The 72,089-nt window shown below is 36.9% G+C and overlaps 3 protein-coding genes and 1 non-coding gene across 4 annotated transcripts; 1 reads left to right on the top strand and 3 right to left on the bottom strand.

The window, feature by feature from the left end:
* Positions 1-11,676: 11,676 nt before the first annotated feature.
* On the bottom strand, positions 11,677-14,254 carry LOC110917556 (mitogen-activated protein kinase kinase kinase 18). The gene has a single exon (XM_022162081.2). It carries the CDS (start codon positions 14,170-14,172, stop codon positions 13,114-13,116), a length of 1,059 nt encoding a protein of 352 aa, XP_022017773.1. The 5' UTR covers positions 14,173-14,254; the 3' UTR covers positions 11,677-13,113.
* A 21,033-nt stretch (positions 14,255-35,287) lies between these two features.
* LOC110915583 (cyprosin) lies at positions 35,288-39,788 on the bottom strand. Its single transcript, XM_022160305.2, has 13 exons — positions 39,641-39,788; positions 38,424-38,777; positions 38,282-38,342; positions 38,111-38,205; positions 37,926-38,038; positions 37,695-37,863; positions 37,575-37,614; positions 37,433-37,497; positions 37,211-37,324; positions 36,612-36,676; positions 36,210-36,483; positions 36,006-36,094; positions 35,288-35,507 (listed from the first exon to the last, which is right to left on the bottom strand). The coding sequence occupies exons 2-13, from the start codon at positions 38,775-38,777 to the stop codon at positions 35,423-35,425; spliced, it is 1,524 nt and encodes a 507-aa protein (XP_022015997.1). The 5' UTR covers positions 39,641-39,788; the 3' UTR covers positions 35,288-35,422.
* Positions 39,789-47,806: 8,018 nt separating this feature from the next.
* On the bottom strand, positions 47,807-50,317 carry LOC110915928 (probable WRKY transcription factor 31). Its single transcript, XM_022160678.2, has 5 exons — positions 49,928-50,317; positions 49,747-49,845; positions 49,110-49,637; positions 48,900-49,013; positions 47,807-48,743 (listed from the first exon to the last, which is right to left on the bottom strand). The coding sequence occupies exons 1-5, from the start codon at positions 50,249-50,251 to the stop codon at positions 48,036-48,038; spliced, it is 1,773 nt and encodes a 590-aa protein (XP_022016370.1). The 5' UTR covers positions 50,252-50,317; the 3' UTR covers positions 47,807-48,035.
* A 10,454-nt stretch (positions 50,318-60,771) lies between these two features.
* Positions 60,772-60,878, top strand: LOC118488657. The gene has a single exon (XR_004885201.1). It is a non-coding gene; the product is annotated as a small nucleolar RNA R71 (small nucleolar RNA).
* The last annotated feature ends 11,211 nt before the right edge of the window (positions 60,879-72,089 follow it).

Here is a 72,089-nt window from a genome sequence, read left to right on the forward strand (position 1 = left end):
AGAAAAATCAAAGACAGAAAAGAAAATTAACATACCTATGCTCGATCGGTGAAGAAGGAAGAACCAGATTAGAGAAAAATGGATCTAGGGTTTGAAAAAAGTGAGGCTGTGAACAATTGTTGTTTGGAAAAGATGATATATAAGATCCATTAACTTTGACCCGATTATAATTCGGATCCCGTGTCCAATTCTCAAACCATCTAATATTGTCCTCCCAAAATCACCATCTCCTCAACCATAGGATGCCACATAAGCAAAATGGTTCCATCATTCAACGACACATGGCCTAAATCATCTCATTTATTAATATATATAGATCTATTCATGCATTTATATCTCCATTTCATTTATTTATACGTTCATTTCATGTATTTATACCTCCATTACATGTATTTCTAAGAAAAAAATTAGCCCTTGTTTGAATTGGTTATTAACCGAACCGAACCGAAAACCGACAAATTAACCAAATTAACCGAACCGATTAACCGATGACTTCGGTTACGGTTATGGATAATGCTAATAACCGAACCCAACCGTGCACACCCCTAGGTGCCAGGGTGCTGGTGCTGCCTAGCACTCCCTTAACTGGTCCTAGTATATTACGATTTTACCCTCAATTCAAAATTACAAATTTGCTCGCTGTTTAAAGTTACGATTTTGCCCCTGATTAAAAATTTCAGTATTGTCATCGCTTTAGCTTTTGGCAAATTTATATACACTATATTTACCATGAGGGGGAATAGTGTCAGGTAGCTGTCTGTCACCCCCTCATTGATCATGGTTTTTTATATTCTACTTTCGAATCTTCAGCTTTGATAAAATACATGTTTAGTCCCTCTGCTTTAAAAAAAAAGTTCTTTTTATTGGTTAACTTTGTTTATGTGCGCGTTTAGTCCCTCTGCTACAACTTTAGTAGTGTACATGTTTAATCCTTCTACTTTTATTCCTTTTAGTGATTGATTGTGACTTTTTTTATCTTGTTTTTAAACCTTCAATTGCTAATATACGTGTTTAACCTCTATGTTTAAAAAAAACTTCCTTTTTATTGATTAGCTTTGTTCATATGTGTGTTTAGTGCCTCTGATTTAACTTTGGTTATGTACATGTTTAGTCCCCCTACTTTTATTTCTTTTATTATTTCATCTTTTAGTTTTTCCCCCTGCTACTGTGACGAACCAACCCAGGGGAATAGTGACCGTTTTCTATTGGTGGACAAACGCTAATGCTCCTGGACTTTATAAAGGTACTCTATGACGAGCGTATTTTTACCTATGTCTCGATGTAATTTTTACCATTTTAAAAAACAAATAAGTACATTATAAATATTACCATTTTACATTCCATTTTTCAGCCAATTCACATACTCTCAAAGCATACTATGGATTGACAAAACAAGGGTGATGGCAAGAAAAAAGTTTCGGGTTCCGGTTCAAAGGCGAGGGGGCGCGGCTCGCAAAGTAGACGAGGCGGATCGAGTGGTTCAAGTGGTTCAAGTGTGTCATTTCAATCACAACACGGTTATTCCCCACACTCTCAACCTTCATACTTTTACGCCCAAAATACACAACCGAGTTTTTACAACACCCAACCCAATTATCCACCACAATTTTTTTTATTGCCACAAGGTCCCATGATGGTTGCACCGGGTGTGTACGAGTATCCTGCGGGTGCCCAAAACGCTTTTGACCCGTTTGCTTATCAGAGTCCACCGACTCAATCTCCAAGAGATAATGTTGAACACATGCTTCCAATATACGATGATGACGTTTAACAGGCCACACGACAATGTTCCACCGGAGAGGTGAATTGACATGACAATAGATGATTGGGTGGGTGGAAAGTTTAACAGGCCCACGACTGGTGACCACCCCTTATGTTTTTTGGGCTAGAGGGGAGTTAGAGAGGTGAATTGACATGACAATAGATGATTGGGTAGGTGGAAAGTTTACCTCATCTCATGAGGGGAGCATCTCTCTCACCCTAAGACTATGGTGTGTTTAGGGGTTTGGGTTAGGGGCATTGCTCGACACGTGACGATAGTGGGATCCACAAGGTAATACTCAAAAACTAGTGGTGTGGGCTGGGGTGGCTAGCCATGTGAATTTTTTTTTTGGTTCGGCAACGGCTACCCCCAACGGCTAGATCGAAGCAGCCAACCAAAACCAGCCATGTCACCCCCGCCCCACGCCAAAGGGACAACGACATGCCCAACACTTGCCTGGTGTGGTGTAGCCCGCGTTAAAGCCAAACTGCCGCCCAACCTACGCCCCACAGGGCTTCTTTTATCAGTTAAATCGTTTTATTCGATTTCAGTACCTTTTAGAGGTTGTGAAAAAAACCGGTTTTGGTCGTTTACCTGCAAATGAATTTGGAAAAGAAAACCGATTAATGCACTCCTACCCCAAAACATAAACACACATTGCAAATTTAAGGCTCAACATGGCCTACTCGTAGGCTTTTTTTAGGCCGGCTAAAAAGAAGTCTAGCTTGGGACATCTTATAAATTTGTTCATTGTTCGACATGTTTAAATGTTTAGTTGGTTGAAACTTTTCTTTTGGTTAACAAGTCCGTTTTAAAACATTTATGTCTTTGATGTTTATGGAGTTTTTGAATTATTATGCAACATTCGAATCAAATGGGCAGTGCTCTAGCGGTATCCCAGTGACTTTCTCTAGAGGAAGTCGCCGATTAGAGTTTCGTTCGTGATAAAATGCCATACACGAACCAGAGGTTTTATCACAGAGGGCCTTTGGAGTGGTGGGTTTTCTCTGGAATTGGTGATGGCCCAAGTCACCAGCACTGTCTGCGATCGCAATTGTGGGTCACCTTTTGCCAATGAATGTACCCGATTGACCGAGCTTTGTTGTACGTTAAAAAAAATTATACATCAGGACATGTTAATGGTGTAGTTGGAACTTTAATTCCTTTGGGCCAATTTAGTGATGTCATGTAACATTTTGAGTATTTACAATACATGATAACTACCAGTTTTAATTAATTCGGGGCGCGTATATAGTTGATAGTAAATAACTAATAAGCATTTGCACAGATCAAGTGAACTTTGTTAACATCTCAACTAACCTTTTAAATAAAAGGTCAAATTAAGAAACACAATCATCCGGTATCAACATATATACACATGTTACATATTAAAAAAAGTAATAAACAACATATAAAAGAGTAATAAACAAATTTGTTGCACAAGGAACTCTGGGTCGGGCTAGTTGTTGAACTGAGTCATGCCTAGAGTTCCCGAGCTTAGATCCGAATCACAACACATAAAGAACTAGTTGGACGGTGCCACGAGACAAAGCCCCGAAAACACCCTCTGACGCTCAACAAACCCACATCCCGGATTGAGATTTTGCTATGGCGTTTAAAATGTATGTACTTTTATACATGCGAAAATAATCATAATCGAGACTGGAAATAATTTTTTTTAAGTTACTTTAGTCATATAGGAGACATATGGGAGAGAGTAAAATATATGAAATAAGGCAAATTAAATAAAGTTATCACAAACTATTAATATATTAATATTGAAGTGAAAAGATAGATATAATGACTATTCAGGAATTTAAGAGGGAAAAAGATCTTCAACAATAATTTAAAACCACATGATAATTTTTTTAATTAACTCATTTGTAAGTGTGTGAAAGTATCCTTTTTAAAGTTATCATAACCCTTAAAAGTCATAACTAAATCTTATTTACACAATAAACAAGTTGTGAAAGATCACATTTTTCATGTTTTTATGATTTTTTTTTAATTTAAAATGATTAGGTGTTTAAGTGTTTTATAAGTTATTGATTATTAAAGAAATGAACTAAGTGTTTTATAAGTTATTGATTATTAAAGAAATGAACAAAGGGAATGCCTATTTTGGTGAAAAAGTGTAGACATCTTTTATAGTGATCTTTAACTAACATTCCAAGGTTTTGAACACACACTACTTTTGTTAGAGATAAACATCATACCACTAGACCACTGTCTACTAGGTCATGCGTTCAAAGTGATTTAAATTGTGTTGGTTAAAAGAAACTACACTCATCTAATTTACTTTTAATTTTACTCTAGAATACTAAACGGGACAATTTTACTCTGATACCCCTCACCGTTTTATCTTTTCTTGTTAGATGCTGACTAAGAAGTTTTATATAACAAACATCCATGTATCATGAGATGTCTAAATGGAGTTTAATAATCATTTGTTTCCTATCACATTATAAGAACGAGTATTTCTTTTGACAATTAAAATTTATACGCTAGCTATTTTTATAGTAAAGTTACAAAAGCATATTAACTATCATTATTCTTATTTGTTGGGCCGAGGTCCCTATGTTAAATGGTCCAAAAGCAACAAACACATGGTTCTCTTGTCGCCATATAACGCAACACCTCAATTTTGATTTTTACTAGTCAAGCCACCATCACTCCATATTCAACACACCAACATACATCAATACACTCGAGATCGGTCCCAACGCCTAACCTCCACCTTTGTCCCGGTTCGCCTCTTGCCAACCACCTTTTCTCGTTCTTCCTTCTAAAGGACGTATGCAGCGAAAAACCGGCCTGAAACACAAACGCGCTCCAAAATTATTTAAAAACAGCCCATGTATATATCAAGACAAATGGTTACATAACCATTTACCTCAGTTTCTCTCTCTCTATCCTCATTACGCATACACACATTACGCGTCTCTGTGTTCTCTTATTAAAATGGTGGCACAGCCACCTGGTATCTTTTTTTTTTAATGGAAATTTGGATCACACCACTGGAGTATCATCGTATCACCAGCAGAACTACCCGATCATATCCATCTACACAGGCAATAATGCATATACACCAATTCAGGAGAAAAACCAATAAATCAGGGAAACCCCTTGCGGGAATCGAACCCAGGACCTAATGGTCCCGAAGCCTTATCCCACTTCAAAAATGTCACCCGGTATCTATTTAACAAATATGTTATATATATATATATCACTAATTTTAAAAATGTTTTCTATTATTTATTACTCAAGTAAATTAAATGTAAGGACAAAAATAGGAAGACTAAAGTAAAAAAAGAAACTAAACGGTATTTTTAAGAGTAAATTAAATGTAAGGACAGAAAATAGGAAGACTAAAGTAAAAAAGAAAATAAACGGTATTTTTAGGTCGGGCTAGGTTTATGTAATAATGTCGCAACGTTTTAACAGGATCTTCATAGATCCAAAAAGAATAATTAAAAGGGGCCCACAAGAGAATTATGGATGTCAGCATGGATGGATTTTACAATCTGTTTTGCAACCATATCCGGTTCTGAACCATTTGTACCAGATGGTTCCTATCCGATTCCTCATTTATTTTCAAAAGTCGGGTCCTACCCGATTCCGGACCCTACCTGGTTATACCCAGATAGGAACCGGTTAAGATGGTAAACACATATGTAATTGGTTCTAGCCGTTACCTAGAAATGCACAAAACGGGTTTTTTATACCCAGGAATCGGGTAGAAACCGGGTCCAGGTTTGATCAACAAAGTCAAGAACCAGATTGGGTAGGAACTAGTTTCGGGTAAGTTCGGGCATTTGACCAAGTTTTGACCGGTTTGGCCGGGTCATGTCCAGGTTTTGGCGGGGTAGAGGTGGAACTGAGTCCGGTAGTTCCGGATCGGGTCCAGTACAGTTCCGTTTCCTACAACCGGATCTGGAACTGGTATGTACCCACGGGTCGAGTCCGAAACCGGGTATTTTGTGCATCTCTCCCATAACCAACGTCTATATAGCCCTTTTTCTAAAAACTTTTTGACCGTTAGAACCGGTTCTAAGCCACTCCAAATCATTATAAATAGTTGTAGGATATATTAGTTGATTATGTAACTCGAAACGCATAACCGAACCCAGAAAAATGCAAAATCAAAAGCTTATGAAAATGTCTTCAGCTTGGAGCGACGACGAGAAGTACGGCTTGGGACTAGCTTTTGTACACGTTGGTCTAAAGACTTACAAGAGGAGAATACAGGATTCAATTTCAGTCCTGCTTTTGGTATGGCTTGATTAGTTTTAGTTATGGTTTAAAACCGAATTGAATTATAATTGGGGTTAATTTATTCTGAAAATACTTCTAATTGTAAGAAGTATAAGAAGGCTTTATAGAGTGACAAATGTCCAATAATCTAAAACATAAACCCACTACACCACCACCCAAAATCTAAACACCTTGTGTGGTAGTGGGTGTTTAGGTTTTTTTTGTGTAGTGGGTTTACTTTTAGGAGCTTTTGTACACTTTTTATTTTTAGGAGCCTTTGTATTTGATCCTAATCCTTGTAATTGATCTTTGGTTTTCTATTTGATCGGTTTAATATAGTGGGTGGAGATACAATAGAAAGTTTATTTGGCTAGGAAGTGATCTTGACCATCCATTAAGTTAATCAAGGGCTAAGATTAAATCCGGGAAATTGAAAGGAAGAAAAGAGGCGCGTGAGTTTGTTCAAGGGCATTCTAGTCAATCCAAGCCAATAGTTTCTCTCTCCTCCAATTCCCCCCCATTTTTTAAACGTTAATAACTCTTTCATACGACATTATTTTTTTATAAAAATTGCACCAAAAAACGAGCGTTTTTTATCTTTAAAACGAGTATACTATTGCTATATTTAAAAAAAAATTAAACACAGTTGCGTAAAACGCAATAGAAAAACCACCAGTTACGTAAAACGCAATGAAAAAAAAACCTAAAAAATGACATTTTTCTAAAACGCAATGCACCAAAAACACAAAGAAATGACTTATTTGTAAAACGCAATGGCCAGAAAACACACAGAAATGTCTTATTTGTAAAACGCAATGGCCAGAAAACACATAAAAATGTGTTTTACCTAAAACACAATGCACCAAAAACACAAAGAAATGTCTTATTTGTAAAACGCAATGGCCAGAAAACACTTAAAATGTTTGTTTTCTAAAACGCAATGGACTGAAAACACATAAAAAATTGTTTTATCTAAAACGCAATGTACCAAAAACACAAAGAAATGTCTTATATGTAAAACACAATGGCCAGAAAACACTTAAAAATGACTCATTCTAAAACGCAATGGACTGAAAACACCTAAAAATGTGTTTTACCTAGAACGCAATGACTAAAAACACTTAAAAATCTGTTTTTTTCTAAAACGCAATAGCCAGAAACCACATAAAACTCTCTTATTTCTAAGACGCAATGGACACATAAAACTGCCTGTCACTGTGAACCGTCTGAATTGTCTACGAATTACTGCCTTCGAAATGAGCCAATTTCTGGAAAATTAATTTTTCTGATGAGTTTTTAGTACAGCAATTTAATCGAAAAAATTTTTTAGTGCAGCTCAACCCCAGCCAGGGGCTGCCGCCCCCGGACCCCCGCAAAGATCGTAAAACGCAATGACTGAATCAAAAACCCAGATCGTGAAAATGAAATTAAAGAATTTCTTACATGGATTGAAAGCCGATTTCCTCATCAATTGACGAAATTTGAATGATAGAAACACTTATCAACGCTCGAATCGAACGAATCGAGTGATTATCTCCAAAATCACCGGTAAAAAACGAGATTTTTTTATGACATTAAACTGGGTTTTCTTCAAAAAAAAGCTGAAGAGCACGTTGATCGGGTTTTGAATCATTGATTGGTGATGAAAATCGCACTATAATGTAGTGATTATTGAGATGGAAAGTGAAGAAATAGTTGAAGATGGTGGGTTTTGAAAATGGTGGGTTTTGAAGTTACTGAGTTTTGAAAAAGGAAGAAGAAGGAGTTGGATTGACTAAAATACCATTTCTCTTTATTTTAAAATTTGTCACATGTCATAATCCTATGGCTTCCTATCCTTCCTAGCGAAAATTAACTTCCTATTTGATCTTTTCCCTTAATATAGTTTGATTAGTTTAATTATTAGAAAAGATGGTTCAAATAATTCAGTTATCCATAGATGTATATGGATTCAAAAATATTTTAACAACTAATTCCAATTATATATTGGATCAAACAAAAATTGTTGTAATTCAGTTACCCATAGACGTAAATTATTTTAATAACTAATTCCAATTATATATTGGATGAAACGAAAATAGTAGTAATTCTCTTAATTTATAAAGAAAAATAATCAACAACTAATATGTTATTTATAAAAAATAATAATAATTTTTTTTTGACATATAACATTTTTTAACTATAAAGAAATGAAATGTTGGGCGATTTGGAAGAAAAGGAACGAGGCGATTTTCTCAGGCAAACAAATCAACCCGAGTCTCTTGGTTCAAGAGGTGAAGGCATTAGGCTTTTTATGGGTGAAAAATAGGGCTAAATTGTCTCTAGAATGGGTAGATTGGTGTGCTTTTGATCTTTTGTAAGCTTCTGTTCTGTTTGTTTTTGCTAGCCTCTGGCTTACTATAAAACCGGCTGTTCAAAAAAAAGAAAGAAATGAAATGTAAGTTTTAATGTGACTTCAATTAGGTTAACTCGGTTATTTATAACTATACAAGCGTAACCGAACTAGAAAAAAATATTTATCAGGGTATGTGTTGTAATTTAACTAAAAAGTGTATAACGCCCTACTATGTAGGCAATGAACTTTAACTAACACACATTTTTATCACGTTGTTCTTTAAATAACAATTAAATAAAAAAGATTAAATAATGTGTGTTTGTTTGAATGTGATTGATGAAGGGAGTAGACCCCACCCACCCAAAGTGTGGTAAGTTTGTTTACGGGCTAACACCCAAAGGGGCAGTTAGTTTGGCGGCAGTGTTGGCGTCAAGGGTGGGGTGTGGGGAGGTGACACGAGCGATAGCTTCGCTTATTTTGGTTGGTGCTCACCAACCTGCTAAAATAGAAAAATATGAAATATTGTTTTCCTTTATCTACGTATTTCTATATACTCTACTACAAAAATTTATAATAACGAATTTCAAATTTGCAACTCTTTTCAAAACTATTGTCAACTTTAACGCTTTAATCTGTCTCAAAACAATTATATATTTTTAATTTATTTTTAAATCATATTCACAAAATTTAAACAGAATATTCTATGGTTATTCAACGATGAAAACGTGTACCAATAAAAATAAGCAAACAAACAAATAATTGTGATAGCTATGTACAATCTCACTTGAATAAAAAGTGTTGAGATAAATAAAAGAGTAACAAATGTACATAAAAAGTAAAAAAAAAAAAGTAAAAAAGTAAAAAAGTTAATTCAAAATCGGTGCCTCTTTACAACTAACTTTGATGCTATCTACAACTCATCATCATTGTCATCTTCACCACCACCACTACTACTGTGTCTATCTATAAATTTGAGGGGGGTGCGGAATAATCGCAAATCGGATTGGATTCGGGGTCTTAAAACGAGCTATGGGATTCATTTTCTTGCCATACAGGAGACGAAATTGCAGGATGCGGAGTCCTTTATGTTTAATCAGTTTTGGGGCAGAGCAGAATACAAGTTAGCCGTGGTGAACTCTCAAGGTAGATCTGGGGGTCTAGCTTGCTTATGGTGCCCGTCTGTCTTCAGGTGCGTTGATATAATTCATAACAGGAATTTTATTGTGGTTTCGGGTTATCTTGTACAATCGGGGTGTAGGGTTAATCTCATGAATATATATGCCCCAAATGAGGCGGTGAACCGGCGTGTACTGTGGTTGGAAATTTTGGGTATAAGGAATTCCTTACAAGGTCTTTGGGTCATGATGGGTGATTTTAATGAAGTACGGGTTGATAGTGAGCGGATGAATTCAGAGTTTATAGAAGCAAATGCGGATGCATTTAATCATTTTATTCTATCGGCAGGATTGGTGGAATATAACATGGGTGGGGGTAATTTCACTTACATTTCTGATAATGGTAAAAAGCTAAGCAAATTAGATCGGTTTCTTGTGTGCTTGGGATTTCGGGAGCAATGGCCAAATGCAACGGTGCTTGCATTGGATAGGGTAGCTTCCGACCACCGTCCTATTGTTCTATCCACTGTCCAATCGGATTTCGGCCATATTCCGTTTAGATTCTTTAATTCGTGGTTCGAGTATCCTGGCTTTTTAGACTTCGTGTTGCAAAAGTGTGGATCGTTCTCTTTCTCGGGTCCAGGGGATCTTGCCTTAGCCATTAAACTTCGGTGGCTAAAAAATAATATTAAATCGTGGCTAAAAGTGGAGAAGGAAAATAGGGAGGGGATTTATGGGCAAAAGAAAAGGAGGCTGGTAAACATAGAGAATTTGGCGGAAGAAAGACCACTGGCGGAGGAGGAATTGGCAGAAAGGGTGGAGTGCAGGAATTATATGGCCGAATTTGACAGATTGAAACAATTGGATTTGAGACAAAAATCCAGATCCAAGTGGGCTATTGATGGTGATGAAAATTCGGCTTACTTTCATCAGATTATTAATTCGAATATTAGCACGAACAGATTGAATGGGATAATGGTTGATGGTGTTTGGATCACAAATCCGCTGGCGATCAAGGAGTCACTATATGAGTCTTTTGCACATCAGTTTACGGAACCTATGTCAGTTCGGCCGGTATTGGTATGTCCAAATCTGGCTTCTATCTCGGACAACCAGGCTAGTATGTTGACTTGTCCTTTTTCAATGGAGGAAATCAAAATGGCTGTGTGGGAATGTGATGGTGATCGGGCACCGGGTCCAGATGGATTTAATTTTAAATTCATTAAAAGGTGTTGGGCTGGGTTTCGGGAGGATCTAATGAGATTATTCAACAAGTTTTATGATGAAGGTTCACTGAATACATGTTGCACTTCCTCCTTTATCGCCTTGATTCCGAAAGTCAAGGATCCTATGTGCTCAGCTGATTTCAGGCCTATCAGTCTTATTGGAGTCATTAACAAAATCATTTCTAAGGTTCTTGTAAATCGGCTAAAAAATGTGGTGGGGGGTTTGATTTCGGAACAACAATCGGCGTTTCTGGCAGGGAGAAATATCATGGATGGTCCGCTTATCCTTAATGAGGTTCTAAGTTGGTTAAAAAAGTCCAAGCGTAGTGGGATGTATTTTAAGGTGGACATAAGTAAGGCCTACGACTCGGTGAATTGGGCCTTCCTTGATTCGATTATGACACAAATGAATTTTCCAACTAGGTGGCGAAAGTGGATTATGGCTACATTGTCCTCCGCGAGAGCATCGGTTTTAGTAAATGGTTCACCAACTCGGGAATTTGAATATTCTCGTGGTTTACGTCAAGGCGACCCCCTATCACCATTCTTGTTTGTGATCGTTATGGAAGCTCTAACCGGTATTATGAAAGAAGCTGCTTCTATTGGTTTGTTTAACGGGATTAAAATAACAGATGATGGGCCTTTTTTGTCACATTTGATTTATGCGGATGACGTAATGTTTATTGGGGAATGGTCGTTAATGAACGTGATGAATCTACGGCGTATCCTGAGATGTTTTTATTTAACATCGGGGTTGAAAGTCAACTTAGCAAAATGTAGTATTTATGGCGTGGGTGTGAATAATGAGGAAGTACAAAATATGGCAAATCTTTTGAATTGTAGACAAGGTACGTTCCCTTTTAAACACCTAGGTTTGTTGGTTGGTGCGAATATGAATTTGGCTCGAAACTGGAAACCGGTGATTGAAATATTTAAATACAGACTATCAATATGGAAGGCCAAAACCCTCTCGTATGGGGGGAGGATTACTCTAATTAAGTCGGTGTTAAATGCTTTGCCAACATATTATTTTTCATTGTTTAAAGCTCCCTTAAAAGTCATTGATGCATTAGATAAGATCCGAAGGGTTTTCTTTTGGGGTGGGTCGGAAGAAAAGGCGAAAATGAACTGGGTGGCGTGGGACAAAACGATTGCTCCTATAGAATATGGGGGTCTGGGGTTTGGTTCACTCAGGGATTCAAACTTAGCTATGCTTGCTAAGTGGTGGTGGAGATTCAAAACAGAGAAAGAAGGGTTATGGCGAAGGGTTATATGGGCTATTCATCACAATACAAGGTCTTGGAATGAAATCCCAGTGAAAGTTTCGGTAGCGGGACCATGGAAACATATTTACAGTATTCGGCAGCCGCTTTTACTCGCGAATATCGACTTATCTCGGGCCTTTTCAGCAGTTGTGGGGAACGGAAGGAACACGTTTTTCTGGTTAGACAGTTGGTTAGTCTCGGATCCGCTTTATCTTCTGTTTTCGGAGTTGTTCAAAGTCGAAATGTTTAAAACATGTCTGGTTGCTGATCGTTGGGTCACTAGTTCATCCGGTCATGTATTTAATTGGGCCTGGGCCTCACCTGAACTCGGCACAGTTGCAGCGAATCAACTGCATCAATTGATGAGCATGATTAATGGCAGGATGGTATCGATGGGGCCTGATATTTGGAAATGGAATCCTGAAGGGAATGGCTGTTTTAGTGTAGCCAGCATCAAAAAGTCTCTTAGTTCGGTGGGCCGAGTCATCTCCGATAGGGTGTTTGAATGGAACAACTGGGTTCCAAAAAAGGTCGGCATAGTGGCATGGAGGGCGGAAATGGAAAGACTTCCGACGAGAAGTGCGTTGGCTAGGCGAAATGTACCGGTCCCGAATCAACTATGTGTGCTTTGCGGTGAATATGAGGAGACTTGTGATCATATTTTTGTGTCGTGTCATTTCGCACAATCGGTTTGGCAAAATATTGCGGTGTGGTGCAAAATTCCGCCCATCATTGCGTTTGGCATAAATGATTTACTGTCACTCCACGTCTCGATCCCGGGTTCAAAAAGAAGGAAAGCTGTTCAGGCAATTATAATGGTGGCAATTTGGAGTATATGGAAGATAAGAAATGATGTCGTATTCAGGCAGGTGTCCCCAAACTTTACCAAAGCTTTGGATGAGATTAAGTCTATGGCATATCTATGGATTAAAAATCGATCAAAAGTGGTCACACTATCTTGGGAGGATTGGAGTCAGTTTAATCTAGGTGTAATGTTATGAGGTGAATTTGTAGTAGTGTGGTGTAAATGTGTTTTGGTTTTGGTGTAAACATTGTATATTTGGTGTGTAGCTCCTTGCTACTATGAATAAAATTTTTTTGTCGGCCGTTCAAAAAAAACTACTACTGTGTTGCAGTGCAATCCACCCCCATCTCCTCACCTACCGCCACCTGTCACCGACTCACTGTTCACTTTTCTTATTGTCATCCAATCGGTTTCCCCCTTTTCACACCTCCACTTTGGCATCTCTGACTTGTCCGCCAACTGTTTGATTCTTTGCCTCAAAGAGTTTGATGTTGAACATAACCCATCAATACCCACCCACGATGATGAATTCCACACGTCTTGATCAAGTATACTTGTGGGTGAATCTGTTCTCATCTTCTCACACACTATAATCTTTGAATTCTCATCGAATTGTTCGGTTTGAATGTATGGGTGTTTGAGAAGTTGTGTAGCGGTCCACCTCTGTTTTTGATCACGAATCAAACACTTGCTAACAAAGTCCTTTGCTAGATCGGATAACCCATCTGGGATTGTTGGGATTTCGCCGGAAAATGCGATTTTGTAAAGAACGGATACCGGGTCGTTAACGTCTGGCCACGGTGAACCACCCGTGGCCATTTCGATGACGGTGCATCCAACCGCCCATACATCCGCCGGAAACCCCTGGTCTTCGCCTCTGGCGGTTTCCGGCGCCATGTACATGGGCGTCCCACAAATTGGGGCGTGCTGCGCCAAATGGGTCAGAGCCAGATTGTTGGGACTGGCCCATTTGGCGCAGCCGAAATCACCGATTTTCGCGCCACTTTCGTTGATCAAAATATTTCCACTTTTGATATCACAATGCACTATTCCATTGGAATGAATGTAATCCAACCCTTGAACTATCTGTCTTGTGTATCTCGCAATCTCCGAATCGGTTAACCCGACGCCATTTCTTCGCTTAATCAAGTCGGAAATCGACCCGCCCGACATGTAATCAATAAAAACATTGTAAATTGTCTTGTTATCTTCTATAGTGGTGTCACACCCTTTGTAACTTACAACATATGGACTCTTCAAGATTGACAAAAAATGTTGTTCCTTTCGCAAACTCTCCGCTTGTCGAAAATCGACCGATTTGACCGCAAAAACATCCCCGGAGGTCGAGGTGGCGGCGGAGACGGTGGCTGAGGAACCACGGCCAAGAACATGGCTTCTAGTCCACTCCATGTTTAGTTTTTGTTGAAAGAGAAAATGTGGTGGTGGTGTGAAGGAATGAATTGTTTGTTTGTTAATATGGGTAGATGCAAATACATAGAATGAAACAAAGCAATATATATGTGTTGTGTTGTATGTGTAAACGTGTTTGTATTTGTGTTGTTGAAAAGGTGTTAAAAGTTGTAGGTATTTGGTTGGTTGGGTGGGAAGTAGTGTAGGTGGCTGGCTGGCTGGCTTTCTAGAGTTGACGATATTATTAACGGAAGTTGAAGTTGTTTGACAACGTGGCAAAATATGGATAGTGAGTGACAACTTATTGGGCAGGCCAAGACGGCAGCTACGTGGCAGAGACACGTGTCATCAAGGGTACGTCTTCAAATAGGAAAACTTAAACTTGTGGGAGTTTGTTTCATAATTTTTGAGATCAATATCTTCATGTGTCACTAAAATAGATTATTTTTATTCTTAGCAACAAAAATTTATAGTAACTAGGATTGAGACCCGTCGCAATTTGGCGGGGATTCTTTAGTTATAACTAAGTCGATCTAGGACCCGCACGTTATGTTAAACTTGTCAAACGGGAAAAAAAAAAGACGATGTAAAAAACGTTCACCTACACACACATGTTGCGTCATGTTAACTCGCAAAATTTAGAACGAAACGTAAAACCATTAAACCAAAGACGCACGTTGCGATGTGTTAAGTCACAAAATTTAGAACCAAGCATATAGCGAAAAATTTGCGTAAAATGAAAACTATAAAGGACCAAAGTTGAAAGTAAAAAAGTTATGAAGATAGATTGCAAAAGATAAAAAGTTTTGGGTTAAAAGTAAACAAACAAATAGTTTTGGGTTAAAAGTAATTTATTAAATACTTTTTGGTAAAAAGTAAAAAAACAATTTTTTTTAAAACCCCCAAAGCCAACGTTATGACAACCATATGCATAACCATTTTTTCTTTGAAAACCTCCCAAAGCACACCCCGCGTTGCGGCGGGGCGTAAAACTGTGTCAAAAACCGTCATCGACCACCAACAATGACTCGACCTAGGATATGCGTGTTGCGACGAACCTGTCAAACATGGAAAAATAGAGGTAAAAACGTTGAACCACACATGCACGTTGCGTCGTATTGACTCGAAAAATTTAGAACTATACGCAAAACGAAAATTTGCGAAAGATGAAAGTATAAGTAACAAAAGTTTTGAAGTTAAATTGCAAATAATGAAAAGTTTTGGGTTAAAGTTAAAGAACCAAATTATGTAGGGTTAAAATGAAAAAGAGAAAAACCTTTTGGGTTAAAAGTAAAAATTAAAGCTTTTTTTTTGAAAAATACCCTAAGCACAAGTTATAACTCTTGATGCATATATTTGTTGCTTCTTTATAGTAATAAAATACGCATCGAACTCCCGTTCAATTTTTGACTAATTTAGTTTTTTTTCTTTCTGATCACTTGCATTCGTTGACTTAAAAAACACTAAGTATGTAGTTATGTTTGATTTTTTTTCTGGACGTTCCTCCTGTACAAATTTTATTGAAAACGGGGTATTCTTCGAATAGAATCTTTTTTTAGTATTGTAGGCTAGATCAAGTGCTGGTGTCATATAGGTACTGTGACGAATGTAACCGATACCGACGAACAACGTCGGTACCGGTATCGATATTATTGAAACAGGTATTGATATATACTTTAATATATATATACGTATGTAACCGTTTAGTTTTATTTAATGTGATTATCCTTCGATAACTTGTGTTCATTATCTTTTCTCTAAAGTTGAATACCGGTTGTGAGTAACTTTGTTGAACAAGAGTTTTTTTTTTTTCAAAATAGTATCGTGACAAACCGAACCAATACCGACATCAGTACCAATATAGTTATTATCGGAACCGGAATTGGTATTCCTTTTTATGACTTTCAATGTATAACATATTCTTTTGGAGATATCACGACCTTAAACCGATTGTTGGTACCATACTGATACCATAACAAACCAATACTAGACAAATTTACCTGCATAACGAACTAAACAAATACCGACTGAATTCTCACTACATCATGTGGACAAATCTTCTTTGTTATCTATTAAAACTAATAAATAAAAATAACTAGTGACACTTGTCACTTTCTAGCGGCTCATCACCTTTGTTTTCCCGTCTAAAACCACGAGTCTTTTTCTAGTACGCGGATCCTACTTTCCTAGCCTTTGAAACTATATTTTGACTTACTTTTAAATTAATTGATTTAAAAAAATTTATAATCGTGTGATTTATGTTGTAAACGAAAACAAATTAAGGATTACTTTCTATATATACATATTTTGAACACTATAATTGTTTCACAAACGTAATCAAGCTTTCGTCGTTTCTCACTCATAGTGTTTACTGTTTAATGTATAACAAGAACGAAATTACTCATATATATATATATATATATATTTATGCATGTTGAACACAAAACTTCCCACGAACACTATCTAAAAAATGAGTTTCCTACTCTCTGTATTTCATCATAAACAAAACAATTCCGTGTAATACTTGGATCTATATTAATGTTTCTAATATTAAAATCAACCCACAACCCTTATTTTAAACAATTAAGTCTAGATCTATTTTTGATCCAAATGAAGAAAGTCTTTTCCTTCGATGATCTCCACCGTTTTAGTTGTTGGCAAAGATTGTTACTTAAGGATTATAATTTATGATATATACAAGTTTAAATATTAATCATTTTAAACATAATTTTATTTTTAAATATTTGTGGTTAAGAACAAGATGGCACATTGTTATTGGTGGCTTTTTAGCACATTCTCTAATTCATCATAATCAGATTTTACATGTGCTCTTGGTTTTATCATCTTGAAAGTTTCTATAAACATAGTTCAACAAGGAAAGAAAACAAAAATGACACTTACAAATACTATATGGATGCAAGTTATAATGAATTATACAATGTCACTAATCTTTTATACTTCAATCGATTTCTTCTTGTGGTGTGAACTATTTTTAAACACTACAACTTAAGAACATCTTCAGTAATTCTCACCACTCGTATAATAAAAGAGTAGCATAATAATATAATTCATATGATGAAAATCCTTACTAAAAGTTAGTTAATCCTGTCGACCAAAACTATTATCCCATATGGAATATGGTTAGTTGTGTTGTGTTGTGATCTTTACGGCAACATCACTTGTCTTGTGCTCGGTCATATCAAGCACACACAAATACCCAACTTCTTGAAAAAGTTATCTACAAAATACTGGAAAATTAGATTGAACCAATAGTTGGTAGAATGTAGACCCTTATGCAACATCTTATCTCAAATAATATAGGGTATGTAAGGTTTTTCATCAAAGCCAAAAATGCGCAAAAGCCTTAAAATTGAACCTATCACCTTTGTAGGTCTTGTAATTTAGAATGATAAGTCTTTGAATCTTGTATTAAAATATTTCGATAATACCCTAAAAATATTTAATTAGATAATTCAAAGCGAAACAAGGATGAATATTTATTATAATGACACAATGTTTCGTGAAGTAGGGTGTCAGTTGGTGGTTAAAATGAATGGCGCTGACTATTGACTTATATTGGTAGTCACTAGGTTACTAATGATCCCTCGGTTAGTGCCGACCTAGCATATTTAGTATTGTTCAAAGTTATTGCTTTAATCAAAACTTTTGTTTGTTGATCATAGTTGCTATAGAACACAATTTTTGGTGATAACCCAAGTTGTTACTGATAACCACTTCCCATGCAATTCTACTTTAACCATGCAATTTCAAAGCAACTTCGACATGTTATCAATCAATGATGACAAGTTACTGTTGCTGATCAATGAGACCCACAAAGGGCTCAACCTAGTATCCATAGATGCCAGTCCCAGATCCCCTCAGCTCCTAGGGGCTTTGCCCCTTGGTCCCCGCCAAGGAGGCACAATGCCTGTTGAAACCCCCATGGTCTAGGGGGCATCTCCCCGTTGAATTCTTGAGATTCATAGTTGCTAAAAATCAAAATAATCTTAAACAAGTGTGCGTTCAACACTTTCTAACTTGTATTAATGTTCATTCAGATTTTATTTTGGTTTTGAGCAAATCCAAGTAACTAAAATGGCCCGATGACACTAAAATCACCAGCTAGAAGTGTTTGGTTTTATATTTTTCTAGGTTTGAGAACAAGGTGAATCGCCTAACTAAGTAATCATCTGACCCCATTAAGGTGAAGAAAATATCAGCTAGACTAATTGGTGTGTCGGCTCAATCGGAAAACAAAAACCAGATGGTCCAACCCTTGGCCACATTATACGCACTAATTCGGCGAGGTGACCAATTCTAGATCCGATCAGTCTCATTTGATTTTAAAGACCTTCGTAACATTTGTATCTAAAAATTTCACTCTTATTTCAATTTCAATAGCTTTCAAGTGTAAATATTACATTTTTGTGTTAAACATCTCTTAACAATACAAGATCATTAGATAAGGATATGTAGGGTGAGAGTTGGCTACAAAGTCTATTTTTTCCTACAAAGTGTACAAAGTCATAAAACACCACAATTTCAGCCATAAAACACACTCAAAACCCACAAATAACATAGTGAAGATTACTAAAACACCATATTTGTGGGTTTTGTGTTGTGTTTTGGATGCTAAGGTTTTAATTATCGAATGACTAATATTAGTGTGTTTTAGGTTGATAATCATGTTGTGTTTTATATTCATAGTTGTACGATGGTGTGTTTGAAGTTTTTAAGAACTGTTAGGGTTTGGATATTGTGTTTTAGTGATTTTCACTATGTTATTTGTGGGTTTTGAGTGTGTTTATGGATGAAATTGTGGTGTTTTATGACATTGTACACTTGTGTAGGAAAAATGGACTTTGTAACCAAACCCCACTCAGGATACGTATATCTTGAAATATTGGATGCTTTCTTTTCTTGACTTCGGATACCAAAGATTTGGGGGTTTATGTGGTGGTAGGACAAGTTTGGGGATTATGGTAGAATATCCTCTCAAACTTTGAGTGATTTAACATACACTATATTGTCCAAATACAAAGTCTTGAGTTGTACACTCTTCAACTTCTTTGGTTATGTTTCAAGTCAAAATAATTAGTTCTTTTTTTTTTCATTTATAATTAAATTTAACATAAGTTTCTATTAGTTCAACAATGATCCAGCCAAATTAAACAAATCAAAGAAAGCTCTTTTGTTAAACAATACGACTCATGTAATAGTTAATAGTTATAGAGATATGTAACCGGTTTTCTATTTATTTATATAATAACATGTGTTATGTGTTGTGTTGTGGTGTGATTGTTTTTTTGCATCATTCAACATCTTCTAGAAAAGGTTCATGTTTGTTAACTTTTGAATGAAGTGTTAGTTGGAATGATTTGGTTAGTAGATTAGTAGTTATAACTTCTAAATCAAGATTATTATACTTAACGGTCCCCTAAGCATTACAAGGTTGAAAGGCAATCCATATTTTATGAAGATTTATTCTACACTCCAGTAATTATTTTATTCACTGTATAAACTTTTTCTAATTAATTATTATTAGAATAGAATTTATATTAATTTGTAAGTAGCAATTCAACTGCTAGTACTATTAGCTTTTATGACCGACAGATTGCAATGAATTTTTTTTTCGCATTCGTATTTAAATGCGTTGTTTTACACAATTTAAAAGGTTAAACTACAAGAAAGTGACAACGTATATGTCGACTAGTCATAAAGATTGCGAACCCTCTCTTATTCCACCCTTAAAGATACTAATTTTTTTTTTGTTTTTCATTTATTGTTGTAGCCCTTTTCCTTATGATTACACGTTTTTTCACTGGCATATCAAAAAGCGACTGACACATCACCGTCACGTAGACATGAGTTCTTACTTATTTTTTTCACGTTTAGTATAATGGTTTCACAAATTTTAAGTATCCACCACCACATTAAAATAATGTTTAAATTAAACTAATTAAAAAGTTTAAAAAAAATGTGTTTTGTTGTATTGTGATTGGTTGAAAGTAGGGGTGCAAACGAGCCGAGCTCGGCTTGAATGAGCCGAGCTTAAACGAACTCGAGCCCGTGTCTAAAAACAAGCTCATTTAGTAAACGAGCCCAAGCCCGAGCTTCGTTTATCGAGCTCGAGCCGGCTCGCGAGCGTAGACGAGCTTCTGGTTTATATATTTTTTTATTAATATGTTAAACGTATATTTATATAATAAAAATTACCATTTATATAAATATAAAAAATAACTAAATTATATGTATAATAATAATTATAATTATATAAATTAAATAATAAATACTAAACGAGTCGAGCCCGAGCCGAGCTTGAGCTTTAGAAATAAAGCTCGAATCGAGCCGAGCTCGAGCTTGAAGAATTACCTTCGAGCCGAGCGTGAGCTTTAGAAATAAAGCTCGAATCGAGACAAGCTCGAGCTTTCATGTGTTAAACGAGCTGGGCTCGGCTTGTTTACACCCCTAGTTGAAAGAATAACATTCAGATGTCTCACACCGTGAACGTCCCTTGTTTTTACGCTTGCCGCTCAGTAATGCTGGTGGAGGAGGGCTGGTGTTTAATGTCTTTCATGCCAGCCGGCCATACCACATGATGGCATGGGCATTCTTCCGTAACGAAGAGACTTATCACAAACAATCAATGTGACATTATGCATATATTTCTCTAAAATGTTTATTTTCTAATATACTAAATTTTCAAATATGAAAAAACACAAATCGTCTAAACCAAAATCGAAGTTAAAAGGATCCACTAACAGCTACTAATGAATGTTTTTAAATATTAGATGAAACCAAAAAATCATTACGCTTAAAAAATATATTAAATTTTATAGGATATATATTCGTAATGTACTCGTATATCTTGATTTACAGAGTCTGAATGGTTAAGATTTATACAGAGTCTGAATGGTTAAGACCTCTAATCTGAATTGGTCAGACATTTGCCTCTAAATGGTTAAGCATTATACAGACTCTTAATGGTTCAGACCTCTTACTAGTTCAGCACTTAGTGGTTCAAACCTCTTACTGGTTCAGCACTTAACCATTCAGATGTTGCCAAACAGCCCCTTAGTCCGGTTCCCCGCCTCAACCTCACTGCAAGAAATGACCCAATGTAGCAGAGTAGCCAACTGACAATTTAAAAAAAAAAAGTGAGTTGAAAGTGGTTCACCTGGAGTAGCCAGTTTTCAATCCTCTGGTCAGTCCAATTATATAAAGGGAAAATTACCAAATTAGCCAAGAATAAACTTTGACCACCAAATTAGCCATTTGATGCCCCCTTGGAGTAGGGCATCACGGATTCAAATGTGCGGGATGCCTCTTTCAATGTGGAAGTGACACGTGTCTCAATGATTAGGTAGACTCCTCCAATGCCCCTCAACAGACTCTTCTAATGCCCCTCAACAGACTCTTCCAATGCCTCATCCAATGCCACTCCTCCAGGCTCATCCAATGTCTCAGCAGACTCTTCCAATGCCCCTCAACAGACTCTTCCAATGCCTTAGGCATGAGTTAAAATTTTATGTGGGACCTACCACCCACTTCATCTTCACCACCGCCACCACCACCGCCTCCGCCGCCGCCACCACCACCGCCGTCACCGCCACCACCACCACCACCATAAAATATACTACTAATCTTTGAATTCGAAAATAATAGTATTAATAAAAACTGAAGTTACAGGGACCACGTTCTTGCATAGACCGAATGCAGCATATAATGCAACTTTATTCAGATTCGTACATAATGCAGATTATTCACCATAAAACGATCTTGAAGATGAAGGATTAACAGTGTTGGAGCTCATGAAGGATCTTGAAGATAGTATTAACAGTGTTTTAGAGCAAGGATATGAAGTTATTGATGTGTTGGAGCTCATGAAGGATCTTGAAGATGAAGTGGTGGTGGTGGTGGTGGTGGCGGTGGCGGTTGCGGTGGCGGTGGCGGCGGTGGTGGTGGTAGTGGTGGCGGTGGTGGTGAAGATGAAGTGGGTGGTAGGTCCCACATAAAATTTTAACTCATACCTGAGGCATTGGAAGAGTCTGCTGAGGCATTGGATGAGTCTGCTGAGGGGCATTGGAGGAGTCTACCTAATCATTGAGACACGTGTCACTTCCATATTTAAAGAGGCATGAGGGGTCTTGAAAGAGTCATCCCGCACATTTGAATCCGTGATGCCCTGCTCCAAGGAGGCATCAAATGGCTAATTTGGTGGTCAAAGTTTATTCTTGGCTAATCCGTGATGCCCTGCTCTAACGGAATTTTAGTTTTGTTTCTTGAATATTGGTGAGTTTATATTTATAAGCTACTTGCATAATATCACATCATTATAAGCTACTTACATAATATCATTATTCATTAGTTTATAAGTTATAAAAGGTTACAACATATGCAGTACAACTAAAAGTTTAATAATATTAAAAATTTAACTTTATAAAGTCAATACGTATTATATAAAGTCTTTTATTTATTAACAATGAAATATATATTTTATAAAGTCAATACGTATTTATATAAAGTCATTTATTAAACAATGAAATATATTTGAAGCGTGTGTCCCGGAAGTTAGCTGGATTAGTTGGACGGACGTAAAGCGTATATTTGCAAAGGGAGACCTATATCTATATGCGTGTCCCATAAGATATTTTTTAAATTATTTTATTATTATTATTTATCCATAAATTTTATTTCTTATTGGTTGCTGTATCTTTATTCACACTCCATGCACGTGTCCTTTCACTCCAAAGATCCTCAATTCTTTTTTAAGCAAAACTACCTTTTTTTTATTGGACAATTTCCATACAAAAGAAAAAAGAAACAAGTTTTGTATAAATTCTATAAATGATAATTGATAATACACTTTGAAACTTATCTTATAATAACTTTATCGGGTAAGTATAGGCTAGAAAGTTAATTTTTCATAAAAGAAATTTTGGTAGTTTTCATGAAACCTTTTTTACTTGACATTCACTTTTGAAATCGAATGTGAGAAATGGTCTTGTTAAAAGAGACGATAGAAGAAATTGTCTTGCGGAAGAATTTGATCTTAGCATCATCTCAGAAGATGAATGGCTAATGGCTGTTGATGGTCGGTTATAATAAGTTATTTATAGGGATGACAATGGATCGGGTATTCGTATCCGATAGTAAAACCATGTCTCATACCTGACCCAAAACTCGTCGAGTATTCATTGGGTAATTACCCGCCAGCGCCAGGTATCATGTATATCCATAAGTGTTTTATAAAAAAAAAAAATACACGTTAGGATTTTCAAATATATTTTGTTCTTTCTTTTATAATTCTATCTTTTTAAACTCTAAAATATATAAAAATATAATAAGCTACATACATATAGTTGTTACCATATAATTTATATTTGACACATCCTAAATACATAAGTATCATGATAATATAAATATCAATTGATAATTATGTATGCATAACATACAAATTTAAATAAAATATATATCTCTCAAAAGAAAAGTTTATTTTCCAAGTAATTAAGCTATGACAATGGAGTATTCTTAAACAAGAGTTAGCGGAAAATAAAAATAAAAACGAAAGACTTTTGAAAATATGTTTCAGGTAGCGGGTATTTAGTTTCGGGTCGGGTTTCATCTAATCTCATATCTGTGAAATATTTTTTCCAATCTCATACCCGTCAGGTATCAAGTACACCCGTCTAAAATATTTCAGGTTTCGGGTATACCCATCAGGCTCAGGTATTTTTTCCATATCCCTAGTCGTTTATGTTAAATGGTAACAAATTATAAGTTCGTTAGATTAAATTTTAAATTTAAAGTTCCTTACATACAATGATAAATTTAAGAATATTACTAACTTGTACTTTACTCTTCTAATAAAAAATGTAGCATTTTACATGTTATGGTCGATTAGTTTTATAGTGTAATACAAAAAAAAATCTATGTAGCTAAAGAATTAAACACTTGTCTTTACCTTATTTTTGTATAATTGTTTAATTTTTGTAATAATCATGTAGTTAAAAATGAACCTAAACATTTAATAATATACAATAAATATAATTGGTGGGGTGTAGAGTAAGGTATGGTAGTAATTGAAGTATTAAAATGCATATATTAATGGGATGAGTTGCCAAAGCAAGAGGGTCTACCAACTTTTAACACAAGCACAAATCAAATCAACTCAACTATGCTTCATATTTGATGGAAGGATGTGACTGATTCAACTATATAAAGAAAATAAGAACTCAATGATACAATTAATAATTACAACTCATTCCAATTGACGTTTAAAATTTCATAAATTCTATATGTTTAGGGTGGGGGTATAATCTTCGGTGAGTGATGCGGTTAGTTGGTGTCATCGACGGTGATCATACCGCGGTGATGATTGGTTTCGGTGAGTGGGTTATCGGTGAGCAAAATTGGTGAATAGTCACAGAATGATGGAGGAGAGAGAGAGAGAGGATAGAAGAACTAAGGGTGCACGGGGTGCCTTCGGCAACCCCATGCGGTGCCCCATTTTCCCGATCGGCAAGAACACCGCCGTCCATGCGGTGAGTAGAGAGAGGAGAGAGGAACGGTGGCGGCTCACCGAAGAGAGAGGGAGGAGAGAGAGAGGGAGTGACCAATCAATGATTTTCTTTTTTTTTTTTTTTAAAAAAAACCAATTCACCTAAGAGGGGAGTGCCGCCATCAATTTAGGGTGTTAGGGGAGTTTAAGAGGGGAGTTGACGTGGCACACGAGGATTGGTTGGGCGTAAGAGAGGGGACTCACCTCTTAGGTGAGCACCCCTTACACCCTAATCAAAAAATATATAACTCAAACACCCTAGAGTGATTAACCATACCTAGTGATTGAGTGCAAAATGAGAAGTGGAATGGGGAGTTGACATGGCATAATATTATTGGGTAGAGAATCACTCAATCACCCTAGAGTGATTAACCATACCCCCACCCTTATAGTTATCATAATACTTTTACATAGGGGTGCCAAAAAGGGGCGGGTTGGATAGGTTTAAAGTATTTACATCCTACACACCGAATTTTGTGAGATGCTTTTATATTATAGATAATGGTCACAGGCTACGGCTCAACCCCATCTTCGTAATTTATTTTATTATCGGTTTTATATAAAGGATACCTCTGAACAAATACGGAGATACCCCTAAAAGAAAATATGATACTTTAATTTATTAAAATTACAAATTTTTATAAGCCCAAACATTTTACAACACCAAATTATAAATTTTTAAACAAAGCAACAAACTATAACTTTATTAAATTTTTTTGATGTTTTTAAATTTTTAATTTTTTTGATTTTTTTTGCTTTGTATTAATCTTTAAGATTTTTATTTTTGTTAATTTTTAAAATTTTATTATTGTGCACGAAGTATGAAGAGTCGAAGTATATCAATTCGATAAACTTGTCGAAGTATGAAGTCTGCGACTCTGTGTAATGCTTTTTTAGGGTTACCTAGACATGTCTGGTTAAAACTTAAAAACCCATCCTGACCTATGATTAATTATAAATGAAAATTTTAAAACCTATCTCGACCCGTTCTTAATTATTTTCTAGGCCGATTATGACTTGTTTCATTTTTAAGATGTCCCAAAATAACTCAAATGAATTTTTGTTGTCGGACCTACTTTTACACTATGACATGTGAAGTAATTAAGTGGTGAACAAATCACTTCATTTGGTATGATGCTCTAGATCAACATGTGAGAGTACGCTAAGTTGCTACTATAATCAAAATCTGGCACAAGAATCATGCAAACCTCTTGTTTATATAAAATTGCTTGCTACTATAATCAAAATATGTGGTATTTGACGATAAAGACCATGTGCAGTGGAAGGGGAAAATAATGCCCTCATCACGGGGCATTATTCGACACGTGGTAGTCCAGTCAGCATGGGGCGTTTTTGCAAAATTGGCGTAGTGGGAATAATGCCCAAATAATGCCTCTTTCAATCCTTAAACAAAAAAAAAAACAAACAAACTGATTTCTCATTGGTGGGTCAACCCAAGTCAAACCTTCCACAAGTGCAACATGTAGGGGTGTTCAAGATCTGATAATCCGGTTTTCGGATATCCGAAATTTCGGATAGTGAAATATTGATATCCGAACCCGAATCCGAAATTTCGGATATCCGATTTTCGGATATCCGAAATTTCGGATTCGGGTTCGGATATCTAATCGGATATCCGAATTTCCAATTTTTTATTTAATTTTTATTTTTTTTCTTATTTTTTAATATTTGGAACCAGATTTTTCGGATAGTTTCGGATATCCGAATATACATTTCGGATATTTTTCGGATATTTCGGATATTTTTTCAGATATTTCGGATATTTTTCGGATACTTCGGATATTTTTTCGGATATTTCGGATATTTTTCGGATACTTCGGATATTTTTCGGATACTTCGGATATTTTCGGATATTCGGATATCCGAAAAAAATAAAAATTAAATTTTCGGATATTTTCGGATAATCCGATTATCCGAAAATTCTCAAAATCACTATCCGAATCCGAATCCGAAATTTCGGATTATCCGATTTTCGGATATCCGAAAATTCGGATATTTCGGATAAGGGTTTTCGGATATTTCGGATTCGGTTTCGGATTTGGATTTTTTTGAACACCCCTAGCAACATGGCGTTTTAAATATAACGCTAATCAAATTTTTTTTTTCAAAAATAACTCCCCAAAACGCCTAGTGTAATGGGTGGGGGGGCGTTATTTTTTAATTTTTTTCAAAAATAATACCCCACTACGGGTGGTCTAAGAAACTTGGTGCAACCAACATCAAAGAAGATTAATAGCTAATAAGTAATGATAAGCCAAACTCATAAGAGGATGAAGCTTTTGTTCGTTTAACCATCACTACCAAGTGAAGACGGGCGCTAATGTGCCTCATCAGTCATCCCCTTCCTTTCGTTAACCAGTTAACGAGCGTGGGAGATTGGGCGTGGGGCCCAAATCACAATCCAACTAATCAAATTATTTTACTCTCGTTTTTATAAAAAACAAAATAAAAAATTAATTGAAAGTTTAGTTAAAACCACTACACCTATGTAAAAGGGTGTAGTTAAAATCTACGTGGTTTACTAGTCATTTAAACTACAACCACTACATAGTCTATAAACTTTGAAACCAAACTCACGTGAAACATCATCTAAATTGGCCTATGATTTAAGAAGAAAAACTAAAGGATTGTTACATTTACACCTAATTGAGAAAGAAAAGATAGATTCGAAATCGATTTGTCTATCGATCTTTAAGGTGACAATCAAAGACGATTAGCTAGGATTGCCGACATGCTAGCTAGTAAGTAGCATTTGGCTTATGAACATGTTAAGTCTCCCTCAGATTGGAAGCATGATAAATGTCACTTAAAAATTAAAATATGTACATGTAATTTTAATTTCTTATTAATTACAAGTATTGGTATTATGTCAATGTCATAATGAAATTGAATAAAAAATGGAAGTGTTAAAGGGGAAATACATGATAACGGAACAAGACACGTAGTGGTTGTTGTTTGGGTGGGACCATGTACACTCATCATAATCACGTTTTAGAAATAGCATGATAAACGTGTCATATGTGGCCACTTGTCATGATAACGTAATGATAAATATGTGGCGGTGGTGTAAATACTATTATTACAGTCCAATTTTAGTTGGAAACTTTATATTATCACTTGTTAAATTGAAATCTATTTAAACAATTTGATATACACACACAACCACCCGTGTTGTGTGAAGCCGTAAAACCATACCAAGTAGCACTAATGCTACATTACAGAACGGAAAATAGATATAAAAACGTTTAACCACACACGTCTGTTACGAGGTGTTAACGCGTAAAAATTAGACCGAATGTAAATACAAAAAGTAATAACTAAGTCGACCTATGACCTGCGTGCTATGACGAGGCCGTCAAACGGGAAAATAATAGGTATAAAAACGTTGAATCTCACACACACGTTGCAACGTGTTAGCTCGTAAAATTTAGACCGAAACGTAAAATGAAAAGTTTGTAAAAGATGAGAAGTATAGGGGTTCCAAGTTGAAAGAGGACAAGTGTTGGGGTTTAAAATGAAAAATGCTTTGTTAAGATTTATAAAAAATGAAAACTATAGAGGTTATGAGTGAAAAAATGAAAAACAAAAACAAAAACGAACAAAATAAGGGTGCAAAGTGTAAAGTGTAGAAGTACAAATAATAAAGTATGTTGTACAACCAACTATGCATAAGCAAGTTGGTATTACTATATATATATGTATATATATATATATATATATAAATATATGTGTGTATATATAGGGTCAGGCTTTAGGGAAAACGTTGAAAAGTGTGAGAACAGTGAGAACACTTGTGGATCGTCCGATCAAAACAATCTATGGACTAGATTGGCGCGGTGGCGTTTTCGTAAATAACATCAATTTTATTACGTGGACGCGCTTCATTAAGAGTAAAAAGGTCTTTTACCGCTCAAATTCAAAATGCCAAACTAAAATGAGAACACGCCATTCAAAACAAATAAACGCCATTAATATAAAACGCCAAAGCTTAGTGATAAAACGCGTTGCAGACTTACAGATAGAAGAAACAAATGATAACTGAAATTCAATTATTAACATTTATTAGAAGAAATTCCCTCCTAACTTGCGCGCCAAAAACATCATTATATAAACGACATTAACATCGCTTCCATAATCACTTCCATCCATCATTCTAAAAACATCTTTTACCAAAACGCCAAAAATGGCTACCATCGTTTCATGGAGCTACACCCTGAGAATCATAAGATTCGTCATACATTTTGACAACAGAAGAAGGGTGTTTGTTAAGACAATCAGAGCAATTTTGAAAATGGAAGAAGAGGTACAGAGGGGTATCATATCGCTTGGCATCCCTCTTAATAACGAATGTGATGAAACACATAAGCTTATGAGAAGATAAACCCATTCTAACCCATGACCCAAACCTGTCCAACCCATCCCTAGTTTTGTTTATCAAACCGCTATATAAGTGAATAAAACTGGCGCTATTACATTTAAGACGTTGTTTAAATATATTGGTTTCATTAACTAAAAGTTGCAATTTTTTTTTTAACCACAACAATATCATTCCATACGAAAAAGGGCAATTACAAAGCAATGGCAGGTAGTCGGGCCGCCACCCCCTTTTGAATAGAAAAACCAATTCTACTGAATACAAAGTTTGAAACCTTTAGCGACGAAGAATTACTATTAACGACTTTTTGAACCCGACTCAAAAGTCACACAGCGTCTGGAGCGAGACCACCAAAGGTATCAAACGCAAACGAGACAAACACATGTTGATTCTCCAGGCAGGCTTTCTCATGTTTTGCCACTTTGCTCGCCTCTGCCTTGAGCACCGCTTGCCCTACGACAAAGCCCTTGTCCTTGAGCCCGACAAGGGGGAAGACCCCAGTTAGATCTACACAAGCGTGTTTCCCCCTTCCTGTCCAAACACAAGGATGTCCGCCGGGCGTAAAGTGGACCTCCCCTCTAAGAGGTCAGTCAGGAAATTTACTGGAGCCTCCTTTTTGGCAGAGATCCCGGCCCGCTTAAGAACATCACATAACAAATCTCTCACCCAATCATGCCGATATTTAAACCCTGGTAGCTCTTTACAGTGGATCGCGTGCTCACCGAAAGAATCCAAACACGCTTTGCGGCATACCGGACATGGCTCGTCAACTGGGAACAAAGGAATCATCAGTCGGTATCTAAGGATAGCACGATATTCCACAGCCGACATGTGTTACCCCAAGCCTTCAATAGGTGCGACAGACAGAAAAACCCGAGCATGTGGGGCACGTAGACATTCAAACACAGCTTTTTGCCGAGGGGATAAAACAAACTTCTCTTCAAACCTCTTGACAATTTCGCCATATAAGGCATTCGCCAGAATTTTCTGGGATTTAGGAGGGGCGGTGTCTTTAATGTAGAAACCGCCAATATCAAGGTCGGGAAGAGAACTATTCACAAAGTCCAACACACTCCTGTAATCGGAGTCTAAAACATCCCCACTACGTTCTCGGAGTATGTGGTCTTGTAAACCCTAAGATTGGGCCCTTTAAGCCACGAAAGCATATGAAGAGGCATCCTCGGCCGTACAAATCCCTAAGCCTCTAAACCGGGTCGGGAGAGAAGCCAACCTCCACTGGAGATCTCCAAAAAAGGCACCCCCACAAACAACAATATCCTCTAATACTCCCCGGAGGCCTTCATCGAAAACAGAGACAGCTCCCCCGACCAAAGAAGGTTGACACGTTCGAAGACCAAACAGTAATTTAGCAACACCCATACAAGAACGAAGCAAGAGGAGCTCGCTCTGAGGGTCCCGTAGGCGTGTAAGGCACCTCATCAGCTCGACTGCACAGTTCGCTCTATTAAGAGCCATACTACTTATAAACTCTGCATCACGACTAACGGCACCCCCCAGGAGTTTCACACCCAGCACCGGCCTCCCAATCCCCCGAGGGAAAAAGCCCTCCTGAACCTTTACACCATTGTAGGTTGGCCAGAAAACTTCAGTTTTCCTTATATTAAGTTGAAGCCGGAAGGACCCTCAGCTCTGATGATATCTAAAGCATTAGCCACTTGGGTGGCATCTCCAATAAGCGTTCCGTCATCTAGGTACCAGGCGTGAAATAGAAGTTTGCAGCGATCCCTTATTCGGTGAACAAGAGGGTGTAGAACAAGGGCAAAAAGGAGGGGCCCCAAGGGGTCCCCCTGCTGAACGCTAGTAGTAGACCAAATAAACTCATCCCCCACATATAATCTAGCTGGTTGACTATATAAAAAATCGACCCACGTAGAAATAGAAGGACACCTTTTCCTTACCTCGTACAGTAGGGCTGTCCTATCAACCAAATTAAAAGCGTTCGAAAATCAATAGTAAGCATAGCAAGAGACCCATCTACTCATTAAGGAACCTGTTCGCACTATGAACAACGGCCTCTGCCCTACACGGAATCCCTACCTCAAACTGGAAATCGCCAAGATATTTGGCCATATCCTTCCCAACACCTTTCATGGCCACCTTGGAGATCACCCTTCTTCAAATCGACCCAACAACGATAGGCCTAATCCCATTATCTGGTTTGAGAAGAGGTGTAAGAGGAGCAGAAGCAACAAACTCCGCCAGACTCCTCGGGCACCTCCCCCCCAGGCACAAATTAACCATAGCTGAAGTAGCCCTAAGCAGGCTATCAGCAATCACAAACCCCTCCCCACGAAAAGCATCTAAAAGATGTTGGGCCCTTAAGCCGTCTCTCCCGCACGACGTACCTTTGGGGAAAGATTTAATACACCCGAGCACACAATCGGGCTCCACCACAAGAGGAGACTCAGAAGGCAAGGAGGCAGGCATGGAAGGAGGGGGCATACATGGTGCTTAGCCACTAAAGCCTCCAGAGTATTCTTATTGAGAGGGGCAACCCCCGAGGAGCATAAAACCTTAACCGCTGCAGTGAAATGACCATCAACAACCTTACGTAAACATTGTTTCACATTGGTCCCCCTACACTCATTATCAATCTCAGTGTCCTTTTTGATTCCATCCGTAACCCCCCTCGCGGGTTGATCAAACAATGACTGGACAAGAGTGGCAAAACCCTCACGATCACCCCACTGAGCCAAAGACCGCTGGATGCTAAGGCATTGGCCCGTTTTCCTATTGCCCGACCTCTTGTCCTGACGACCAGCAGGCTTGAACACCCGTAAGGTGCAACGTGGTAATATCAAAAGACGAACCCATGCCTTAACAGAATCAGGCATAGCAACCACCTTGTCCAAAGCTGCAGTTAATACTTGGGCACAAGCTATACGACAACTAAGGGGGATACTCTTAACAGTCTTGATGGGGAGAGAGAAAACACAGTCAAGCAAAGCAATATCTACACCCAACTCTTCCGACGAGGTATCAACGTTTTCAACACCGGGTCTAGTGATGCCAACAATAAAACCCTGTTCATCTCCCTCACCTGGCACAAACCGAATAACCTTATCCTCATGGTGGCACGCCCGACTGAAAGCATGAGGGCACATACACTCACCACATAACCATTGTCCGAACACCCTCAAAGCTTCACAAACAGAGGTAAAAAGATTAAGATCGTCAGCAATTGAACATCTCAAAGAATCTTTCCTCTCGTCTGAGCTCAAATGGTGACTCTTGATATGTGCCATTAACCTTGGGAATCCCTTAGCCCCCTCCAAGCCATCGGGGCAACAATGAAACCGTCGGAAAAGACAAGGCCAGAAACCGCTACCATTTGAACCAACCATAACAAAACTAAGTAAGCGGAGTCGACACTTAGATAATGTCGCGTATGCCACCACCAATAAAGAAAACCCAACCCAAAAGGAAACGCAGCTGATGGGTCAAAAGGTAATTGATCGGCTACACTAAAAACCCCCGAAAAAATCACCTAGGCATTTCGTCGAACACCTTGCGTGCGAAGAATGTTCTAAATGAATTGCCAAATCTTAAAATTTAAAACTTGAAATTGAATACTAAATAAATGCTTGAGTGTGTAAATTCCAAGATTCACGTGTTTTTAAGAATTAAGAATGAGAAGCTGAATTAATCAAAATAACCAAATTTAGGATTAAATCTTTGTCAAAATCAGGCTCTAAAAGCCAGCAACACTTATATGTGTGGCACACATATACCATCGTTTTTGGGTTTGTAACTCGATATTGATAAAAAAATTACACTTTTTTTTGGTTAAAAATAAAAATAAATTGTGCATTGAATAACATAAATGAACTTAAAGTGAGGATCTAGAACATTTTAAGCAGGGGTGGACCTATCCACTGGTGTGGATAGGCGGCCACACCCTTTGAAAAAAATATTTTTAGGGTTAAATTTCGTTTAAAATCTCGACCGCACCCCTTATAAAAAAAATCTTATTAATTTATAAAAAAATTGTAAACACTGATTTTTATTAAAATATAACCTAGTTTATATAATTATTTTTTACCACCTTAGTTAACAATTTAACCCAATAACTTTAGCTTAACAATTTAGCCATTAGCCCAATAAACATTCCAATATAAACCAAACCCAATTAACCCAACCCAATTAAATTTGAAGTTAAATAAAATAACCCAACCCAACCGCCCCTTCCAAAAAAGTGATGTTTTGCATAGATTTCAAAAACGAAAACCCCTTAGGGCACAACTTTAAACATGTTTGTAATGACCTTTAACGTGTTTTTGATGGTTATATAAATTTTAGTTTGATGTTATTTTGTTTTACATTACCCGACCCGATCCCACCCGGTATGAACCAAATTTTTTTATATACCTAGGGGTCTAAAATCTTTAAAAATATTTCGCATCTCCATGAAAAAATTTCTGAATCCATCACTAGTCCTAAATCTCCTTGGCATGCCAAGGCTTGTGTGTTATGTTTGTGTGACCACCATTTGTAGTTATTATGCATACGTTGTTGGCAAGAAACATACAATTCGATCAATGGGGTTGTTGTCAGAGCTTAAATTCGTTGTTTTGTGGGGTGTGGATTACATATAGAGGAAAGGTTATTGCTTCCTTTTTCATTATCATCAACTCGTTTTAAAGCAACCAAAAAAGGTTGTTTAGTTGAAACAAATTATGCATGTTTAGCGTGGGGTGTGGATTACATATAGAAGAAATACCATTGCTTCCTCTGTTATTGTCATCAACAACTCGTTTTAAGGCAACCATAAAAGATTGTTTACTTGAAGAAACAAATTATGTATGCTCAGTGTGGGGTGTGGATTACATAAAGAAGAAAGACCGTTGGTTCCTTTGTCATTGTCATCAACAACTCGTTTTTAAGCAACCATAAAAGGTTGTTTACTTGAAACAAATTATGTATGCTCAGTGTGGGGTGTGGATTACATATAGAGGAAAAACCGTTTCTTCCTTTGTCATTGTCATCAATAACTCGTTTTAAAGCAACATAAAAGGTTGTTTACTTGAAACAAATTATGTATGTATTATATTGCGTCTTTAAGTTATATAAAATTGGATCATTGATGGGGATTTTATAAGATCACACAGAGTGGGCGTGGTTTGGAGCCGTGGAAGCCTCTTCACACCGGCCCGTTGATGGCGTGGAGGGCGGTGTGGAGGTTTGGGCGTTGGATTCTTCACATGCGTGGTGAAGAAGATGGTGATGAGGTGGGTTGTTTTGATTGGGTGATGGGTTTTTTGTTTGATTTTTTTAATATAGAATAATAAAAAAAAAGCGTGCCACGTGTCACACGACGCCGACGCCACCCTTTTCAAGCCCCCCCCCCCCAATATAGTCTAAGAGTTTAATTTCGTTGGTTGATTTTATGCTTATGTTTTAATAAATATCGAAAACCTATCTATAAGGGGTTGTTTGTTTAGCTTTTAATGAGACTCATAATGGTTCAGGCCTCTTACTGGTTCAGCACTTAATGGTTCAGACTGTTTGTTTCGCGAGCAGATGTCTGAATGGTTCAGACATTTGTCCCTGAATGGTTAAGTATTATACTGAATCTGAATGGTTAACACTTAAGACCTCAAATCTGAATTGGTCCGACATTTGTCTCTGAAAGGTTAAGCAATATACAAACTCTTAACGGTTCAGAACTCTTACTGATCCAACACTTAATGGTTTAGACCTCTTATTACTGGTTCAGCACTTAACCATTCAGAAGTTATCAAAAAGCCCCTAAGAGTTTAAGGAGACGACCACCAATAGCCCACTTTTCCGATTGCCCAAAATTTTTAATAATTTTTTACATATATTTTATGTGTACCTTTGTAACCAAAGCCTGTAAAACTTAAAATACAATAATATTTAGAACCCGCTATGATTTTTTTTTTTAACCAATTGACATATTTAGATCTGGCCCATTTAACCCAACTAAAGTTGTGTAACCCAATTAAAAACTTAAAATTTAAAAGCCAATAAGATAACACAATCTTTTTCTATTTATTGTTATCACAATTATCGTTGTATTGTTGACCTTTTATTTTATATATAAGTTTATATTTTAGGGGGCCATTTTTGTAGTCGCGCACAAGGCCCACGAGTTCTCAGTGTTGGATGCAATCCACTGTCGATATCAAACATGTTATATAGACATAAGACACTATGGTTTAAAGTTAAAACCAAGTATTTGTTCCACAAATGATATATTATATATTTATTTACTGCAACATTTACACAATGCTGGATCATTCATGATGGTCTTAAACTGCTTCTGCAAATCCGACTCGTGATTTACCATAGTCGAACACTGTATGGTATTTACCCATAAAAATATCTCCCAAGATCCTGCATCAATACAATAATTAGATACCCATATTAGAATTGCCAATTTTAAATGATTTATGTTGTCATCTAAATATTTTTATAAAAATATCACGGACAAAAAGTTTTTCGGCCAATCCATCCCGATCAATTCATTTTGCGAACTCCAATTTTCGGTAGAGGTGGTGATTTCAGCCCATTTACTTATGAATAGGTTGACCTAGGTTACATGCTATCTCTAACAGGTCAAAAGGGTTAAAAAATATATATCTAAAACAGACCAATAAACGAGCCTGATATGCGATATTTTTTCTACATATTATTATAGTATTATTAAAACCATTAATTAAAATATGGACAAAAAGCTGTTTCGGGTCAACCAATCCCATCCGTGTAAGAATTAAGTAATTAAGCGTCCCCCCCCCCCCCCCCCACCCACTCATTTCCCAACTCGTATTTCACGTGTAAAACTCATCGAAAAAGTAAACCAAACTGTGTGCACGACGAGCTGAGTGACCGTACCATAGAGGCCCACGAGGAGGAGCCACATCAAGAGCAGTAAATCCACTTATGCATTGTGCTTTTGCTCCCTCACCAATTTTCAGGATATACTGATTGATTATAGGAGATTTAAAAAATAAATAAAAAATAAAGTTATAAATAATTAATCACAAAACTAATAACCATTGATCAAAGCACATAATCAGATTAATACTATAAATTTACCTCTTGAGGGGAAAGGTTAAAAGTTTTACAACCAATGGTAAAAGCGACATGGGGCATCGATGAAAGACTGTTGCAATCGACTGCAGATTGTCCCATTGGACTCAGCAGCCGTTCACACAGCTGATCAGCATGATTAATAATTTCTTCTTCGGTTTCATTTCGCTTTAGTTTGTTTTCCACCCAAACAACAGTCGTCTCGCAGAGACTACATATCTCATCATGTACACGAGATGATTTTCTATTATTCTTGTCGACCACACTCTCAATTATCATGCTGCCGAAACATAAACGTTAGCTAATTGTGTCGTATAAATGTGCTTGATTCATGTTTAATTAGATACTATAATGATTATGACTACCAACATACTAGAATGCCGAAAGTACATAAGCGTGAAAACCGACCTTGTATCATGTGAACCATCAAACGCGCATAACTTCATTTGCGAGCAGATTTTTTCAGGTCGTGTCTACATAACATCAGTAGAATGGTGCAGTAAGTTTCCAATATAAACCTCCATCATATAAATATATAATAACCATGTGCTGAACCATTTAAAAATGTGATATACATTTAACTACTTGTTATTTCACGAAAAAAAAAAAAAAAAAAACCCATCAAACTAAAACCAAAGTTTAAAAAAAAACTTGCAACAATTAAATCTTTTCAGAATTAGTTTCAATGTAAATTGTCATTTTCGTTCCTAAGTTTGGCCACTTTTGCGATTTTTATCCAAAGGTTTGTTTTTCCGTATCTGGGTCCTCGTCGTTTCAAAATCTTGCCATTTCGTCCCAGAGGTTTGGCAATTTATCGCGAGTTTTGTCCCTCGAGGTTTGGCCCTCAGGGATGAAATGACAAGATTTTAAAACCACAAGGATTCAGATGCGAAAAAACAAACATTTGAATGAAAGTTGCAAATATAATCAAACCTCAGGGACGAAAAGCAAAGTCATAACAAAATAACATTCAGATAAAAAAAAGAAAGTGAAGTATGTTTTGGTACCTCAGAAAGTAGCATATCAATTATAGTTTTTCCATGCTGGTTGATAAATGACTTGCATTGCTGGCTCATAATACCCGCAGCACCAATCGCTTGATTGATTTTAGTAATAACAGCCTGAAAGGATTTTGATATTATCGAACGGTTGTTAATCCAAAGTTACCAGTTACTTTAGTTTAAACTCGAAAAAGAAAAAACTAAATGGTAACCAAGTTTTGTAATTACCGTTGGACCAGCCAACAAAGAGGTTCCGGAATCAGCAATTGCTGCACAGCCCTTGGCGCAAAATCCTACAGTAGTAGTCGAATCTCAGAACCCGTAAAAAAGTTAGAACTTAATTAGGATTAATACGATAAAGAACAATTACCGGTTGGGTTATCATCAATCAGGACATCACCCATTTCAAACTACAACAAAAGAAATATAACTAAATCTGTTACTGGAAATATAATTATATAATAATTTATATAAATAGAATAAGACTCACCTGCCAATAGCCTTTCTGAGTTACAGGGACATATGTGTGTTTACCCTTGAAATGATTAGTGTCAACCCCACCAAACACAAGTTCACCCCCTTCATCGCCATGGACATTGCGATTAAGCCAAAACGAAAACACAGGTTCGTCAACAAGGCCTTGTTTCACCATGTTGTACCTAAAACGACACGAAAAAATGAAACGCAAGGAAAAAAATTAAATATGAAACTTGGGTATTACCAAACAGGAACGGCACCCCCAACGGAGATTTCTTGAAACCCGAGGCCAAGTATACCGTCGAACTTGGCTGCTAAGAAAGTGATACCGGGCTCTTTGGTTGCCTCTATAAAATCCTGAAAATGGTGACATGTAAAGACGACTAGAAATTTGTTACATTTAAATGTACAAGTTTTTAAAATTTTTACTTGCTCTTTCACAAGAAGATCGCCAAGCTTGATAACGTCTTGGCTAAAGAAACCGGAGATGGAGCCGGTTCCATATTGAATTGCAGCAGATTTCCCTGAATAGAATATTATTGTTATGATAGGAATATGGTAAGAAGGCATATTAAAAGGAACTAGAAAAAGACACCATACCATTTTTCTTATAAGAACTTGACTGGCTAGACTTATACTTTGAGTGAAGAAGGCAAGCTACCTGCATCCAAATCAATAACGGTCAGCACCAGACGAAACTAAACATCCATCGAGTCAAAACAAGACGCGAAGGGACACTCACCGAGAAATAGCACTTTGCGGAAGGCACCCAAAGATTAGAACTACCCGTGTCAAAAACAACAGTGAACTTTTGAGGTGGAGTACCAATACCAATCTCACCATAATACTGAGCATCCATGTAATTACTTAAAGCAATAGCATCACCATCAGAACTCCCAAAATTACCGTGAAAACCATGATTTCTTCTAGCACCGCCTTCGTTAGATCCAGCATGTCCAAGTTGATTCAGTTTGTCAATTTTCCTCTTCTTAAGTCCAACTCTTACTAATCGGTCATTAGGACCCGAATACGCGGTCGATAAGAGAAGAAACCAAATGCACAACAAGAGCAGGCTTGCTTTGGATAGAATACCCATCTTCAACACGTCAATATATTATTTGCATTAGGCAACAACAAACAATGCAGATCATCATCATATTTCATTTAACAAAAAACTGTGGTATCTTCACAAATTTCAGTTATATATTGCAGCAAAATAAAGAAAAAACAGTTATGAAAATCAAATCATGCTTCTCACATCCAGTGTTGTCAAAAGCCCAAGATGCGTAGAACGAGCCTAGTGCCTGACGCCTAGTTACCATTTTTAGGGGTTTTAAACATGTTTTAGGCTTGTTTAGGCCGTTTTAGGTTGATTATAGGCTTATTTAGGTTGATTCCGGCTTTAATTAGGGGTTTTGGACATGCTTTAGGCTGTTTTGGCCGGAACATCACTTGATATGCGCCTGAGCGCCCAAGAGGTGGGTGGCTTTCAAGTCACAGCGCAAGGTGCGCTGGGCTGTGCTTCTGTGCCTTGGCGTGCACTATGGGCGCTATTAACCACTATGTTCACATCATACACGTTGTATAATGTCAAATCAACAATCAAGTCTGCACACCAAAGCCTGTCACATCATACAGGCCATATATACGAGCCATATGACTTTGTTAGTGATCACATAAGTCAGGCAAACACATCATATAGGTCGAATGATTTAGCAAACACCATATCATACGACCTCTCATACGAATCATATAATAATATTTTGCATGCTATACGGCCCACATGATCATACGTAACGTCAATGGTGTCTAGATAACAAAACATTAACGGAAACACATTTACAAAAATCATTGGTTTTCTAACAAACAGAATTCAGTTGTTTATATTAACAACTTAATTCCTAAATTATAGCAACTAACTATGAATGTAGGAGAACCGAAGAAGCGCAAAGTGTTTACCGTCGTGTAGGATGATGAAAAGGATAAGTGAATGAATGAGAAGGATTAGTTGAAACAAAAAGAGAAGAACAAATATAGCAATAAGTATGCGTACATGAATGTAGAAATAATAGTCATTGAAGAGGATAGGTAACGGCAAAGGAGGCGTAACCTGCGTGACAGAAGCAATATGGAAATGAAAAGCGTGTGTGTTGAGCAATTCGTTAGACACAAGTACAGCATAAGTTAAGTTACTTCCTTCTGCAAGCAAGCAATTCAAATCAACTTGTTTGTTTCGTTATGTTTTATTAATATTTTAATTAACTTTTTTTTTCTTTGGGGTTTCAAATCTTTTATTCAAAAAACTTTTTAATAATTTTTTTCTTGGTTTTTATTGATGTTTAAACTTTTTAATACTTTATTTCTTGGTTTTTATTGATGTTTTAAAAGAGAAACGTTTTATGTCTTATAATTCTTTTTTTATTAAAAGTATTCGAAATGAGTTTTTGGATGAGAAATATTTTTATGTAATTTTCTTAAGTTTTCTTTATTAAAAGTATTCGAAATGAGTTTTTGGATGAGAAATCTTTTTATTAGGCCTGTAGAACCTAGGCATGTTCGTGTTCGTTCATTTAACTTTAACCAAACACGAACACGAACACAAACACAAACATATAATCGAACACATTTTTTTGTTCGTGTTCGTTCATTAAGAAATCGGGCATGTTCGTGTTCGTTTATGTTCGTTCGTTTAAAGCCTAAACGAACAGTTCACGAACATAAACGAACACAAACGAACATAAAAAAAAATTAGTTGAACATATTTGAATAAACATAAATTAACAAGATTGAAAAAACAAGTCTAATATATTACATTTCATCCGAAAACACATCTAATAAGTGTTCATAGATATATTACTTAGTTATATTTATAGAAGTAGTTAGAAAACCTAATATTTATATAAATATAACTATTTATGTATTTATTAAAACGTTCACGAACATAAACGAACGTTCACGAACATAAAAGAATGTTCACGAACACAAATGAACGAACACAAGGTGTGTTCATGTTCGTTCATTTAATTAAACGAACACATTTTTTTGTTTGTGTTCGTTCATTTATTAAATAAACGAACTTCCAGCCGAATAAGTTCATGAACAGTTCATGAACGTTCGGTTCGTTTACAAACCTACTTTTTATGTAATTTTCTTAAGTTTTTTTTTTACGTTTTTAAAAAAATATATAAACCATGAAGATAAGAGTTAAATGAAGTAACGGAAAATATAGTTTCTTTAAGAAATAACACATGCCTAAAGTGGTAACATAAAATTTATGTGAAATAAATAAGGGGGAAATAGAGTTAATTGCATAGTTAGTCCCTGTGGTTTATACAAAATAATATACTTAAGTACTAATCGTTTAAAATCACGTTCTAGGGTATTAACTTTTCATTTTATAACATTTGGAGGTATTAACTTCTAGGGTATTAACATAGTTAGTCCCTATGGTTTGCACAAAATAACATACTTAGGTACTAATAGAATGTGATTTTAAACCTACAAAAAACGTTAATACCTCCAAACGTTACAAAATAAAAACTTAATACCCTAGAATGTGATTTTAAACTATTAGTACCTAAGTATATTATTTTGTACAAACCACAGGGACTAACTATGTAATTAACTCGGGGAAATATGCACTTATAATATTTTAAAAATAAGATTTTTACAAATACTTATAAGAAAATACTTGATAAAATTTCAGAATAAAAAAAAACATTTTATTTGAATACTTGTTAAAATTTTAAAATACAAGACAAAAGACAAATTAAGAAGAATATTTTTATTATATTTACTTATATCTTATTTAAGGTTTATATTGGGCTTAGGAAGCCCAAATAGATAAATTGATTTCAGAGTTATAAAGTGTAAGAGCATACATGTAGGCTGTAGCACTCTCATTATTTTTTCATTTCTGTGTCAATAAAATATTAACATGCGATATAAATGGTGAATAGAATTACTCGAACAACATTTCTTCTCCTCACTTGCTCTGATCACCATGTCCGCTTTTGTTATCCAAGGGCGGTAGAAATTACATAGACATTTTTTCGGCTCAAACTCGCTCACTCACTAACAGTCCGCATACCAAGTATATTTATACACTAAGGGGAGTAGGTGTGGTTCACTAGTGATAGTTTCTATCACTCCCACTATCCAATCAAATCATGCCATGTCATCACCCAATATTCTATCACTAGTGATAGAAATGTAGGGGGGGTGGTATCACTAGTGATGGGATTCCAATGTACAAGTATTAATGCACAATGTACAAGATACACATTCATCACCAAAGTTTTTCAACGCGTTATACATATAACTCGTTATACTCCATCACTAGTGATGGAATTAGGCGGGACGGTGTTCCACGAGTGATACTATTGTATCACGGCCCATAACGATGCCACCCCGTGTGGCCTAACAACCAAACTACAAAATCGGATAAAATCATTTGTTTTTCAACCATAATATGGAAGATCCTTGTGATTTACTCAACCAAACTACTTAGAAAACTTAGAAACATCAACTAACATCCCCACATAGACCACTAAACAGATCCGGGAAAACTTGGCTTATATCCTAAGCTCTAGTTTTGATTTTTTAGGTTTCAGATGGGAGGTCAGCAGTGGCGGATTCAGGAACTTTTTTCCAGTGGGTTCGTTTTGGTAGATTTTTTTTATTTATTTATATTTTTTTTTAAATCATATAAGGTGCTCACTGATTTTTATTTCATTTTTTTCCAAATCGAGTGGGTTCATGTGAACAAACAAAACATGAGTAGATCCACCACTAGAGGCCGAAATTTTTATCCAATGGGTAAAGAGGAGAGGGTTATGGTTTTTATTATTAAAGGTTGAATGCAACAAATGAGCCTCTATCATGTTGGTTTCTTTTTGCTAGCTCCAAATTAGAAGGTTCCAACAAGTATTGACATGTTAAAACTAAAACTCAGTCCCATTCTAACTCCAATTAGTAAACATTATCCCACAATTAATTTACTATATAAAATCCAAATTAACAATTTACATATATTAAATTTCAAGTTCAGATTAGTAGATAATATGTGTAACCCATTTTTCTAAACAAAAACACTAAGATGTGTAACCCATTTTTTAAACAAGTCAAATAGACTAATGATAAATGGGTAGTGATCAAGCAGTAAACGAGTGAGGGTTGAAACAATGTGTAATAAATGAGTTAAATGGGTCATAAACGAATTGGCAAACTGACCTTATAAGTTATAACATTTTTTTGTATATTTTTACTACAATTAACGTAAACATGTCAATGTGAACACGACATGTTAAATTAAACGTCCTAAGTACCATGCCAACCCAAGCATTGTCTGTTTATTAAACATGTTATAAATAACAACCCAAAACCTGATTATGTTCGTGTCGTGTCATATTTGTAAAAAATTGCCAACCCTAATTAAGTTATATGATACATTTAATCGAGAAACTCACTATGTGTTTTGACTGTTTTAAAAGCATGATTTGTGTATGTTAAACCTCATCACCACGTTTCATCAACATAATAAATAGTGGTACGTTTTTTTTTGAAAGGTGTGAATTATTCGTGAATGTCGGGAGGTCTAGCATATGTTGTCTTAACCGGGTCCGCGCTAGAGAGCCCCCTCGCACAATAGATCCCCAATTTAAACCTCTCAATGAGAAACCCCTATCACCCAGACTCGAACTTGATATATAGAGGGGAAAACTCACTCGGGCCCACTATAGGTGGAACTTAAATACCCGTGGCCACCACTAGAGCACTAGTGATGGTTAAATAGTGGTACATAGTTTGACACTTTTGTAAACTTATGTCCAGTACAACCTCAAAGTGACATTAGACCAATGAGGCATGTTACTAAGTAAATTAGTTGTTGGTTTATTCCAATGTCCAACAACAGAGGTTGAAAGGGAGCAAATGAGCCCGATACCTTATGCTTCAGTAGTCGGAAGCCTGATGTACTCACCCAGATATCGCTTTATACTACTAGAATGCTAAGCCATTATCAAACTAGTCCTGGCCCATATCACTGGAAAGCAACTAAGAAAGTACTTTGATATTTGCAAAGGATGGAAGACTATAAACTGACTTAAAGAAGAAGTAGTCATTTAGAAGTGGTAGGCTATTCTGATTCTGACTTACCAAATGCAAAGACGACAAGAAATCCACTTCGGGATATATTTTTATGTTAGGTGAAGGACCCGTTTCATGGAGGAGTCATAAACAACAGTTAACCACAACTTCCACAATGATGCTAGAATACATTGTTGTTTATAACGCAACCTGTCATGGAATGTTGCTTAAGTATTTGATCATTAAACTCAAGTAGTTAATTCTATTTCTAGACTATTGAAGCTTTACCGTGATAACTCAGCTGATGTTAGTTTCTCGAACATTAACAGTTCGACTGGAGCTGGTTTATATCTCGATACAAAATACTTGTTCGTACGTGAACGAGTTGAGAAAAATAATCTTTGTATCAAGTATATAAGTTCTAAAAGTATGCTTGCGGATCCGATGACTAAAGGTCTCTCACCTAAAGTTTTCGAAGAACATGTTTCAAATATGGAATTTACTGAAGACCTTATTTAATTGCATATTGTACTTATGTTTTAATTAATGAAATTTCTGTAGTTTTGATTTTGTATGTCTCTAAAATATGTTCTGTCAACATAATGACATACAGACAAATATAAATACTAATTAAACGTTTAAAGGGCTTACTTGTATATTTTGATTATAACTGCTAGGTTTTAAATTGAGGTTGTAGTATGACTAGTGGATGTCCTGAGTTGAATGATGACTCAACGGCTGTATTTCTCTGCTACAGTTTTTGGTTTAAAGCTAAGATGAGTATTAACTTCTGATCAGACTTATCTAATACTTATAATAAATGATTACTCAGCTAAGTGAGAGAATGTAAGATTAAATATATAACTATAAGTATTTAATCATGTAGCCATTATAATCATTTATATTATATAGATCAAAATAATAATTATTATACCTTTTGTAGCCGAATCCTACCTTATACCTTATTATTAGTTGGTAGTTGTTGATGAACCGATTTACCCTTATTAACTAATAAGGTTTTCCCTGGGTGTATTTAAGGAGATAAGTAGAGAGGGTTTTAGGTTAGACTCTCATAATAACATCACAGACATCTTGATCTCCTCTCTCACCATAATCAGGAGTTCTTCATCCTTACGAATTTGGAACTACCATCAATCATATACACTCTAAATTGGAACCAGATCAAGCTGACTCACATGTCAAACTCTATGACTCCACCTCTATCTGGATTCTCTACTAGCCTAAATACTATAAGGCTATAGGGTGTGGGGGTCATGGTTGGGACATGATTTGCCACCTAGGAACATGAATAGAAGGCTACACCACCCCCTTAATTGATCCACCATGGTTTGCATGGATTAAACCATGGCAACCATGGTCCTCCTTTCCATTTTTCAACAAATCATTTCCTTTTTTCTCTTTAGACAAAGATAAATTAAAATAAATAAGAGGCTAGTGGTTTGGGTCATGACCACACCCTTAGGATAGTGGTTTTGAATGATGGATTAAAGGTGAGTTACATGGCACTAATATGGAGGATCATGGTGGTCATAAAGATCATGACCACACCCTATAGCCTAACAGGTATCATCTACACATATTTTCCGTTACATATTAACATAATTGAATTGATCAAAATTAATTATATATATTGGTTTCTTTTTGCTAGCTCCAAAATAGAAGGTTCCAACAAGTATTGACTTGTTAAAACTCAGTCCTCTTCTAACTCCAATTAGTAAACATTATCCCATAATTATTTTAATGCATAAAACCCAAAATAACAATTTAAATTTATTAAATTTCAAGTTCAGTTTAGTAAATAACATGTGAAACCCATTTTTCTAAACAAGAAGAATAAGATGTGTAACCCAATTTTCTAAACAAGTTAAATAGACTAATGATCAATGATAAGCGGGTAGTGAACAAGCAGTAAACGAGTGGGGGTTGAAACAATTTGTCATAAATGAATTAAATGGGTCATAAACGAATTGGCAGACTGACCTTACAAGTTATAACATATTTTTTGTATATTTTTACTCCATTTAACGTAAACATGTCAATGTATGAACACGACGTGTTGAATTAAACGTCCTAACCATGCCAACCTAAGCACTGTCTGTTTATTAAACACGTTATAAATAACAACCCGAAACCTGATTATGTTTGTATCGTGTCATATTTGTAAAAAAAAATTGCTAACCCTAATTAAGGTATATGCTAAATTTTTGTATGTCAAACCTCATCACCACGTTTCATCAACATAATAAATAGTGGTAGGTAGTTTGACACTTTTGTAAACTTATGTCCAAGTACAACCTCAAAGTGACAGTCAGACCAACGAATCATGTTTCTATGTAAATCAGCTGCTGGTACATGGTAATAAAGACGTCCAAGAACCACCTATGTGATTATTTTCTCAGTGTTAGGTAAACATGAATATTTATTATATATTATCACAAATATTATTTATTTAATAAACTAAAAAAATAGACAAAAATGTAGATTCCTAACAAAAACACCAAACCAGCTTAAAAGTATTGATAATTCAAAATATGGAAAATACTTGGCATCAAATGCAGCCGGAAAATAATATGGTTTTGAGTTGAAGTACAAGAAAAAGAACCCTTAAATTTATAAGGGGGCTTACTCAATGTGGAAACACGACGGGCGTATAGCGAATGAACAAATATAAATGAATATGATCACATTTGTTTTAATAACCTTCAATGCATTGCGACCCGATTATATAGAAAGTTATAGGAACCGCGAGACAGCATCAGAAGTGTGACATTTCTTACAGATTGATTCTGGTCATCTGGTGGATATATGAGAGCAATCTTACAGTTAGATAGAAAGAAAGATAATCACATTCACATTTATTTGTTTTTATTAAGTATATAAATAAATATATATTTAATTTTCTTTTATTTATGGAATAAATAGATGTTTACAAGTTGCTTGGTTGGTTCTTGTTTATATGATCTTTTAAGTGTCCTATGAAATAATAATGTTGTGTATTGTGCATCTAAAAACTTGTCGTTGCTTTGAAAAATTTAAACTGTATTGTATTGTATTATTGAGTTTTGTATTCGATATGATTATAGTGATACATCAGTCCTACGAGATTGGAGTGTCACATGTGTATCACCAGAACGACCATCTATCTCATCCTATCTATCACATCACTCACCGCAACTCTTTTTGACCGAACCCGAAACAAAAACAAAGATACATGGTAAAGACAAATACAAAACAACAAATTTAAGTTAACTTTAGGAATCCTTTGCAATTTGGTTTACGGAATTATTACATTTTCATTTAATTTACGCATAGAAATTTCCACTACCTTATCTCTATCGTGTATAAAAGAAATGAATTTAGTGAGATATGGGTTTAATTATTCAAACTTCAAACCCCACTTGACCTCACGTTCACTCTTAAATTATACGAGAACGACAATCGTGGCATTGACTCTCATTGACTTCGCTTTTTGTCTTTAAATGCATTCTTAATCAATTAATATAATTTTAGCTATTAAAGATATATAATAATATTTTTACAATAATACTATTGTGGTTGTTGTTTAGAATACCACATGGGTCAATTAATTTAAACCTCTCTCCAATAACACCAATCCTATAAATAAAGAAGAAAATCGCATTTATTATTTGTTATAAGATAGATATAGAAACAATAACATTGCATTAATTTTAATAGTAAGATTGTTTATTATTAGGGGTGTTCGGTGTTTGAAATGGATCAGAAAAACTTGAAATTTGATTTGATTCAGTTTGATCTGAGTTAGGTAAGCGAATGTTGAATCAAATCCAAATCTAGCTTCAAAGATTCAAATATCGAATATTCAAAATTCGATTTGTTGAACACCCTTATTTGAAGTTTTGATTCTGGTTGTTTGAAAACGGAAGCTTAAACTAACCACCGTTGACATTCTTGGTGTAATATGAACGCCCGTAACTTGCTTATATGGTAAAAACAATATATAGCAAATTCTCTAACACCAAATTAAGATAAACAATATAAGTAAACATAAAAGTTTTTATTTGTACAACAACTATTATATTAAGACTACTAATAAAGAGTTTGCTTGTTTTATTCAACCCACAAAGAATGAAAAAATCTAACTTATCCCCACTCCTTTTAAAAAAGAAACATCCCAAAATTTCAAAAGAAAAACAGGTGTTGTATAAAATAATAACCAAATAATTAAAAAAGAAGAAAAAAACTAAACCCTCTTAATTATTGTTAATTAATTGCGTTGAAAACTTGAGTTGTTGACTTTATTGTTCGCATGGCTATTATTGTTGCTAGTAGTTGCGCTGCCATTGTTGTTGCAGTTGGTGGTAGTGACATTTCCATTGCCATTATTACCGCCACCGCCACCACCGCCGCCACTAAAAACTGACGATATCGCTGCCGCTAGAGCGGCAGAGAAATTCGGATCAGCAGTGAGAGCAGTAACAGTGTCAGCCAAAGCCGTCGGCGATGCACCCTGGTGGTGCAACGCCGACAGCTGTGAGCTGGCACCCGCCTCCATATCCTGAGACATTTGCAAACCCGAAAATTTCGACTGGTTGTATAACGCTTGACCAAATATTTGCTGCAAGTTTTGATTCGGGTTGTTCGAAAACGGCAGCTGAAACTGACCGCCAACGCCACCACCACCACCGCGGTTAAATTGTAACGGATTCGGAGTTTGAGTCAAATCTAGTGAGACGGTGGGGAACGGTGCTGACGCGGAGATTGTTGCCATGCTTGAAGAGCACGAAAGAAACGTTCTCGCTAAGAAATTAGAGTTCATGAGACCATCCGCACTAGGCATCGATCCGGATAGTAGCATCCTGGCGGCCGAAGAGGTGGTGGATGCCATCGCCATGGCCGCAGGCGGTAGCGGGTGATTGTGGTTACCTTCATAGGTTGTGATTAATATTGTTCTATCTTCTGCACATCTTTGGACCTGCAGTTGAACCAACCGTACATCATAATTATTATTTTTCTTTTTTTGAATAACAGGTTTTATAAACACAAACAAAAACTTAATTATATACTAATAAAAATATTAGTACAGAATCTCAGTCAGTGAATAAAAATAACAAGGAAATCAGAATCATACTTGTTTTCTAACCGGACAACCGGTGGCCATCGTGCACCGGTAATACGCTCGTGGACATGGGTTTCCTTTCGCCATTTTTTGTCCGTATTTCCTCCATTGACAGCCATCCGCAATCTGTCAAATAAGAGATTTGAAAATGAAAATATAAGATTACAAATGATTTGAGCGAATAGAAACAAATTTATATATACAAGATATATAACTATGTACCATTGGAGCTTCTGATCGAGCTCGAACCGAAACCCTAGCTTTCCTAATCGTTGCTTCAGTAGCTTGATCGATGTTAGTGTTAGTGTTTGTGTTCGTGTTGTTCTTTGAACAACTCAATCGAGGAACCTTATTTGAAGCATCTCTAGTGACATGAGATCCATGTTCAGAGCTTTCTTCTCGTGATTGATCGATCAAATTGTTAGAAACAAGCGTTGGTGATCGTGAATGTTCGTCATGACTCCTTCCTTCCGATGACGACTGTGAATTCTCATCGGTTTCAACTGCGGCTGGAGCGGCTAAACCTAGATCCATGAACGGTCTAGGAACAACCATAACCTCGCCTCCACCTTTACCTCCGCCACCATCGTTACCTGTTGTTTTATGATCTTCGTCAGGTTGATTTTGTTGCATCATCGTGACGAGATGCGTTTGAAGCGTGTTGTATTTGACCGTTACTTGATTCAACAGTTCTCTCAATTGTTGATTCTCTATGTTCATCCGTTCCAGTTCAGCTTGCACCACTGCTAACTACAAAGCGAATCAATCAAAATCGTCAATTGTTAAATTCTACATAAACGTAAAAAGTAGGTTTTATTATTCATTACTGATTAGTGATTACTGTTTGTTAGATAAGGACCTCGTTTTTAGCTCGTTTATCTTCCGAATTCGGAGAAATTCCGTCGTCAACCACCGACTGATCACTGCTCGTGTTGCCAGTTTGTAGATGCAAACCCGTCTGTACAACAATAATCAAATTCAGTCGGTATAATATAATTCCAATCCACAAGGCAATTCAATGAAATAAAATTATCACGTACGTTGATATTGAAATCGAAATCAGTAGCAGGAGATTTAGAATCGAGAGGAGGGAAAGATGAAGAGTGTTTATCCTCGTGTTTTTTGAAGAAATCCATTTCGTTGATGGGGTGATTATGATCGGGGCGGTGGTGGGTGAGGTTGAGGGGGAATTGGATGGTGGTGGCGGGTGGAGGTGGCGGGGAGGAGGTGGAGGTGGAGGGGTGGCCGGCGGCGGCGGCGTCCATAATTGGAGTGTTGTCGGAAAAAGAGTTGATGAGGGTGAGGGGGTTATGTGGAAATAGTAATATGATGGGATCTGAATCAAAGGAGAGTCCACTGGCCATTTATGAAGATAGAGAGAGAAATCAAGTCTCACAAGGGGGCAGTGGACTCGGCAATAAAAAGGGGAAGTTGAGACTGATGACTGAAGAATACTCTATATTATTTCTCATATTCTTATTTATATATTTTCTTATTTTTAAACACACACACATATATATATATATAGGGGAAGGATAAATCGAAAACCCACTTGAGTTGAGAAAACTCAGAAAACCTTTGTAAAAAAACCATGTAAACTCAAGATACATTTCTAAAAAAAATAGGAAATGTAATATACATATATTTGAAAATTTTAAAAAAAGAAACACAAAAAAACACTAAGTAGTTTTTTTTTTTTTAAAAAATGTTACAAAATTTCAGGTTACATAATATGTATGTCCAAAAAAAAATGTAACATATAAATTTTCAACATTTTTTTTAAAAAAAAATAGTAAGCGTTTTTTCATTTTTTTTCATAAATAGGTCCGTGTACATTTATATTACATTTCCTATTTTTTTTAGAAAAAAATAAAAATGTTACATAGGGTTTATTTGGGTTTTCTCAACTCACATAGGTTTTCGATTTATCTTTCCCCTATATATATATATATATATATATATATATATATATATATATATATATATATATATCAATTATAGGAAAAAATTTCATATTAGTAATAAAACTAAAAAACCCAAATAAATGGACCTCCTTTTACCACATGTTACACTTTTTTGCATAACAACCAGAGATTGCCACGTGTTACGTAACAACTTTTACTTTAAAAAAAAAGCTAAAAGTCTGCAAAAATGGTTACACGTAACACATGCCAGCCTTTGGTTGTTACACATAACACAGTCTGCAAAAGAAGATCCATTTATTTGTGTTTCTTAGTTTTCTTAACTAATATGAGTTTTCTTTCTACCCCTTCCCGATATACATATACATTACAATAGGGTGGTGGTTTATTGGCGATAATAAACCTTTAAACACCTGAGTTTATGAGGGAGGTTTTGAGTTCAAGTCTCAGAGACGATAAAGATTAAAACAAATTCGCTGTTAAAAAAATCTATATATACATGCTAACTAGATGAGTGAGCGTGTGATGTGGCAAAAACACAGATAGTATTAATCATGTAACATGTTAATTTTTTTAATTTTTAAATTTGTTGCTAGAAATTAATAAGTTTATAAAAAAAATATACAGGTGTATATACTTAACATTTATGGCTTTTTTACGATATAAAAATCGCCACCTTTTTTGTTGGATCATGATCACGAAAAAGTTTTTATTCTTTACACTATTAAATATGTAATCTCATATGTTCATGTTTTTATCATATTTCTTTCTCATCGAAATTAAAGTTTCACTTAAAGTTCACAAGTACAACTAAAAATAGTACTAAAAATTTTTAACCTGTCAACTATTTCAAATTTATAAACGTTTAATCATAAAATTGTTGACATATGTCGTTCGACTGTGTGGTCTCGACTATACTATATAGATCAGATTTATAAACTTTGAAAATTAAGCTTGCAAGATGAATCATGTGAATAAAATGCATACTTGAAAAAAATTCATGACTTCAGATTTATGTTATGCATATTTGAATATTTGATGATAATTTAACTGCTCAGCGAAATTAAATTGAATTTATGCAATCTTGTAACGATTAATAACTATATAAGAAAAATTCAATCTTTTGATGATTAAAATTAAAACTATTGAAGAAAACACACGTCTGAACTGATATGTGTTTTTTTTTCTTATTTTTGTTAACTGTATAGATGTGATGAAGAATTAATGGATTTGATTGCTTTATTGTTTAGGTCAGCCTTAGACCAAGAAAATTCATTTAGATTTTAAAGAAAATTGAAATTGTAAGGAAAATAGGCAGAAAGAAAAGGGCAAAAAATTAAAATTGACCACACAACTTGTATGCAATCGTTTTATTCAACGCGATGGCCAAAAGGAACGGAGAATTGTACGTATAACAAAGTTATATTAATAATTATTATTATTGTTTACAAATAGTTTATATACTAAAACTAACATAAATATAACTTAAATTACAGGGTCATTTATTTAAATATTAGAAAAAACTAATGAGTGCTTGTTCAACTTCTTTTTGGGACTCAAAGCAGATTTTAAAATTGAAATTCTTTTTGTAAAAAAATTATTTTTTTGCTTAAAATCCTAACACATAGATATATGATGACAGACATGTTTTGTATACGATTTCTAACTGCATATTAGAGTTGGAGTTTTATTGAAAAGAAAATCATAGAGCTGGAGTTTTATTGAAAAGAAAAACATTATGAATAAACTGATAATTTGTTCTTGTTAAAACTGAAAATTAAATAAAGTTAAACCCTAAATTACTTATTCAAATCCAAGTTATAAAACACAAAACAAAAAATACAAAGATAAGTAGCAAAAAATCATAACACTTTTTAATATGTTTATAAGATCAAAATTTTCAGAAAACACAAAAAATTATCATAACACTTTATAATATGTCCATAAGATCAATATTCAGTTAAACAAAAAATATGCATGGTTTTAATATATAATAAAAAATAGGGACCCCCTTAAATACAGATCCCCAAACAACTTATTTTTTATACAATTAAACCACCTCTAAAACTAATAAACATCCTATTTATTTCGATATTGATTCGATAATAGTATATCTTGATCCAAAGTTTTATCCAAAAAAGAAATTGTGTCTTGAAAAGGAAAATTCTATAAATAGAACTAAATCTCTTTTTAAATCATAAAATATGAATATAATCTAAAAAATATAACAACAATGATGGAATAAATCCTAAATTTGATTTGCAAAATTCATAAAATATAAAGTACAGAAAAAACAATAATAATATAAAAATAAAAATGGAGGGAGAAGATTATGCCAGGTGGATGTGGGGCCCATCATAGAGAGAGAAAATGACATTGATTACGTCTGAGATTTGTCAAAGGTGAGACTGACGCGTTCCCAAAATTTCACCGCCCCTAGCGGCCCGGCACTTACTCGTGAGCACGGGTTACTTTTAACCATTTTTGGTTTAACCCCTAAATGTTTTATGGTTTTTCACTATTGACTATATACTTTTTCTTGTTATACTCTTCTAGATGGTCTAAGGGTTATTATTATATGATGTAAGAATATGCCTTTCTAAGGAAGAATAAGAAGTCGTGCAAAGTTGTTTGTATCATGTTTCATGTGTTTTCTTGTGTGACTTATTCAAATATGTGTTAAGATGATTCTTTTAGTAGCGACGATTTATATTATAAGACTGCCGTCTTCTAGCAGGAAGCTAGATGAGTACATTTCCAACATACTAAACCAAAGTCATACAAGCCTACACTAATTATGCTAATTTGATTATAAGAAACACTCGATATTCACACACCGCCTTTGTCAATCTAAGTTTTCTATTTTTGCCCTGTCTTTTATCTATAGATATGAAGTTTCCTTGATCTCCTCTGTTCTTCGTTCTGTTGTAAAAATTCTTGCATTTTGTATGCATTCAAATGTAATCCAATAGGTTTATTTGGTTGTAATACATTGTTATAATGAAATAAATTAGTATGTTTCTGGAAGTTGAAACATGTCATAAAATTATGGCTCAGAGCAAACACCGATTTACACGAGACATTTTGGTCTAGAAATCATGTTTGCATGACAAGTTCATACCAAATTTGAATCCCACCCACGAGCGCTCATGTAGCCGTTCGGTGATACCCAATGATATGAGCAGGTATGGCACAACGCTCAAGCTCATGGGACATGTACTTACATGAGTTGAAGTTTTCCAAGCAATTCAAATCATACTAACATCCCCACTTACTCGCACTCGCACGATGGCTCTACTTATTTATAAACACCTTAAAAGTTTGGGTTAAGTAACAAACTCGAAATATTCTCTTTGTTATTTTCATTTCAAACACCACACTTTTTGCATTTACATCCCTTTGTCTTAGCTCTAATCAAATATGTCATAAACCCATTAACTAAATATTATAGGAAAAATAAGTGTCATATATTCATATCTATACTATATATTATAATGAATGAGAGAAAGGTATTTTAAAATACCCAAAAATAAGAACTTCCCCCTTTATTTATAGAGACCCCTAAAATGAGGCGTTTGGTCTTTTAAACATTATTTATTTTTTAGCCCCTAAAATTATTATACTTAAATCCCTGTGGTTTTAACAAAATTATAGATAATTAATTACAATTCACTCATCCACAACAAACTTATATTTTTTTTACGTATTCTTGACACATCTTATAAACTATACTGTTTAAAAAAAATTGAAAGATAGCATGACGACCTACACATTTTTGTCGACGTTTCGGTAGTTGTCTTGTTCAATATCGACGCACGGATTAAAAGATACAAGTCGATAATGCTTTAATGTACAAGTAATTAATACTTGTGATCTAATGCGCCTAATCTACAAAGATGGTCTCCATCTATGAAACAAAAAAACAAAAAGAATTAAAAGTACCGTAATATAAAATGAAGATATTATGTGTCACATTTTATTTTACTAAAACTACCTAATATCTATACTTAGATATATCTTATAAAAACTTAAAACTAACCACAACAAACTTCCTATCTTATAAAAACTAAAACTAACCACAACAAACTTCCTAAATAAAGGGGTGACAAATCTAAAATTAACCTGAAGGAACATTGGATAAATGACCGGAATCAAATTCTCTAGGAGGTTAGGTTCTACATAAAAAGGGTTGGTTCTCTCTCGTTCGGTTCAAAGGTGTAGATCTTCTATTCTTCTCGATAGCTGCAAAACAAACACCGTCAGCCTCGTCACGGGGAGAATGGGGGTTCTCTCCGTGACCACCCTCCGGCGTGAGAATAAATATCGGTATATGAAGAAGAAAAGTATAGGTGAAGTGAATGTGTCTTGAAGATCATACCTGAATTACTCTTCTATTTATAGCCGGGAGTTTGGGCGGGAAAACCTGTTATTGAAATGTTGATGGAAGATGCTAACTCCGTAAGCGGTTATTTCCTTCTCCGTTAATCCTCATAATTCGACGTGAAAGCACACAGATCGCTATTTAGATCAACGGTTGGGGTATTGCCACGTGGAAAGTGGGCAAGTGGAGGTTTCTCTCCAATTCCATGCCATCATCGTGACTTCAGGGGATCCTGGGATGATGACACGTGTCCCAGACGGTTATAACCGTCTGGTGGTGCACGATTGAGTCTTCTTGAAGATTACTACCATAATCCGGCGTGACTCCTTATCGTGTGATATCAGTATAAATAATATCTAAGTCTAGGTATTATTTGAGCGGAAGTGTTTAACGGGATTTTATCCTTCTGTTATGCGCAAGGATTCATTAGTTTCCTTTTGGCGCTGATGTGTGTTAGGTGTAATATAATTTAGGTATATATTTTAAGCCTTTTTTACACTTTTTAGCCAAGTTTTAAATTTATAAAACACGATATTTACTAACACTAAACACACATATGGGCAAGTGCACCCATCGTGGACATAGTATAGTGTTGGTAAGATACCGAGGTCGTCCAAGGACACAAGAGCTTTTAGTACCGGTTTATCCTCAACGTCTAATCAATCAAAATGTTAGAAAAAAAAGTTTAAAATTTTTTTAAACTAAGAAAATAAAACTAACTAAAATGCTAACAAATAAAATAAAAATAAAAACAGATAGACAAGATGAATCACTTGGATCCGACTCGTGTGTAGTGTAACCTTTGATTATTTTCGCACTTTTGCACTTGTTTAAGAGATTATCTTAGTTATTGTAGTAGGCCCCTCTTTTGAAGGCGACGTTACCCTAACCCAGTAGTTTGAGTCAGCAAGGATACAATCCTAAAGGGTCGGATTATTGAAAGATAATTAATTAAGTTATTAATGCATAATGTGGTAGGCCCCACTTTTGAAGGCGACGTTACCCTCGGCTAAGTAGTCTGAGTCAGCAGGGATACAGCCCTAAGTAGCCGGGTTAAAGTTTTAATAGTAGTCTAACTTATGAGGGGATCAAAGAGTTTGGACCCCCGGGGGTATATACCTTTGGGTATTGAAGGAGGTCCTACTAAATTTGACCCAGGTCCTTTGCAGGATCTATACACTGAACAATGGCAAGACTCTTACCAAACCGTTCCCTTAACTCCCGACCAGATAGCCAACATACCTCCATATAGACCGTGGAGATATGAATGGTGAAAATCTTTTATTTTATATAGACAGTAAAATAATGCCAAGACACCACGGACAAACGATAAGGAAGAATCACCTTCAACATAAGAAACTAGTAATTAAAGTCATTAATACAAAACCAATTAAAAAGTGCAAAAGATTAATAATAAAAAGTATTACACTAAACACTTGTCTTCACCAAGTGATGTAAGAGACTTAGGCAAACATGGCCTTTGATTGTCAAGAACTCTTACGATCAATCTTGGATCCCAACGACTCACACACTCTATGATGGACAATGGATGATGGTGGTGGATGATGGTGTTGTGATGGTGGTGGGTGGTGAATGGTGGGTGAAGTGTGAGAGAGGTGGTGTGCCAAGGGATGAGTTGCAAGAGCTCCAAACACTCCTATTTATAGGCTGAACAGAAGCTCGGGCACGGCCCCGTGTCCGCTGGGCACGGCCCCGTGTCCATCCGCGTCTCTCTCTTCATTAATTGCAATTCGCAATTTCAATAAATGCGCCTGCAGGAAGTTGACCACGCCCCCGTGTCCGCTGAGCACGGCCCCATGGTGGGCAACAGAAGCTTCTATGAGTTTGTCTTTTCTGCTGACACTTGGGCACGGCCCCGTGCTCACTGAGCACAGGGCGTGTTCAGTCTTCTGTCTTCTTTGTTTTGCTTGGGAAGATGCTGTCCGGAGGTCGGGCATGCCACTTTTGTTCCTTTTCTTGTATTTATGTTAGATTTAGCTGTCTTTTTGCTTCTTTTGTTCATTTGAGCTCATTTAATCCTGAAAATACAAAAGGAAGACAAAAGCACACTTTTTCCAACATTAGTACTAAAAAAGGGTTAGTTTTATGCCACAATTGATGTAATTTATATGTTGCATTTTGTGCACATCAAATACCCCCACACTTGAATCTTTGCTTGTCCTCAAGCAAAACTCTTTATAATGTGGCTTTTCTTTTCACTCCCAAATGGAATGGGTAGAAGAGAAGGTTTTTGGGCTTGTCATAGAGTGTCGGGATTTCCAAGATTCTTTATTTAGGTTTTATTTTTCTTTATTTACAATCCTATTCGTCATGATTTATTAAAAACGTTTCATAAAATAAATTACTTATTAGGGCATAACATACCTTTTTAAAATTCCATTTATATACAAGTTCGCATACCTCACGGGGGATCACTCAACACTCGGCCGAAGGTGTATTTTTAGTGAATCTCTTGAGAGCGGCATGGAACGTACTCCTACCATAAGCTTGCCAAGCAATCAATCCTCCTCCTTTTTAACTATATACCTTTGTAAATATCAAGAGGACTTTTTGGGTGAAGGGTTAAGCTTGGGCTAAAGGTGGGTGGTTGGGTTAGTGGTTAGCAAAAGGGCGAAAAGCGTAACAAATGTCGGTTTTTGAAAGACTTTTTATTTTTCACATTTTTATTTTATTTTGATGAACCATTTGTTTCGAACAAAGTTATTTTTGATGAACTTCTTTGTTTATTTGGTTTCATCAAAATTGTGCATATATATATATATTCAAGTCATAAGAAAACCGAACATTGTTACTAAAAGAAAGGGTTAAAATAAAAAGGTTTAGGTGGGTAAAAAGGGTGATTGTTTTGGGTTAAGAAATGAAAAGGTTTAGGCTCAAAGGGGTTAACTAGGGGGATTTTGGGTAGGTGGTAAAAAAAATTAAAAATAATGGTGTAGAAAGAAAAAAGGGTTAGTCCTAATACCTCCATCATTTACTTACTCGGGTTTAAGTTGGTAAGGACCGGGAATGTATTGTCGTGGCAAGTTCTAGAGTCGTACGAACCAAGCGGCTATTCACACAAAAAAGCGACATGACAAGAATGTATTTGTATGCTCAATAAAGGCTCAAAACTCACTTTTGTGGGAATGGGTTTTCATGTGATCAAGTATATATAATCAAATTTTAACTAAGCTTGTCATGTCGTTTCATAATTTTCTTATGTTGGTTCTTTTTATCACGACGCTATCGGCTGTAAACTTGTAAAAATATAACCTTGTTAGAACTTGAATTCCCAACTTAAACTTGGACAAGTAGAAAGAAAATGAAAATTTTTGAAAAAAATTTGGGGTGATTAGCGGTTCCAATAGAGTTTTGTGTAAGGCTTGTTATTAGGACTTGCAAGATTCAAGGTTTTAGCATCCCCGCCACATTTAAATTACACATTTTCCTCAATGTGTCCCAAAAATAAGTTTTTAGGTTGATTGAATGTGTAAAAGGGTGTTAAAGCAAAATTTTATGTTACTGGCATCCTGGACACGACCCCGTGGTGACCGGGCACGGCCCCGTGTTCAGGTGCCAGTGACAAAAATTAATAAAAAGAAACAGAAGCCTGGACACGGGGGCGTGTTCCGTGAACACGGCCCGTGTCCAGTTACCTAAACTGGGCGATTTTCTGCAGATGTTTCAGCACGGGGCCGTGTTGAGCGGACACGGCCCGTGTTGAACTTGCTGTAATGAAGAAATTTTTGTCAGATGGCCCTGTTTTCGTGCATGGGGTGATATTTCTGATTTCCTTTGTTATCCTCCACCATCTCGAGTGTGTTTTATTCCTGCAAATTAAAATTAAACTAAAAGATTAAACTAAACTAAGAATAGTTCCGCGGAATGCCTCCGTGGTGCGCCACGTTTATAAGGGTCCTTGGCTAGACCAAAAGGGAGGTTATATGTTTTCCGAGCGGGATGTTTTGCATCCCATGTTGCACCATCGGAGAGCATCATCCAAACTCGAATCAATAACCTTCATGAATTGACCGGGTCATCGTCCTCTATTCTCTTCCCAACCCCAAACTTCACTTCCTTATCCCCATACTTCAAAGTGAGTGTTCCGTCATGCATGTCTACCACTGCTTGTGCGGTGTCTAGAAATGACCTCCCTAGTATGAGGGGAACTTCGGTGTCTTCTTCCATATCTAGTATGACAAAGTCGGCCGGGTAGACAAAATTATCGACTTTGACCAATAGATTTTCAGCGACACCTTGCGGGTATTTGACGTACCTGTCAGCAAGTTGTATACTCATCTTGGTAGGGCTCGTTTTTCCTAGGCCAAGTCATTTGAACATAGATGCGGGCATGAGGTTAATGCTAGACCCAAGGTCGGCTAGTGCATTACGAATGGGGGATTCCCCGATCGAGCAAGGAATTGTGAAGCTTTCGGGATCAATCTTCTTTTGGGGGAGTTTGTTGAGTACGAGGGTGGAGCATTCTTCACCTAGGTTAACTAATTGCAATGATTCAATTTTTCCTTTTATGAGTGAGGAAGTCCTCATGAATTTTGAGTATTTAGGCATTTGAGTTAGGACTTCGATGAAAGGAATATTGACATGCAATTGTTTTAGTAGACTTTCGAATTTTGCGAATTGCTCATTGGTCTTTTGACGAATTAACCTACCGGGGTACGGAACCGGAGGAGCCTTGGTGGGCTCTTGAAGTGGAGGAGAAGCCTTCTCTTGTTGGGGCGGTGTTGTGCTTTCCTCAGTTGGTGGTGGCGGAGCTTATGCGGGACCCACGGTACGGTTTCTTAATGTTATGAGATGAACTTGTGCTTTTGGGTTTGTTTCGGTATTACTCGGTAACGTGCCTTGTGGTCTCTCGGAGAAATTTTGAGCTAGTTGATTTATTTGTTTTTCAATGTTTTGTATACTAGCTTGTTGATTTCTAAAATTCGATTCCAATTGTTGAAATTGATCCGAGTTTTTCTTTTCAGTGTCGGAGATGAGGCGAGATATAGTATCTTCAAGCCTTTCTCGTCCACCTTGTCGTTGAGGGAAATTTTGTGACTCATTTCTTGGTTGTTGAAAGTTTGTTCGTTGGTTTAGACTTTGTTGGTTACTACTATTGTCGGGTTCTCTCCAACCAAGGTTAGGGTGGTTACGCCATCCTTGGTTGTAGGTATCCGTTGGAGGACCCGATGGCCTAGGTCTATTATCAATGTAGTTTACCGACTCTGATTGATTATCTGTTTCTTTCATACAACTCCAATTTTCATGTGGCCCACCACACCCTTCGCAAGCCATAACCGAGACCGTTTTTGCCATTTCTAACTTTTTAATTTTTGAAGAAAGGGCCTCGATTTGGGCTTGTAAAGAAGTGCTTTCATCAACCTTATGGGCGCCCGGAGCAATAGATTTATTGCCTCGGGGAGTGTGCCACTGAAAATTGGTTTGAGCAATTTCCTCGATTTGATTGTATATTTCATGTGGGCGGCGATTACCTAAAAGTCCCCTGGAGCTAGAGTCAAGTGTTTGTCTCGTGTGTGGCAACAACCCATTATAGAAAGTGGATACTTGTTGCCATACCTCAAGACCGTGATGGGGACACTTTCGCAATAGCACCTTGAACTTTTCCCAAGTTTCATATAAGGATTCCCCATCCTCTTGTGAATATGTATTAATTTCAGTCATTAATTTAGCCGTTTTAGCGGGGGGGAAATACTTATATAGAAATTTTTGGGCTAGTTCATCCCAGGTGTTTACCGAACCAACTGGGAGGGCGTTGAGCCAAGCTTTTGCTCGGTCTTTTAGTGAAAATGGAAACATTCGAAGGCGGATGGCATCATTTGATGCTCCATTGATCCGAAAGGTATCACATATTTCTGAGAAATTAGTAATATGTAGATGTGGATCCTCGTCCGCAAGCCTATGGAAGGTTGCGGAGTTTTGAAGCATTTGTATCAAATGTGGCCGAAGTTCGAAGTTGTTGGCTTCAACATTCGGTGCATTGATAGCGGCGCCGAGATTACCCACGGTGGGTTGTAGGTAATCCATGAGGGTACGTTGGTCCGCCATTGGAAGTGGGGTCCCCGGAACCTTCTCTTAGTTTTTAGCTTTAAGTCTTTTTGTGAGAAAGCGTTTGGGTTCTTCTAGAGGTTCTTTTATGTCTTTACTAGAACTGGAGCTCATACACTATGTTGAAAGTTCAGCTGTGGTGTCTGATTCCAAGTCCTGCAATAAAAACAGAAAAGAATGTTGGTCAGAAAGTTCACCACGGCCCCGTGCTCAGTGAACATGGCCCGTGGTCGGAGATACAACGATTGTTTTCCGGATCCCTGTTACTGGAAAGTTGGACACGGCCCCGTGTTGCACCGACACGGCCCTGTGCTCAGCCCTCTGTAACTCGGAAAATAAAAACTGCCAGTGATACTGCTGGGCACGGCCCGGGTTCGACCAGGCACGGCCCGTGTGAGCTCTGCAGAAGCTGAAAAATTAAGAAAATCCTAAAAAAATAAAAAAAAATGATTAGGCCGTTGATTCCTAACTTTCTTAAAATCCTTGTGTCCCCGGCAACGGCGCCAAAAACTTGATGTGCGTTAGGTGTAATATAATTTAGGTATATATTTTAAGCCCTTTTTACACTTTTTAGCCAAGTTTTAAATTTATAAAACACGATATTTACTAACACTAAACACACATATGGGCAAGTGCACCCATCGTGGACATAGTATAGTGTTGGTAAGATACCGAGGTCGTCCAAGGACACAAGAGCTTTTAGTACCGGTTTATCCTCAACGTCTAATCAACCAAAATGTTAGAAAAAAAGTTTTTTTAAACTAAGAAAATAAAACTAACTAAAATGCTGAAAAATAAAAATAAAAACAGATAGACAAGATGAATCACTTGGATCCGACTCGTGTGTAGTGTAACCTTTGATTATTTTCGCACTTTTGCACTTGTTTAAGAGATTATCTTAGTTATTGTAGTAGGCCCCTCTTTTGAAGGCGACGTTACCCTCAACCCAGTAGTTTGAGTCAGCAAGGATACAATCCTAAAGGGTCGGATTATTGAAAGATAATTAATTAAGTTATTAATGCATAATGTGGTAGGCCCCTCTTTTGAAGGCGACGTTACCCTCGGCTAAGTAGTCTGAGTCAGCAGGGATACAGTCTAAGTAGCCGGGTTAAAGTTTTAATAGTTTAACTTATGAGGGGATCAAAGAGTTTGGACCCCCGCCATCCAATACCCTTGGGTATTTAAGGAGGTCCTACTAAATTTGACCCAGGTCCTTTGCAGGATCTATACACTGAACAATGGCAAGACTCTTACCAAACCGTTCCCTTAACCCCCGACCAGGTAGCCAACATACCTCCATATAGACCGTGGATATATGAATGGTGAAAATCTTTTATTTTATATAGACTGTTAAATAATGCCAAGACACCACGGACAAACGATAAGGAAGAATCACCTTCAACATAAGAAACTAGTAATTAAAGTCATTAATACAAAACCAATTAAAAAGTGCAAAAGATTAAAAATAAAAAGTATTACACTAAACACTTGTCTTCACCAAGTGATGTAAGAGACTTAGGCAAACATGGCCTTTGATTGTCAAGAACTCTTACGATCAATCTTGGATCCCGAGACGACTCACACACTATATGATGGACAATGGATGATGGTGGTGGATGATGGTGTTGTGATGGTGGTGGGTGGTGGGTGAAGTGTGAGAGAGGTGGTGTGCCAAGGGATGAGTTGCAAGAGCTCCAAACACTCCTATTTATAGGCTGAACAGAAGCTCGGGCACGACCCCGTGTCCATCCGCGTCTCTCTCTTCATTAATTGCAATTCGCAATTTCAATAAATGCGCCTGCAAGAAGTTGACCACGCCCCCGTGTCCACTGGGCACGACCCCGTGGTGGGCAACATAAGCTTCTATGAGTTTGTCTTTTCTGCTGACACTTGGGCACGGCCCCATGCTCACTGAGCACGGGGCGTGTTCATTCTTCTGTCTTCTTTGTTTTGCTTGGGAAGATGCTGTCGGGAGGTCGGGCATGCCACTTTTGTTCCTTTTCTTGTATTTATGTTAGATTTAGCTGTCTTTTTGCTTCTTTTGTTCATTTGAGCTCATTTAATCCTGAAAATACAAAAGGAAGACAAAAGCACACTTTTTCCAACATTAGTACTAAAAAAGGGTTAGTTTTATGCCACAATTGATGTAATTTATTTGTTGCATTTTGTGCACATCAGGCGCGCAGGTGTTATCTGCTGTCTTTCTTCTAAGCTCTCTTTGTAGGACCGGTGCGCGGCCACACAAGGTCCAAAGAGGGTTAAAAGGTAAAGTTGTGGTATGGTCCCAAGTACTTAAAGCAAGGTTTTTGGGACCTTACCCCTTCAAGTCCCCCCCCCCCCCGTCTAGTGTTGCTCTTATGCAAATAAGTGGAGCACTGGACTATGAGAGAGAGGTGCTTTTTGCTGTAGAGTTTTTTGGCGCGAAAATGGAGAATCGTCTTGGGGAAGATACTCTTGATTTCTTGGAAAAAATTGATGTTGAAGACCAAGGCTCATTCTCTGATGTTGGCAAGAATTCTCCAATCCGTCCAGATGAAACTCTAGGGCATTATTATTATAGAACTTATTCGGAGAAATTAAGTTTCAAGAGGGGCGTCTTCGTGACCAAACTTACCATGCCTACCTTGAGGAAGTTGCTTCTTATACCTCCACTACGCATCTCATAGTGCGTGTGTCACACCCCCAAAATGCCACCTAGGGAATGTCCCTATTAGGCCTGTAACGTACCAACAACGAGCCACTAATTACATTGAACCCATACAAGTTTCAAAATAAAATCCACCATTATTAATGAAAAATACCATCAACGAGTTTAAATGAAAACCAACATGTTCAGCGGAAGCATATAGTAACCCAAAGTTAAACTATTTCAAAACCAATGTATAAAATCAATAAGTCAAACACATGAATCCCTCCAGTCAACCCATGACCACTCCAGCCACTCCAGACAGCAAGTTCCAATCCAAGACATCTAACGACCTACAAGCATGCAGACAAGTGTGTCAGACGACGCTGGTGAGTTCAAAGTTTTGTTAACGCGTTTAGTTACAAGGTATGTGTATTAAACAGTTCAATAATTTGATTTGATGTTGTTATTAACTCGATTACCGAAGATGGCTACGAGATGTATTTGCCCAAACCCAATGTCTCTATCAAAACAATGATCATGCTTTAAGGAAATTAGTTCACGCCCGTCCTCCCCGGTACGGTGTGAGGGTGCCAAACCTAATAGCGCTATCAACTAATAACCTCGTTGCCCCCCCGGCAACTATCGGTAGATGTAAGGGGTCTTATGTGATAGACAATGAGTGTAATAACAAATATCCCATTAACCTGGCTTTCCTCCCCGGAACGTTACCCGATATCCCTCCCCGGGATGCATGCTTGAAAAAGAGCAGTGAACTCACCTTAGGTTTGCTCGGTAGAGTTAGTTAACTACTTAATAGTCGGTCAAACATGTCCTATCATTGTTTACCAACAACAATCAGATTATATTCATATTGCATCACGTAGATTGTCACTTATTACACAGGTAATAAACAAGTACGGCACATGTCCCTACCGCGTATCATAACAAGTGTATGAATCACAAACACCCTCATGTTACAAGTTTGGATTCTCCAATATCATGCAATCAAACAGTTAGGTTCACAAGCTAGACAACATATTACATAATAACCATTCGGATCACAAGTTACTTCGTTTCACAAGCACAACCGACTAACAACACATAACAGTTTATTACGTCAATCCACTTAAAGTGCGGCCCACTGGGCCTTACCGATGTAAGTGCGTCTGTGGCCTGGGTTAATTTATCCACAATTAGTTCATAGCCTAAAACCCAAACCTGCCCGGCCCAATTGTGTTTTAGGCGCTACCCCATTTAAGTGCAGCCCAACGACTTCCGGCCCAAAACAAACTTATACGGCCCATACTTTCACATTCAGTCCGAACCACACCACCCGGCCCAACCACCTGCTTCTTAACCTAATAAAATACCCATTCCAGTTTCCGGCCCAATTGTATGCCAAGCTCATGGACTGTTCGGCCCAAATCAGTTGTGTAACATGTCAACAATTATAGTGTACAATCAAATATAGTCTATTTATTTCTTGTGCATCATAAGTGTGTGTGTGTCCTCAGAGCCCAGCCCACCTCCAATGTGCTACTGACCCAATACATTACACAGCCCAAGTTATTCAGCACATGTGAGGTCCACCCAATTGACTTGTAATTTCCGATTATATATACCATCCCACAATCAGCGTTTACATTCGGATGTTTATGAACTACATCTTTGATTAATGCCTACTGAACTATTATTTTACACAATCACCACATCAATTTTATAAACAATGCACATTATATCAGTTAACATATCATCAATATCACCAAGTGAATTAATCTACAAGTATTTCCTCTAGCATATCAATCCTAACATAAAATGACTTATACGTTACCCTCAACCCAGTAGTTTGAGTCAGCAAGGATACAATCCTAAAGGGTCAGATTATTGAAAGATAATTAATTAAGTTATTAATGCAAATTATGGTAGGCCGCTCTTTTGGAGGTGACGTTACCCTCGACTAAGTAGTCTGAGTCAGCAGGGATATAGTCCTAAATAGCCGGGTTATAGTATTAATAGTAGTTAACTTATGAGGGGATCAAAGAGTTTGGACCCCCGCCATCCAATACCTTTGGGTATAGAAGGAGGTCCTACTAAATTTGACCCAGGTCCCTTGCAGGACCTCTAAACGCTGAACAAGGGCAAGACCCTTACCAAACCGTTCCCTTAACCCCCGACCAGGTAGCCAACATACCTCCATATAGACTGTGGAGATATGAATGGTGAAAATCTTTTATTTTATATAGACAGTAAAATAATGCCAAGACACCACGGACAAACGATAAGGAAGAACCACCTTCAACATAAGCAACTAGTTATTAAAGTCATTAATACAAAACCAATTAAAAAGTGCAAAAGATTAAAAATAAAAAGTATTATACTAAACACTTGTCTTCACCAAGTGATGTAAGAGACTTAGGCAAACATGGCCTTGATTGTCAAGAACTCTTACGATCAATCTTGGATCCCGAGACGACTCACACACTCTATGATGGACAATGGATGATGGTGGTGGATGATGGTGTTGTGATGGTGGTGGGTGGTGGATGAAGTGTGAGAGAGGTGGTGTGCCAAGGGATGAGTTGCAATGGCTCCAAGCACTACTATTTATAGGCTGAACAGAAGCCTGGACACGGCCCCGTGCCCGTCTGACACTATCTCTCTTCATTAATTGTAATTCACAATTACAATTAATTCGCCTGCAGTACTTTGGGCACGCCCCCGTGTTCACTGGGCACGGCCCCGTGGTGAGCAATAGAAGCTTCTACAGGTTTGTCTTTTCTGCTGCTTCTTGGGCATGGCCCCGTGCTCGCTGAGCACGGGGCGTGTTCAGTCTTCTGCCTTCTCTGTTTTGCTTGGGAGGATGCTATCGAGGGGTCGGGCAGTCCACTTTTGTTCTCTTTCTTGTATTTATGTTAGATTTAGCTGTCTTTTTGCTTCTTTTGTTACTTTGAGCTCATTTAATCCTGAAAATACAAAAGGAAGACAAAAATACACTTTTTCCAACATTAGTACTTAAAAAGGGTTAGTTTTATGCCTCATTTGATGTAATTTATCTGTTGCATTTTACACACAACAAATATCCCCACACTTGAATTTTTGCTTGTCCTCAAGCAAAACTCTTTAATATGTGGCTTACACTCCCAAATGGAATGGGTAGAAGAGAAGGTTTTGGGCTTGTCATAGAGTGTCGGGATTTTCCAAGATTGTTTAGGTTTTATTTTTACTTATTTACAATCCTATTCGTCACGATTTATTAAAAACTTTTCATAGGATAAATTACTTATTAAGGCATAACATGCCTTTCTAAAATTCCATTTATATACAAGTTCACATACCTCACGGGAGAAATCACTCACACTCGGCCGAAGGTGTATTTTTAGTGAATCACTCGAGAGCGGCATGGAACTTATTCCTACCATAAGCTTTCCAAGCAATCAATCATCCTCCTTTTTAACTTTATACCTTTGTAAATATCAAGAGGACTTTTTGGGTGAAGGGTTAGGCTTGGGCTAAAGGTGGGTAGTTGGGTTAGTGGTTAGTAGAAAAGGGCGAAAAGCGTCGGTTTTCGTAAAACATTTTGTTTTTGTGACTTTTTATTTTCAATGGAGTATTTATTCAAAGAAGCTTTTGTTTGAGGAGCTTTGTTTGTTTATTTCTAACTTCATTGTAATATATATATATTTTGGCACACGAAGACCGAGCTTGTTACTAAAATAAAATGTAAAAATAAAAAGGGTTTTTGGTGGGTAAAAAGGGTTTTGGGTTAAAAAATGAAAATGTTTAGGCTCAAAGGGGCTAACTAGGGGGAATTTTTGGGTAGGTGAAAAGAAAAATAAAAATAATGGCGTTGAAAGAAAAAGGGTTAGTCCTAATGCCTCCTCATTTACTTACTTAGGTTTAAGTTGGTAAGGACCGGGAATGAATTGTCGTGGCAAGTTCTAGAGTCGTAGGAACCAAGCGGCTATTCACACAAGAAACGAAAAATGAGCATTTAGCATAAAGATGTATATTTGTATGCTCAATAAAGGCTCAAAACTCACTTTTGTGGGAATGAGTTTTTATGTGATCAAGTATATATAATCGAATTTTAACTAAGCTTGTCATGCCGTTTCATAATTTTCTTATGTTGGTTCTTTTTATCACGACGCTATCGGTTGTAAACTTATAAAAATATAACCTTGTTAGTCTTAGAATTCCCAACTTAAACTTAGACAAGTAGAAAAAATGAAAATTTTTTTGAAAAAATTTGGGGTGATTAGCGGTTCCAATAGAGTTTTGTGTAAGGCTTGTTATTAGGACTTGCAAAATTCAAGGTTTTAGCATCCCCCCCACACTTAAATTACACATTGTCGTCAATGTGTCCCAAAAATAAATTTTTAGGTTGATTGAATGTGCAAAATGGTGTTAAAAGCAAAAATTTTTATGTTACTGGTAGTCTGGACACGGTCCCGTGGTGACCGGGCACGGCCTCGTGTTCAGGTGCCAGTAACAATAATTAAGGAAAAGAAACAGAAGCTTGGACACGGGGGCGTGTTTGGTGAACACGGCCCGTGTCCAGTTACCTGAACTGGGCATTTGTCTGCAGGTTGTTCAGCACGGGGCCGTGTTGGCTGGGCACGGCCCGTACTGAGCTTACTGTAATGGAGAAATTGTTGTCGGATGGCCTTGTTTTTGTGCATGGGGCTATGTTTCTCGTTTCCCTTGTTATCCTTGACCACCATGAGTGTGTTTTATTTATTTCAACATCATCCAAACCTTAAAACCATCATTTCATTAAAAACCATAGAGAATTACATAGTCCTAAAATACTAGTAGTTAGATAAGTAAGCACAAGAAGTTTTAATCCCAAGGAGCCCTAGCCTACAAGTTATTTTAATTAACAAAATTTCCGAGAAGATAGTAGTCTCGGTTGAATGTGGCTTTATAGAACTCCTTCCTCCGGTTATGGACCCCTCATACGTCGGTGAGCCATTCCTCTATCTCCCTTGGGAGGAGAAAGGAGGGCTTGTTGGCATCGGTTTGAGGAGGTGTGACTTCCACCGGGACTTCTTGTAGATCTCCAAGGGGAGGCTCCGCTGGAATATCATCCCATCCGGTAGGGTTATTGACTCCGAGTGCTAGGTTCCAATCCTCTTGAGGGAGGATGGGTTCCATGGGAGGTGTTACAAGAATATTTAACCTCTGGTGCAAGAGGTTAATTTCTTGAAAACTATTTTCCAGCCCCACCGTAAGATAATTTATACGGTCTATTAGGACCTCCTCTACCGAAGTCATATCATCGATTGCTTCCCGTAGCGCCATGACGTAGTGTACAAGGGTAGCTTCAATGGAAGGCCTTCTTCCACTTCTACTGTTTCTTGAATGCACTGACGATGTTTCACTGTTTTCACTTGACATTCTGTGAAAATAAACCGAAAACAGTTTATTTAATGAAACAGTATCTTGGACACGGCCCCGTGCTCATTGAGCACGGCCCCGTGTTCACCTTTCTGCAGAATTTTGAAACAAGGAATCTTGAAGTTTTAAGTTATTTTTTCTAACTTGTGAAGCCTTTTTGATCAATAGTAACTTAAAACAATGTTATACAACTTATTTTTAACAAGATTCCTTGAACAAAACTCAATATTTATTGCCATAAAGCTTGAATTCTCAAACTTTAATGGAGGTTTTTGGAGAAAGATGAAGAAGAGGAAATGGATAAAAGAGGAAAGGACAAGAGGGTTGTTGGAAACTTCTTTTAGAACATACCTAGGATAGTTGAGAGAAGATTCCTTCAAATCTCTGTCCCTAGATGGTCCAAATGTGCAGAATTCTTGGCTTCATTTATAGAAAACGACAGCGTGCTGGACACGGCCCCGTGTGCAGATAGAATCCTGACACAGTTTGTCCGTATTCTGACGTAAAAGTCAGAAGGGAATCTTTTGGTGGACACGGGGCGTGTTGGCTGGACACGGCCCCGTGTCGAGGGGCTAATTATGAAGTTCGTCTATTTCTAAGGAATCTATTCGGATTTGGTGGTTCCTTACTGGATGGAACAACCCCAAAGTGCCTAAGATACCTTAATTGCCCTAGACTAAGACGAGAACGCAAGAGGTTGTCAGTGAGGGTAATTCCTATTTTTATTTTAGGTGGACAAGTCCAACCCTTTTTCGGGCTCTCGTTAAAGAAGGTATATGCCGAATCGCTCAGGTCTATGTATGCACCGAACGAAGTCGATGGAGAGTCCTTCACGGCACAATCGGCACAGGGACGACTATCGTCCATGTCTTTGCTAGGTATGAAGGTAGGATTGGGAACAACGAGGTTGTTTTCATGCGACCCCAACATTTCTTCTTGGTCATCGTCTTGGGATGGATCACTGAAATCCTTCCTAAGTTCTTTTAACCAATTTAAAACTAGATTTTCTAGTTGAAATAACTCGTCAAGGAGCATTTCCCCTAGAATATCTGGTTGGGCGCATTCGAGGGAGAGATAGTGATTATTTTTACTTTCGCCCCTCTTAAGGTTATAGGGAGACGGCGGGTCTATATAGTGGGGCTTATAATTTAGAAAGTAACATTCTAATTCTTTATGTTTGCCTCCACATAATTGACACCACGCACCATAAGAGTGCCGAAAGTAAAAAAGATCATCATCACTCATTTTTGTGTCAGAAATTACCAACCGTCGGGATCTTACGGTTTTGTTTTCAGTAACTGAATCTTGGGCACGGGGGCGTGTTGAGTGGGCACGGCCCCGTGTTCAGCTTACTGTCTGACTTAAAACAAGATTGCCAGTTCCAATGATTGGGCACGGGGCGTGTTCAGCGGGCACGACCCGTGCTGAGTTCTGCAGAAGCTGAAAAATTAAGAAAATCCTAAAAAAATAAAAAGAAAAAAAATAAAAAAAATGGTTAGGCCGTTGATTCCTAACTTTCGTAAAATCCTTGTGTCCCCGGCAACGACGCCAAAAACTTGATGTGTGCTAGTGTGTATATGTTTTAGATATATATTTTAAGCCCTTTTTACACTTTAGCCAAGTTTTAAATTTATAAAACACGATATTTACTAACACTAAACACACATATGGGCAAGTGCACCCATCGTGGACGTAGTATAGTGTTGGTAAGATACCGAGGTCGTCCAAGGACACAAGAGCTTTTAGTACCGGTTTATCCTCAACGTCTAATCAAATCAAAATGTTAGAAAAAGATTTTTAAACTAAGAAAATAAAACTAACTAAATGCTGAAAAATAAAATAAAAATAAAAACAGATAGACAAGATGAATCACTTGGATCCGACTCGTGTGTTAGTATAACCTTTGATTATTTTCGCACTTTTGCACTTGTTTAAGAGATTATCTTAGTTATTGTAGTAGGCCCTCTTTTGAAGGCGACGTTACCCTCAACCCAGTAGTTTGAGTCAGCAAGGATACAATCCTAAAGGGTCGGATTATTGAAAGATAATTAATTAAGTTATTAATGCAAATTATGGTAGGCCGCTCTTTTGGAGGTGACGTTACCCTCGACTAAGTAGTCTGAGTCAGCAGGGATATAGTCCTAAATAGCCGGGTTATAGTATTAATAGTAGTTAACTTATGAGGGGATCAAAGAGTTTGGACCCACCATCCAATACCTTTGGGTATTGAAGGAGGTCCTACTAAATTTGACCCAGGTCCCTTGCAGGACCTCTAAACGCTGAACAAGGGCAAGACCCTTACCAAACCGTTCCCTTAACCCCCGACCAGGTAGCCAACATACCTCCATATAGACCGTGGAGATATGAATGGTGAAAATCTTTTATTTTATATAGACAGTAAAATAATGCCAAGACACCACGGACAAACGATAAGGAAGAATCACCTTCAACATAAGCAACTAGTTATTAAAGTCATTAATACAAAACCAATTAAAAAGTGCAAAAGATTAAAAATAAAAAGTATTATACTAAACACTTGTCTTCACCAAGTGATGTAAGAGACTTAGGCAAACATGGCCTTGATTGTCAAGAACTCTTACGATCAATCTTGGATCCCGAGACGGCTCACACACTGTATGATGGACAATGGATGATGGTGGTGGATGATGGTGTTGTGATGGTGGTGGGTGGTGGATGAAGTGTGAGAGAGGTGGTGTGCCAAGGGATGAGTTGCAATGGCTCCAAGCACTCCTATTTATAGGCTGAACAGAAGCCTGGACACGGCCCCGTGTCCGCTGGGCACGGCC

The sequence above is a fragment of the Helianthus annuus genome, chromosome 16 (assembly GCF_002127325.2).
Source record: "Helianthus annuus cultivar XRQ/B chromosome 16, HanXRQr2.0-SUNRISE, whole genome shotgun sequence".
NCBI classification, from domain to species: Eukaryota; Viridiplantae; Streptophyta; class Magnoliopsida; order Asterales; family Asteraceae; genus Helianthus; species Helianthus annuus.

Coding starts and splice junctions, on each gene's coding strand:
- LOC110915583 (XM_022160305.2), bottom strand. CDS start 38,777: ATGGGTATTCTATCCAAAGCAAGCCTGCTCTTGTTGTGCATTTGGTTT. Junction 37,615..37,694: donor CTCAGAAAGGCTATTGGCAG/GTGAGTCTTATT, acceptor CTTTTGTTGTAG/TTTGAAATGGGTGATGTCCT. Junction 37,325..37,432: donor CTTTGTTGGCTGGTCCAACG/GTAATTACAAAA, acceptor AAATCCTTTCAG/GCTGTTATTACTAAAATCAA.
- LOC110915928 (XM_022160678.2), bottom strand. CDS start 50,251: ATGGCCAGTGGACTCTCCTTTGATTCAGATCCCATCATATTACTATTT. Junction 49,638..49,746: donor ATAAACGAGCTAAAAACGAG/GTCCTTATCTAA, acceptor TTCGCTTTGTAG/TTAGCAGTGGTGCAAGCTGA. Junction 48,744..48,899: donor GTTGTCCGGTTAGAAAACAA/GTATGATTCTGA, acceptor GTTCAACTGCAG/GTCCAAAGATGTGCAGAAGA.
- LOC110917556 (XM_022162081.2), bottom strand. CDS start 14,172: ATGGAGTGGACTAGAAGCCATGTTCTTGGCCGTGGTTCCTCAGCCACC.